At 44.2% G+C, this 72,089-nt stretch overlaps 2 protein-coding genes and 1 pseudogene across 3 annotated transcripts; 2 read left to right on the forward strand and 1 right to left on the reverse strand.

Annotated features, from left to right (window-relative positions):
* Window positions 1–14,040: 14,040 nt before the first annotated feature.
* Window positions 14,041–15,978, reverse strand: LOC147976634 (uncharacterized; annotated as a pseudogene).
* An 8,457-nt stretch (window positions 15,979–24,435) lies between these two features.
* Window positions 24,436–27,218, forward strand: LOC125552832 (uncharacterized). 2 transcript variants are annotated; one of them, XM_048716519.2, is made up of 2 exons: window positions 24,436–26,014; window positions 26,851–27,218. In XM_048716519.2, exons 1-2 carry the CDS (start codon window positions 24,712–24,714, stop codon window positions 26,880–26,882), a joined length of 1,335 nt encoding a protein of 444 aa, XP_048572476.2. In that variant the 5' UTR covers window positions 24,436–24,711; the 3' UTR covers window positions 26,883–27,218. The 2 variants fall into 2 exon arrangements, with proteins under 2 accessions (XP_048572476.2, XP_048572477.2); XM_048716520.2 differs by having other exon boundaries at window positions 26,854–27,218.
* A 1,088-nt stretch (window positions 27,219–28,306) lies between these two features.
* LOC125554215 (uncharacterized) lies at window positions 28,307–30,979 on the forward strand. Its single transcript, XM_048717801.2, has 2 exons — window positions 28,307–29,693; window positions 30,604–30,979. Exons 1-2 carry the CDS (start codon window positions 28,400–28,402, stop codon window positions 30,630–30,632), a joined length of 1,323 nt encoding a protein of 440 aa, XP_048573758.2. The 5' UTR covers window positions 28,307–28,399; the 3' UTR covers window positions 30,633–30,979.
* The last annotated feature ends 41,110 nt before the right edge of the window (window positions 30,980–72,089 follow it).

A 72,089-nucleotide genomic window follows, 5' to 3' on the forward strand; every position in this document is an offset into this window, starting at 1 on the left:
CTGCAGTGGAAGGCAGAGAATGTTGTGGCTGACAAAGGATTTGAGAAGCTACTGAAAATATTGAAGAAGAAGCTTCCAAAGGATAACGAATTGCCCGACAGTACATATGCAGCAAAGAAGGTCGTATGCCCTCTAGGATTGGAGGTGGAGAAGATACATGCATGCCCTAATGACTGCATCCTCTACCGCGGTGCATACAAGGATCTGAACGCATGCCTGGTATGCGGTGCATTGCGGTATAAGATCAGACGAGATGACCCTGGTGATGTTGACGGCGAGCCCCTCGGGAAGAGGGTTCCTGCGATGGTGATGTAGTATGCTCCTATAATACCACGGTTGAAACGTCTGTTCAGAAACGAAGAGCATGCCAGGTTGATGCGATGGCACAGTGAAAACCGAAAGAAAGATGGGAAGTTGAGAGCACCCGCTGACGGGTCGCAGTGGAGAAAAATCGAGAGAAAGTACTGGGATGAGTTTGCAAAGGACCCAAGGAATGTATGGTTTGCTTTAAGCGCAGATGGCATTAATCCTTTCGGGGAGCAGAGCAGCAATCACAGCACCTGGCCCGTGACTCTATGTATGTATAACCTTCCTCCTTGGATGTGCATGAAGCGGAAGTTCATTATGATGCCAGTTCTCATCCAAGGCCCTAAGCAACCCGGCAACGAAATTGATGTGTACCTAAGGCCATTAGTTGAAGAATTTTTACAGCTGTGGAATGGAAGAATTTTTACAACGAAAGAAAGGCAAGCATTTCAAAGGCGAGGCAGATCACCGGAAGAAGCCCGCCATGCGCACCGGTGATCACGTGTTTGCTATGGTCAATGATTTACACTATGTAATCTTTGGAAAGGGTCCCAGTGGACTAGCTATTCCGAATGACGCTGAGGGACACGCACCCATGTGGAAGAAGAAATCTATATTTTGGGACCTACCCTACTGGAAAGACCTAGAGGTCCGCTCCTCAATCGATGTGATGCACGTGACGAAGAACCTTTGCGTGAACCTGCTAGGCTTCTTGGGCGTGTATGGGAAGACAAAAGATACACCTGAGGCACGGGAGGACCTCCAACGTTTGCACGAAAAAGACGGCATGCCTCCGAAGCAGTATAAAGGTCCTGCCAGCTACGCTCTTACGAAAGAAGAGAAAGAAATCTTCTTTGAATGCCTGCTCAGTATGAAGGTCACGACTGGCTTCTCGTCGAATATAAAGGGAATAATAAATATGCCAGAGAAAAAGTTTCAGAACCTAAAGTATCATGACTGCCACGTGATTATGACACAACTGCTTCCGGTTGCATTGAGGGGGCTTCTACCGAAAAACGTCCGATTAGCCATTGTGAAGCTATGTGCATTCCTCAATGCAATCTCTCAGAAGGTGATCGATCCAGAAATCGTACCAAGGCTAAGGAGTGATGTGGCGCAATGTCTTGTCAGTTTCGAGCTGGTGTTCCCACCATCCTTCTTCAATATCATGACGCACGTCCTAGTTCATCTAGTCGACGATATTGTCATCCTGGGGCCCGTATTTCTATACAATATGTTCCCCTTTGAGAGGTTCATGGGAGTCCTAAAGAAATATGTCTGTAACCGCGCTAGGCCAGAAGGAAGCATCTCCATGGGCCATCAAACAGAGGATGTTATCGGGTTTTGTGTTGACTTCATTCCTGGCCTTAAGAAGATAGGTCTCCCTAAATCGCGGTATGAGGGAAGACTGACTGGAAAAGGCACTCTTGGAAGAGACTCAATAATATGCAGGGACGGATATTCTTGGTCTCAAGCAAACTACACAGTTCTACAGAACTCTACCTTGGTGACCCCGTATGTCGATGAACACAAGAACAGTCTGCGCTCCAAACACCCGGAGCAGTGCGTCGACTGGATTACATGTGAACACATCAGGACTTTCAGCAATTGGTTGGAAACACGTCTCAGAGGTGACAACACTGTTTGTGATGAGTTGTACTTGTTGTCCAGGGGACCATCTTTGACTGTATTGACTTACAAAGGATACGAGATAAATGGGAATACATTTTACATGATCGCCCAAGATCAAAAGAGCACCAACCAAAACAGCGGTGTCCGCTTTGATGCAGCAACCGAGAGCGGAAAGGACACATATTATGGTTACATAGTGGACATATGGGAACTTGACTACGGACTTGATTTTAAGGTCCCTTTGTTTAAGTGCAAATGGGTCAATCTGTTAGGCGGCGGGGTACAGGTAGACCCACAGTACGGAATGACAACAGTGGATCTGAAAAATCTTGGGTACACTGACGAACCGTTCGTCCTAGCCAATGATGTGGCACAGGTTATCTATGTGAAGGACATGTCTAACAAACCGAGAAAAAGAAAAGATAAGGAAGCGAATACATCATACGATGAGCCAAAGCGCCACATAGTTCTTTCAGGAAAAAAGGGACATCCTGGGAGTGGACGGCAAGACAGACATGTCTGAAGATTATGAAAAGTTTCATGAAATTCCTCCCTTCAATGTCAAGGCTGACCCAAGCATCCTAATAAACAATGAAGATTATCCATGGTTACGGCGCAATAAGCAAATGACACAAGCGAAGAAAAAGTGAAGACTTTCTCCCGCAACTATTATGATGATACCATGCCAACTTTGTAACACACGAACATGCTACCATTGTCCGTTTTGTACATGCACATGCTATGTGGGTGAAATTATGATACCATCCCAACTTTCAACTTTTTCAGAGTTCATTTGAAATGCTTTCATGTCTTATGGTTCGCCGCTGGCCCATGACCATTAGTCCCAGTTTGTGCCACAAACCGGGACTAAAGGGTTGGTCCTCGTTGCGGGCAGAGTTTAGTCCCACCTCGCCAACCGAAGGGGGCTCACACCGGTTTATAAGCCCTTCCCTCTCTGCCTTGTTGAGCTCCTCTCGAAGTGAAAATAGATGCCCTAATAGAGAAAAGTTTAACCTAAATTCATAGTGAATTTCTCTGAAATTCATAGAAATTTACTAGGAATTTAGGTTGAATTTTCTCTATAAGCGCATCAATTCTCATTTTTTTAGTAAGTTAATCACAAACTTGTGATTCAAACAATTTTCAAAGAATTCAAATTTTAACTATTCAAATTTGAAAACTAATGACACTAACAGAAAGTTTATAATTTTTCTAAAACTAATGGCACTAATAGAAAGTTTGTAATTTTGCTAACCTAAAAGCAAACAGAATTAAAAATTAAAGCAAAAAACAAAAGAAAATAAATAATGAAAAAAACAAATCAAAAAATAGGAAAAAAATTATTTTTATAGTAAAGTTAATCACAAAATAAAATAAATAAAGCAATAAAGAAAACAAAAAAACTTAAAAAGTGTTTTCAAATTTGAAAACTAATGGCACTAACAGAAAGTTTATAATTTTTCTAAAACTAATGGCACTAACAGAAAGTTTATAATTTTGCTAACCTAAAAGCGAACAGAATTAAAAATTAAAGCAAAAAACAAAAGAAAATAAATAATGCAAAAAACAAATCAAAAAAACAGGAAAAAACTATTTTTATAGTAAAGTTAATCACAAAATAAAATAAATAAAGCAACAAAGAAAACAAAAAAACTAAAAAAGTGTTTTCAAATTTGAAAACTAATGGCATTAACAAAAAGTTTATAATTTTTCTAAAACTAAAAGCATAAAGAATTAAAAAGTAAAGCAAAAAACAAAAAAATAAAGCAACAAAAAAAATGCCACCTACTGGGCCACCACGGCCTGAATACGACTAGAAACCCTACCATGGGCCAGGATTCAGGCCCGCAGTAGGCCCAGTAGGCCCACAGGCATTGCAGTGACAGATTAGGCCCGAAAGCCTGCAGTTGAGAGGAGCTCGGGAGGGTGGGCGCAGCAGCGCTTATAAACCACTCCCGAGCCGTCTCAACTAGCGAGGTGGGACTAAACTTTTGGGCGCGGGACAGCATAAGGCCATTGGTCCCGGTTGGTGGCACCAACCGGGACTAAAGGGGGCATTGGTCACGGTTCGTGGCACCAACCATGACCAATGCCCCCCTTTAGTCCCGGTTGGTGCCACCAACCGGGACCAATACTCTGTGTATATAAGCAGGACTTAGGAAATTTTCAGTTTCTCATCGACCATTTGCCCCCGATGCCGCCAGGCTGCCCGTGCTCGCCGTCGCCCCGCGCCCCTGCCCCATGCTCGCCATCGCCGCCCGCTCCTCGTCGCCGTCGCCCTGCCCCTGCCCCGTCCCGCCCCCACGCGCCGGCGCCCTCGCCGCCCCCGCCGTCGCCTCGAGCTCCCCTGCTCGCGCGCGCCGCCCCGTGCCCCGAGCCCCTGCCACGGACTCGCCGTCGCCGCCCGCCCCTGCCCCAACGCGCGCCGCCCCGGCCCGCCCCCATCGCCGTCGCCCGCGCCCCTGCCCCGACGCGCGCCGCCCCGGCCCGCCCTCGCCGTCGCCTGCGCCCCTACCCGCCTCCTCAGCTTGGTCCGGCCGCCGGCGCCCTCCCTTTGTAATTTTTTTTCATATATATGCTTGTTTTATATATATATATATGCTTGTTTATATATATATATATGTAGTGAATTTTTTTTATAGAATATGATGTTTTTTTCATAGATGATCACATATATGATGTATGCACGAATGTGGATGAAATATGATGTTTTTTGTTCATAGAACATGATGTTTTTTTAATTCACATATTTTTTTTGTTCATGAGAGAGGCGGGGATGTTGAGGGATCATAGATGTATTTTTTCAGAATTTTCTATCGTGCATAGACGGATTTTAGACCACGGGAGCACCCCCTCTCTATCGTTGCAAAATTTGCTAAGTGATATTAAGAAGGAAGGAAAAGAAGTATAGGAAAGAAAGAAAATAAGAAGAGGAAAGAAAGAAGAAGAGGAGAGGAAGAAGAGGAGAAATAAATAAGAAGAAGAAAAAAGAAGAAAAAGAAGAGGATAAGAAGAAAGGAATAGTGGAGAAGAAGAGAAAATAGAATATATTCTATTTTTTCTTCTTCTCCACTATTCCTTTCTTCTTCTCCTCTTTTTTTTCTTCTTTTTTTTCTTCGATCTTCTCCTCTAGCTATTCCTTTCTTCTTCTCCTCTTTCTTCTTCTTCTTCTTCTTCTTCTTCTTCTTCTTGTTCTTCTTCTTCTTAATTTTTATCAGGAACGAGGGTGTCGAGGATCGCCGAGGGGTCGAGGGTCGGGAACTAGGGTAGAGGGTCGAGGGTCGTTAAGGGGTCAAGGGTTGAGGGTTTCAGGGTCGAGGGTTCGAGGGTTTTATAGGGTCGAGGGATCGAGGGTCGAGGGTTCCAGGGTCGTCTAGGGGTCGAGGGTTCCAGGGTCGTCGAGGGTTCGAGGGGTCGAGGATCGCCGAGGGGTCAAGAGAGGTTTCCTAGTGTCAAAGTATTGAAGAAATCCATGGCTTCATCATTAGCCGGAAGTAACCAGGGCATGACGAAGTCCTCCAAAGTTATTTTGGAATGGTGTCCCGGATAGGATAATTTGCCTTTTTGTATGAATTTCAGCAAAGGCCTTCCAAATAACGATATTAGGAAGGTTCTTGCTGAACTTTGTACCAAAAAGGGAATTATCCTATCTAGGACTCCGTTCCAAAATAACTTTGGAGAGCTTCGTACCATCATGCACCTGTTACTTTCGCCTAATGATGAAGACATGGTTTTGTTGAATCCTTTGACACTAGGCAACCTCCCGACCCCTTGGTGATCCTCTCGAACATGAGAGGAAGAAGAGGATCGCCGAGGGGTCGAGGGTTCCAGGGTCGTCGAGGGTTCGAGGGGTCGAGGATCGCCGAGGGGTCGAGAGAGAGGTTTCCTAGAGTGTCAAAGTATTGAAGAAATCCATGGCTTCGTCATTAGCCAGAAGTAACCAGGGCATGACGAAGTCCTCCAAAGTTATTTTGGAATGGTGTCCCGAATAGGATAATTTGCCTTTTTGTATGAATTTCAGCAAAGGCCTTCCAAATAACGATATTTGGAAGGTTCTTGCTGAACTTTGTACCAAAAAGCGAATTATCCTATCTAGGACTCCATTCCAAAATAACTTTGGAGAGCTTCGTACCATCATGCACCTGTTACTTTCGCCTAATGATGAAGACATGGTTTTGTTGAATCCTTTGACACTAGGCAACCTCCCGACCCCTTGGAGATCCTCTCGAACATGAGAGGAAGAAGAGGATAAAAAAAGAAGAGGAAGAAGAAAAAAAAGAGGAGAAGAAAGAATAGAGGAGATCTTCTCCTCTATTCTTTCTTCTCCTCTTTTTTTTCTTCTTCTTCCTCTTTTTTTATCGGGAACGAGGGTCGTTGAGGGACATAGATGTAGTGTCATCGTTGTCGATATATACCCCCTCCCGATAGCTTCAACACGTGGGGGGGTCGATATTACCCCCTACTTGAAGCGTTCTCGAGGCCACCCCAAACCCTTGAAGCGTTGTCGAGGCCACCCCAAACCCTAGAGAAGCAGCGTCGAGGCCACTAATTAATATATATGATTCCTTACTATGATTAGGTAGCTAGTTCTACGTTTGCCACTAATATATCCATCTGTCATGTTTGAATAATAATTGCCATGTTGTAAATATTTGTAGAAACTATGGACACCGCCCGAGACGAAGCAAAAGAAGCGTTGTTGAGGGACATAATCGCAGAAGGAAGTGATGTCGTCTTGTTGTTTCTCAACGACACCGATGGTCTGGAAGGAGAGGGTGAAGAAGCTGGCTACGGTGACCTAATGCCGGTGCAAGAAGAAGAACATGAGGACGGCTCCGGTGACCCAATGTCGGTGCAAGAAGGAGACCGTGATGACGGCTCCGGTGACCGAACCGAGTCCGGCCAGGTATATATATTAGTTAAGCCTGTGCTGACTAGCTGATTGATGCATTCATTGTTTTGGTATGTACACATACTAATTAAGTCTTTGTTCTTTTTTCTAGCCCTCCGGATCGATCACAACTTCGGTAAAGAGACGAGGCCCGAAGAAAAAGTTGAGCTCGGATGAAAGGTTTGAGATCATAGCAATCGCGCCCGACGGCCAACCGATTGAACCCATCCGAACAAAGAACGCATTTGTTGCTTAGTGCGCGGTTCTGGTTAGGGACAAGATCCCGATAAGCATCCAGCAATGGTTTAAGCCGGCTACAGAAGACCCTGAGGTGTCTTATGTCAATGATATGCAGAAAAATGATCTTTGGACTGAGCTGAAGTCAAATTTCACGCTACCGCCAGAGGATAATCCAGAGAACCCAGTTAAAGAGCAATTAATCAAGTCTTTTGCTCTTAAGAGGATGGCAGAACTATTCAGGAGGTGGAAGAAAGAGCTGAATAAGTTTGTCGAAAATGATGAGACACCAGAATTCAAGGGCACATATGAGAAGATCAGAGATCACTGGCCCGCATTTGTGGCCCACAAGACATCGGAAAAGAGTAAGAAGATGTCGGCGACAAACAAGCAAAATGCTGCGAAGAAGAAGCATCACCATCGCATGGGGTCAGGTGGCTACCTCGTAGCCCGGCCTAAGTGGGCCAAGACTGAGAATGATCTGGTTGATAAAGGGATCGAACCAGAGACAATTAACTGGCCAGACCATTGCCGGACTTGGTTCTTCGGGGCTGGCGGAACCTTGGACCCTGTAATAGGGAAGTGCATTTGGACGAACGATCAAATGGACATACCAGTCAGGAAGCTTAAGCAGTATATCGAAGCAGTGCAGCAAGGGACGTTCTTTCCAGACAGAGAGAACGACGAGCTCACAATGGCCCTCGGGAATCCTGAGCACCCTGGACGGACACGAGGCACGCCAGGCTCCATTCCGTGGAAGGTTGGGTTTCCGGACGCAGGCGGTTACAAATCCCATGAGAGGAGGAAAAAAGTGCAGCAGACCCAAATGCAGGCGCTGCAAGCAAGGGTAGACGCGATAGAGGAACGAGAAGCAAATCGCAGCAAACGTACTGCCGAAGCTACCCCGCCATCTCAGCGCAGAAGCAGCGTGGCTTCCACCGAGCTGCTTCAGCCGGAGCATGCCTTGACGGCTCCTGCCAGCTATCCCGTGGATGCTATCACGGAGTCTCAAAATTGCCACCTTATGACGCAATGGATGAATTTGAAGGTCAAGGCGGCTGTTGGCTCTGTTTATCCTACTGAACCCGGCGCAACTTTTCACTGCCGGCCGATTCCAGAAGGATATGCTAGGGTGATGGTGGATGAAATAACGGAGGGATTTGAGGACCTCCAGCTTGACCACCCTACCGGTGAAGGGGAGACTAGGCTGGGGTCTGCTCTGAAGACTCCATGCCTATGGCGGAAGGAGCTCATCAACCTTCCGAACTGGACGCCTCCTCCACCGCCTCCTCCTCCGGCGAGTCAAGGCACTCCGCCTCCTCCACCGCCTCCTCCTCCGGCGAGTGACAATCAGGGCACTCGACCGGCTCCTTCTCCAGCGCGTGGCGGCACTCTGCCTCCTTCTCCGCCTGCACCGACGCGCCCGAGCAGCCAGCCTCCTCCTTCTCCGCCTCGTCAGCAAGGGCGGAAGAGACCTGCCGCCGCTCCGGCTGCTCTGATGCGTCGTAGTCCTTCTCCTCCGCCTCGTAAGCAAGTAAAGAAGACAACAGCTCCGTCTGCTCGGTCGGCGTCTAGCAGTACAACCAGAGGCGGGAGGACATACAGATTCGGTCCTTCTCTGAAGACTCCAAAGAAGTTACCATACGAGAGGACCCCGGAGGAGAACGCCGAGATCGCACGAACCGAAGTGGATGACTGGTTTCAAGGGTTGAAAGCAAAGAGACATCCACTTCCGGAGGAGAAGGTAGATCCGGTGAAAGCGAAGCGCACTCTGGCTGCCCTGACAAAACCACCGAAGTCTCCGCCGAAAGGAAACTATGAGCGCATCATTGGAAAGGAATTTGCCGAAGCGGAGCGGTCAGGAAGTACTGTCAGTGATCAAAGGCTGAAAGAAAGACGAGCTGGGAAACAAATTGCCCAGCTCGGCGAACAAGCGAAGCAATCGTGCCCCCCGCTCAAGGTGCCTAGCCACAACGTTGCTAATGATCCGAGGATGGTGCCCGGTTATAGAAATCTTGCAGATTACCTGCCCGACGATGTACATTATGAACCCATGGACGTGCAGATACAAAGATACGAGTACGGGAAGCCTCTCGTCAAAGATGAAAGATCTCTATCAACGATGATGCGAAGATTGCATGATTGGTACTTGAAAATCTGCAGAGACTCTGGGGGAAGGAGTACTTTGTATGTGAAAGTTAAAAAGGAGCATGACCTCGTTGGAATTGAACGGTTGCCTGTTCCATTTGAGGAGTTCTATCAGTTTTTCAATCAATTGGCCCTCGATAAAACAACGGTCGCCTGCTACTGTCTGTAAGTAGTACTACTTCTGTCATTAAGTTTCTCTATATAGCTCAGCTCTTTCATTGCATGTATTTATAATCATCCTCACTATATTATGCAGATTGAAGATCGCCGAATTGAACAAAAGACAAGTTGGTGATATTGGGTTCATTAACACATATCTCATAGATGCAACTCAGGTTAAATTTCATGCCGCAGCTACCGAGGCCAACTTGCTATGATCGTTCGTAATAAATGAAAACAAAGATATAATACTCTTTCCTTACAACTTCAAGTGAGTGTTACTGTCTTGTGTGTATTCGGTTTCCCTTATATATTAGTCAAGGTTATAGTAATGTAATTAATGAGTTATGCATGCGTGTGCAGTTTCCACTATATTCTCCTAGAGATTAAGCTTGAGTAGGGACTAGTAACCGTCTTAGACTCAAGGCGAAAAGATCCCCAGGACTATGCAGACATGACTCAAATACTCGAGAAGTAAGTTAAATCGATCATTATCCACCATATCAGCAACTTTGTTCATTTCCTGATATATCAAGTAATTGTTTTCTTTGTCCGGCAGGGTTTGGAGAAAATTCACCAGAAAAGCTCCGGGACTGCCGAAGGAGCTGCAATTTAGACACCCGAAAGTAAGTACTATAGTAGCATGTTCCGCGCATCTACTAGTCATTCAAGCGCTAGTTTCATCAATACCATTTGGCATTCTTGCTTATCAGTTTGACTGACCTCTATTTCTTGTAAAGTGGTTGTGGCAGGAACAAGGGAATGATTTCTGTGGATACTACGTTTGCGAGTCCATCCGCCACACGACCTGTTAGCGGGGCTACACTGACGAACAATATGAAGTACGTAAATAACAACATTCACAATTTTATTTTATTACCATCATTTGTGTTGAGTTTAATTCATTCATATATATATGTATTGACCCCCTTCTTTAAATTAGATGTTTCGGAAGCGGGATGAACTCCTAACACCAACTCGCATGCGAGCAATTCAAGAGGAATTGGCGGCATTCTTTCTTGACCATGTGATCCCTGAAGACGGAGAATTCTATGTGGACCCTGAGTCCGTATGATTATATTTGTAAGAAATAATTATTGTATATATGTAGCCGGTAGTGTCGGATAGATATACGAGAACTTGTTGTTCGACCAATCTCTCAGAGAAGGAGAGGTGGTCGATATAACTTCTCTCTGTATGCATATATGTTCATAACGATCTTCTGTTTCCTTCGTTTGCTTACTAGCTAGCTAGCGTGTCTAGTCCTCTCTATACGTATGTATAGTACGTAGCGTCGGCCAAGCATGGACATAAGAGAGGACACTTCTCTCTATTAATTATAGCTAGCTAACACAATATATGAAACACCTAAATTAACCCCCCAAAACCCCCAAACCCCCCCCCCTTTCAAAAAAAACAAAAACCCCAGCACAGAAATGCTGACGCGTGGATGCCTATTGGTCCCGGTTGGTGCCACCAACCGGGACCAAAGGGTCTCCTGCCTGCGCTCCGCGCACAGGCCACGTGGAGGCCCATTTGTCCCGGTTCTGGATTGAACCGGGACTAAAGGGAGAGGGCATTAGTACCGACCCTTTAGTCCCGGATCCAGAACCAGGACAAAAGGCCCTTATGAACCGGGACAACAGGCCCTTTTTCTACCAGTGCTAGCTACCCTATCTATGTAAGGTTAATTATTATTATCTATCGGTGTCTATGTAAGAACTTATGTTGCCCTAGCAACCCTATCTAAGTTAAGTTGTGTGTGTTATATTAATGCTTTGTTATGTTTGTATTTTGTTTGTCCCAAGTTTAGACACGGCTAATTGGCGTGGGAAAAATTAACCAAACAAACTAAAAATGATGTGTTTATAGATGCCTTCTAAAAATAAGAACATATTGTACATTTGTACACGGCTTTGGTTTGAGAGCTCTGTATTTTTTAGGTATTCAAAGAATACTTTGGTTTTCAGAAATATTGAAGTATCAAATACTTTGAGATATTTGGCTTTAGTCAAAAGTGTAGTTTTAACTACACTATGTTTGAAATATATAAAAGGGAGGGTTAGACCTCTTTTTCTAATCATGACGTATTGGTTCGCTAGGCATAATAATACTGCGGTTTGCAAATACTTTGATTCTAAAAAATGAAGGGACCCATAAAGGAAAGCCAAAAAAAATCCTCAATGAGATAGAAGAGATTGGGCAATCAAATTAATGAAAAAAGAAATCAGAAACAAAAAAGAACAAAGCAATCCTTCCTAAAAAAAAGAAACATCGCTTGTTTCTGGGCTTTCTCTTTGGGCCTGCGAACCTAGGTTTTTTTTAGCAGAACTGACGAACTCGAGGACAAAAGTTTGGCAAGTGCGAGAGAGAAGAGATGAACTTGATGTATATCCCTTGTGCTGCTCAAGTACTACTTACTGTCATCTGACGAGCTAGGGTATGATCCAACCCTCGAGGTTATTAGCTAACAAAATAATCCTATCACTGAACTGGTAGTTGTTTTCTGCCGAAACTGAAAGTGTCAAAACTTAACAGTAAACTGCATACATTCAGAGATCGACAGTTGCACTAAACAGAGTTGCATTTGAGATAAACAGACTTGGATTGCTAAACAGTGGCAACAATAGTAGACAAACATCTCTAACGAGAGATGGCCATCAAGTAAAAAATTCCTGGAGCAAGTATTCCTAAAGCTATCAGATTGGATTGCTTCTTCAACTCAATCAACTGCTTGAAGTTCTTGTTCATCTTCTTCAATTCCGTCTTCAGTTCGACATCTACCACTGTCAGGTATTCCAGACGCGCTGTTGCTGCCGGAGCGGCACTGTCATGGGGTAGATTAGACTCGCGGATTGCATTCCCCCTCGAATCCAGCAAGCCCGACCCTTGAAGCCTCTGGATGTAATCATCCATCCACTCAAAATGGTGGCATTTCTTCACGATCTGAAAACGAAATCATGTAACCTAAATCCAAATCTGACAGATTTTTTGAGAAATTAAAGATAAAGGATGAGAGGAAAACTCAGATCTAACCTGCCCCTCCGGCTTGCTCTCGCATTTGACGAACTCACGCCCAAAGTTCCCATTCTTCTCCTCCTTCAAAGTCAACCGCTTCAGTGGCGCAGTCCGTGGGCAGTCAGTGCATCGAGTCATCGGCACTGGACCATACACCGGCCACGTGGAACGGGGGCCTAACAAGGAGGTCGACATATCGCCCGAGAGGAAGAAACAGAGGAATTTCTCAAGAGGAAGAAGAACGAGAAGATGGGGAAAGAAACAGAGGAATTGCTCGATCTGCTCGATGCCTTTGTCTGTCAGATGGAGAAGAGGAGAAGGGGAATCTATATTGACGATTTGCCACATTGTATTTTGCAGTTTGAATATTTGAACCAACTCTTAACACTGACATGTGGTGGTCATGTGCAGAAAATACAATTTCATATGTAAAGTGGGGCAGATCGTAAAAAACCCAAGAAGGATAGTGCAGTAGCCAATCAGGATGCATCACGCGGATCGCGCATGCCTGCCCCACATCTGACGGGTGGTGTTTGGCGCTTGGTAGGATCCGACGGCGCACGTTCGACGCTAGGGTTTGGAGCATTTCTGCGGGGTTATGAGCGAGTCAACGGGGTTATTAGGGTTTGACCAGATTTCAAATGGCCATAACTAAATTAGAAAAAATCACAAAAATATAAAACAAACGTAGTTCATCCGTTTATGAGACCTAGTTACCATAAAAATATAAACTCAGTATAGGGGCGTTTTTTTGAAAAATCGTTTTTTTGAAGTGATCTGTCGAAATCAAGTTCAAATGTTTTTAAAAAATTCAAAAAAATCAAAATGTTGTAATTCTTGCGCACATAGCCGTCATATGTGACAAGGTTATGAGAAAAAAAAATATAAACTTGGTGTAGGTCATTTTTATGAAAAAAGTCTTCACACAAATGAGCTATCGCCTATGAACAATTTCAGAGTTCATAGAATAGGGAGAGATGGTTTAGGGTTTGAAAAAAAATCAAAATAATTTAAAAAAATCAGAAAAATCTCCATAGCTTCATTTTGGAGTGAGTAAGAAGGATCTGAACTTACTTTTTCATTTTCATATCTAAAACATGTTATTTGACGGTTTAGAATTAAAAGCATATTTTTTCAAAAAATGTAGTAATATGAATATTAATCAATAAATAGTGAGACTTCGCTTTTACCCTATATATATGGAACAAGTGTTAATAAAAATATATATGCCTCATTTAGGCAAGGTCAAAAAAACTTGATTTCAAATAGGGCTGTTTACCCTAGCTTTCGAGCTCGTTTCTAGCACATTTCTCATTTGGACTATTCACCTACGAATATTGGACTTCAAATGCTCGATCAAATACACCGCACAGAGCAATGAACCTCCAATGTTCAACTTCAACTTTGACTCGAACCCAAATTTTGGCCCAAATTCAAATATTGATTTAAATTCAAATTTTGATGGAAATTTGAATTCTGACTCAAATAAGAAACCGAAGTAGAAGCAACATTATTACAACTGATAAGTTTTCATAGTAGCTCAAATCTACCAAGTTTTAAGATGCCAACATCTTAATACAAATTTACCAAGTTTTAAGTGATCCACTCGCGCTCAAATTGACAACACAAACATTTCCCAACAACTTAATTCAAATTTTCGACTTGCTCCTTGTGTTTGCAGCTGGCTTCACCGTCTTGCTCCTGGTTTCCCTAGTTGAGATGCTCTTTTCTTTCAGACTCTTATTCCTTTTGATCTTGGGCTTTACTTGGGGTTTTCCTCATGGAGGTGCTGATGGAGTAGTTGCACTCGCCGAGCACTTGACGACCATTTGACGGTCATCTATGGGTTCAGTAATCTTTAAAGGCACAATTGGAAAAATTACGCCCTCCTCTTCCTCTCTTATAGATTCAAAACCATCAAAGGCCATGGTTTCAAAATCTTCTGCTTCTTCATCTCTTGGCCTTTTCTCCCTAGAGCTGGTAAATAAAATTATAAGCCATAGGCAAAAAAGAGAACAAATACAAACAAAAGGGTAGCTGCATTCTACAAAGGGTGCAAACACATACCAAGATGCTTCATTTGCTGCTGCATTCTCCACTGCTTCATTTGCTGCTGCATTCTCCACTGCATCTTCAGTCTCCATTGCTGCTGCATTCTCCTCAGCATTGGCTGTTGTCCATCTTTCCTCCTCTCCAAATGATGCATTCACTGCATTGGTACAAAGCCTAGCAATATGCCCCAGAACTCCACATTTTTTGCAAGCACGCTTCTTTGGTAGACGACCCTCCTCACCTGCTCTAATCCTCTGGTTCCTTGGTCTTCCTGATGGTCTAGTAATGACAGGACCGTGGAGTTTGAACCCTGGATCTACTATGTTTCATTGATTTTTCCCCAATAGTGCAGGCACATTCTCAGCATAAGCAGCCATAAATTTGGCAACAGAGAAATACTCGGAGCAATATTGATCAACTTCACCATCTGCACCCCCGATAACGGTCATCAGATGTAGGGCATGTATGCATGGCTTCCCACTGATCTGCCATTGCCTACAAGTACATTCTCTAGTACTTAGGTTCACAGGATACCTCCATACCCTATTTTTAGTGTCAGTATAGGTAACCTCTCCCTCATATGTACCAGATCGAATACATTTCATCTTCAGTCCTCTTGCCTTCAAGTGCAATGCCTTAATCAGTGATGGGAGCATTTGATGACCAACATATTGTGTTTCTGCAATTCTTTTGCGAAGAGCCATCTTTATCATGATCATTTGCCTCATCTTGTCAAATGCTTGCCACAACAAGAGCCCTTTCACTGACTTGAACTTTGAATTGAAGCATTCTGCAAGGTTACTGGTCACATAATCTACTTTGCAGATTTCGTTGAATTTGCTTCTTGACTACACCTTGCCATGATGTGCATCCATGTACTCCTTCACAAGAGGATTTTGAGCATACAACACTCTCAAATGGTGTTCATGCTTCCTTTTGCTGCATGTGTATGATGCTGGCCATAAGTTCTCATCATAAACTTTACCTTTGAACTTCTTTTTGAAATTATGCGCTAGGTGTCGCATACATTCCCTATGCTCCACTCCAGGGAATACAATTTCCACTCCACTCTCTAAACCCTTGCAAGCATCTGTGTGTATAGCTAAACATGGGGGTGTGCCTATAATGTTGCGCAACTGCTGCAGAAACCAGACCCAACTTTCCTCAGACTCTGCCTCCACCACACCAAATGCAACTGGGAATAGCCAGTTGTGTCCATCAACTGCAGAAGCTGCTACTAGCTGTCCTCTCCATCTTCCAGTCAAATGTGTAGCATCTACAGCCAAATAGGGCCTGCAACCATCTAGAAACCCCTGCCAGCAAGCCTTGAAACAAACAAAAGCCCTTCTGAACCACTCCTTCTGAAATGACTTCTCTTTTATTTTGAATGGAACTGTATGCTTGTCAATCTCTACAACACTCCCTGGACTTGCCATCTCCACTTCAGCTTTGAAAGCGTAAAGCAGCTGAAAACTGTCATTCCATTGACCATTAATTCTGTCAAGAGCCTTTTCCCTAGCATTGAAAATTCTCATGTAAGGAATTTCTATCTTGTAATTCTCAAAAAGCTTCCCATGGAGTGCTACTGGACCAAGTCCAGGTTCTTCTCTCAGCTAATCCAATATAGCATTTGCCACCCACCTAGTTTTTGCTAGCTTGGTTTTGGCCTTCCCCCCTCCCCCTCCAGGTGGACAGGTGTGCTTGTGTGGGTTTTTCTTTATCTGAAACAAAATAAAAGGGTAAAAAAATAGTTAAGAAACCTTACTCAACGATCTGAAACTAAATTACTAACTGAACTTGGATTACCTGAACATATTTGCTCTTTCTCATACGAGATGCATGCAACTTCCACCTACACCTAGGATATGGACAAAAAAACTGTGAACCTTGCTGGCTCACTCCTTTTAATCTTATAGATGTTTTCAGATATAATGCACCATGTTGTCACTGCATTCCGACAGTCCACAATTGATTGGAAAATGGTACCTACACTAAGCTCGGGTTTTTCCCGGTTCCACTCAATTGTTGGCATGTCATCACCATCGTATTCATCCTCGATTAAGCTGTCCATGTTCTCCACCTTCTCTTCATCGTCAGTGTCATCAAACCTAGCTTAGCTAATGGGCTCCTCCATATATTCGTCATCCACTGCTTGCTGACTGGCTACATCGACCAGTTCAGGAAACATCATCTCGTCTTCATCATCATTTGTAGGCACTGCCTCGTCAGGTTCTGCATCTTCTTCTACACCAACTGCAGAAGGTACACGAGAAGCAGCAGCTGAATCGAAACCAGAATTGGCAGCAGGCATGTTGTGGCTCCATGAACCACTTGCTTTACTTGGTGTCGACCTACAAGGAGTGCCGGGGTGCTGGCTATTAGCACAGACAGATGATGTCTGAACTCCCTTCCCCTTCGCCCGTTCTACGCGTGGCTGAATCACATCGATTTGGAGTTTACCGAATCGGCAGCCAGCAATCCCAGCAAAAAGCAACGGCATATGATCATCGCAAGTTAGTGGGAGAAATCTTTGCTCGTCACTGCTGAAGTAATTCAGTTCAACAGCATCGGCATCACTCCAGGGATAGGTGTTTCGGAGCTCAGCTCGCAAATCTTTGAAAGATATGTTGGTTTCTACCACTTTGGGATAGAAAAATGATGAAATCAAATGCGGTTTAGTACCACGCAGCACACTAGTTTCCATTCTAATCGCCAGCCGGAAAGCCAGCGCGGGATCAATCCTATTTTGTTGGGGGAAGGAAACAAAGGCTTCAGTTAGCCGGGTAAAATCGAGCACAAATTCGAACGATTCAAGCAAACAGAAGTCAAATACGGCCTACAATACGACTTAGAATGTCAATTCGAGAGGAAACAATGCTTACCCAGGTTTAATCCATGAATTATCTGCCGCGGAGTCGACCCAATCCTCTCCACGGTCGACTGCATTCCGGGTGTCCTCACTCAACATCACTATGTAATCCCAGATGAGGAGGTGGGCTATATCTGGCGCAGACGCGGCGTCACCGACGAACGGAATAGGGCATAGGGTGGAGGAAACAACTGCGGTGGACGCGACACGACGCCGACGGAGGGGGCGGGGCGGCGCGATGCAGTGCGGCCTGTCTAGATCTGTTTCATATTCAGACAAGCTGCCCAATACGTGTCTCCTTGCGGTCCCACACGTCAGCAAGCAACAGTCAGACGAAGACTCGGCCCCACTCGTCAGCAATTAACGGTCAATGGATGGTCAAGACGGCAAACGCCCGCTATGAGCATTTGTGAGAGTTTCAGCTAAGGAAGAGGGGAAAAGTGAGCAAACGTTTGGAGCGTGGGGAAAAGTGAGCACAACTAAGGAACCAGTGGCACTAATTTAAATATCCCTTTCTTCTAATAAGAGCATATTTAGCAGACTCCGCATCCCGTCGACTTGTAAAACGCGTTTGCAGTTTGCGGAAAAACAGTTTTGCAGGTCGGCACAGACGACCGCAGAGACAGACTCATATAAAAGGATATTCGCGGAATATACTCTTTTACGAGTTGGTTTTAGCTGCAGCAGAACAGATCCCTCAAAGTTAAACTATAAAACAGAATATTTTTGTATATTCTTTCTCCACGTCTTCTTCTTCCTCTCGTTTATGTTCATGGTCAGTTAGCTTGCTCCCGCGAAACTGATAGATAGCACAAGAAGCGGTCAAAAAATGAAGCCGCAGATGACCAAATATGAAGCATACAAAGCGGCCAATCGCCTCCGTCGGGGCTCGAATCAATCGAGAGCTAGCTAGCTCAACTCGAATCCATCCAGGAGCGAGCTAGCTAGCTCAGCTCGAATCCATCAGGGACGAGCTAGCTAGCTCCTCCGTCGCCAGCGAGAGACGCGGCCTGGGTTAGCTAGCTAGCTTGCTCGCAGCGCGGACGGGCGCGGCGGCTGGGCGGACAGGCGGTGCCCGGGCGCGGCGGTCGGCCGAGCCGACGGGCGGCGGACGGGCTGCCGGGCGAGCTTCATGGCATTGGCGGGAACAGAGATTCCTCAACTGTCAACATTGATCGGTATGCAATGCCTTGATAAAGTTGTCCTCAAAACTGCAGATATGAGGGTTTCGGGGTCGCGTTTACAGGGCCCCTTAAAATTTTTTAAGGGTCAAATGATTTTAAGGGGTCTGTTTTGACTCGTTTTTTAAACTAAAACTGTAAAAAAACGGTTATTTTGCAGGTTTGACCACTTATACGGGTTCTGCTAGAGATGCTCTAAGGGAATCTCCAAAAGGCGACTCTCAAACCGTATATATCCGTCCGGACGCAGCTGTTTGAACTCCGCAAGTCATCCAACATTGACCAGCTACCCCATTGATCTGTTGAGCGATCCGGACCATAATTTTCCTACAAAGTCGAAACAAACTAGGGGAGGGGGGCTTTGCCGGAGTCCGGACACGAGCCACGTAGTACTCTGATATTCCTGGCCCACCAAAATCTAAGGCGGATTTCGAACTTTTGTAGCTGTCCACCAAATTCCCGCATTTTCCCGCATTCTCTTCTTCCCTCCTGCCGCCGACCCATGGACATGAAGGAGACCCTACCAGAGACGGAGGCGGATGCCAAAGCGGGGGCGGCCTACACGATGGTTACATCAGATTAAGCGTGAAGTCTCGGATTGACGATCCGACAGGGGAAAATGCACGGTCTATCGGACAAATATTTTATTGTTGTCAGCCATGTAAAAACTGAGCACACTTGCCTCTTTTTTTATTATGATCGGTAGATGATGTGGTCCGGCGCGCTACGGATCGGACATATTTGAATTTTAAATTACACTTTACTAACGGACATACAGTGGTTAGTATTGTATCGTCAGCCCTCACATTTATGTTCGCGGATTAATTCCCTGTCCACGAACAGATGCGGTGTCCGATTTACCGGTTAGCATCCCCGTGCACCTGGCGGATGATGCAGCCTTCCATATATACTGCAACTGGTACGTCAATGGCGATCTCGATGTCAATGCACGTACTTTTCTGTAAAGGAAATAATTAAAAATGGGTCAATGCACGCTGATAGTACGAGGAATGGGCTGCGCTCGCGTACGTGACAGATTACTGCTTCCTGTCTTGGAAAACCTGAGAATACTTGACGAAATGTCATTCAAAGACGAGCCGGGTCAAACATCGTAGCTTGTCCCTATTCGATCGTTCGAACGTACGTACGCGTTGATCGATGTACTCCAAGTCCACTGGCTCACCGCCTTTTGGTTAAGCTGCCCTGGCATGTACGTGAGCGATCATGCAACGAAATCAAGTAATAGCACTCCTACTGTACTAAGCATGCATGCAAGTTGCACGTATAAAATGAACCGACCGACCTCGTGGACTTCAATAGAATATCTTGTGTGATCTTTTTCGAAGTTAGTTCTGCGTCTCGTACGCATGGATTTCCATCACTCTGACTAATGCAAGTACTTGTTTTTGTTTGCTTCTCTTTTCTAAATTGCAGCAATGTGCTTCGAGAGATCTTCCTAAGACGATCGATGAACTCTGTTTAAGACATGGACTGGTCCAAGTCCCAACCACTAGCTAGTACTTCCTCCGTCCGAAAAAGCTTATTTCTCAAATGAATGTATCTAGCACCAAGTTAGTGCTAGATATATCCATTTGAGGAAAGAGTTTGAGACAAGATTTTTTGGACGGAGGAAGTATGCATCGAGTTTTTTCTTTAACACAGTACAATTGTAGATGCATGCCTACATACACTCATCTCTATGACGCATGCAACACACTCTTACAAAATGTACATCAAACACACGACTGTGTGCTAGACTCGTACTACATGTATAATTGTGGCAACACCAAGGGTTAGCACGTCGGGTGCCGGGCCCAGAGCTTACCTACAACCAAGTGGGTACTAGTTACTATAACAAGTTTTACCCGACTCTGATGAGGAAGGGGCGATGATGGCGGCACGCCTTTGGCTTTGCTCCAATGATTGTGGTTGTCACTAGATGGTCTACAGACCTGGATATACTTTTTATTATCTTTTGTGTTTCTTGTACTATCATGACAGATGATGAATATACTAGTTGTTTTAAAAAAAAGTACTAGTTATCGTGGCTAGGCGAATTGGGCAATGAATCCGAAAGATTTTGGCTTAAAGTAGTGATTTGCTGGCAAGGAAAAGAAACTATACAGTAAATCTTGCAGACATATACATATGGCCCACATGTTAGTCGCCCGGGTGTTGTTTTTGACTTACTCCCTCCGTCACAGTTTACAAGTCCTACGCGTAGGTTGCCAATTTTATCACCCTGATATAAACTATATAACATAAAAATTATACCTTTTGAAAATAGAACGTCTGAAGTTTATATTGGTATATTTTTTGTAAGTATCAGGACTGAGTATATGACTTGTATTAGGTTGGTCAAATTGATGATCTAGAAGTACGCGCACGCCGTGTAAACTGAAAGAGAGGGAGTATCAGGACTGAGTTAAATCTACTGACTTGTATGCATGCATGGTCAAAGGATCCTCGGCTGGCCAGGCCTTGCATGCAAATTAACCTAACCCTGTTGACTGTTTGACATGGCACGATGCACGATCTGTTTCACTCGAGTGGACAATGGCCGCAAAGATATGTGAATGATTTTGTTTTAATCATTGCCGGGCAAAAGTTGCCAGTTATACCTACTCCCTCTGTTTTTAAATAAGACTTTTTAAAGATTTTAATACGAATTATATACAAAGCAAAATAAGTAAATCGACACTTTAAAATATGTCTATATATATTCGTAACTAGTCCCTATTAAAATCTTTAAAAAGGTTTATATATTTAGAAGCGACGAAGTAATTTGCAGATCGGCTACTCAACCTTGGCATGGAGCTCAATGTAGTAGTTCATTTGAGAGTGTGCATGATGTTCTTTTTCTGGGCAAAGAGCTGTTTTACTAACTTATAATGTAGCATCAAAGGAATACTAAGTATAATGAACATACATCCACACCTATGAATGGCTATGATGCACACAATTAACATAAACGCTTACATGCTTCTTTTTTTTTGAAAAAACACTTACATGCATGATAAAATATAAAATGTCAAAAACAACAAAGTCATAGCAGACTGGAACCATGCGTAAGGCGAGGAGGTGGGTGTTATCCATGAACTATGCCGCCATCCATGTGTAGCAAAAGGCTCCTTAACAACCTGCTCAATCACATACACACCATCATAAACAATTGGTTGATGAAGACTAAACCACGAACAAAACCAATGCACACAACAATAGATAACCTACATAACAGATAAAGATTTACCATGTGTCCCTTGTTAGAGCTTTATACGATCACGAATAGCCGGACCCACTGTAGTTCAAATCTTTTTACTCCGATTCGATGGTTATTTGATCAACAACTGACTCTAGCCGTTCATTCACTTGATTGCATGTACTGCTAGTTGAACACTGGTACATGCCTATACTAGTGGCAAGATGCATGCATATAATATTATAATGATTTATGCCCTCATGCACACGGAAAAGAATTTTATGAGACCAGGTCTCACGCGAGACCCATCCTAATGAATGACACGTGGCATTCACAAATCACAAAGTATCTAATCTCTCTCCCCCCTGATTTTAAGTGAGGAGTGAGGGATGCTTTGTGATTTATGAATGTCACGTGTCATCCATCAGGACGGGTCTCACCTGCTAACCGTGAGACCTGGTCTCATATAATTTCTTTCCCATGCACACACATGAATGATCAACACTCATGCACACCCATGGATACACACAAAAGAGTACTTCTGGATGATGATCAAAACATACACACGCATCCTCAAGCTACTCAAGGCTTACACAAAAACTTTACCATCAACATTCCTGAATTGACATATACACACTTATAAATCATCAGTCTTCTTCTGCAACGTAGACGGACTCCATTTATTCACTTGCTTGTTGCCTGATGTAGTTGTACAGTAGTTCGCTCATATATAGTGGCAAGATGCATATACTGTTAGTATGCGCTCGTGCACACACATGCATGACCATCCCCCGTCCTGCTACGTGCACGCACCCGGACGGATCAGTTTATGCGCTTGAACCGCAGAAGCGTCCACCGCGAGGTCTCGGGGACCCCCCAGATGACCGCCCGGTACTTGGCCGTGGCACCGCCGGCGTCGACGGCGGTGACCACCATCTGGTACCTGACACCTCCCTTGTCGGGGCGCTGGTCGACGCCAGACACGCCGGCGTATGTCAGCTTGGCGTTCCGGCTCAGGCTGTACACCAGCACCGCGAAGCGCGCAAGCATCGGCCCGCGAGGGTCCGCCGGCATGACGACGCCTACGGCCACGGTCGGCGGCTTCTCGGATCCAAACGCGGACGCCGCGCCCGCGCCGGCGACAACGACGGCGAGGAGGAAGAGGATGGCAGCCGGTGACCTCATTGTGCGTGTGCCTGTGTCAGGCTAGCTAGCTACGGTGTTGCTAGCTGCCTATTAAGTCTAGCTAGCTAAGCTAACTGGCGAGCTTTTGTTGAGCGTGTATATGGCTGTGGTGAATTCATAGGCCAGGTTAGATGGCTATTTATTCAACCCCGGAGAGTGAAACTGAAGCAAGGAAGGTTTGCGGAGTGGTAACTTTAATTAACATCTCAGGAAACAAAAGTGCGTACGCGGTTCCGTCAGATTTAAACAGCGTACCAACGAGTGTTTCGTACGCCTTTGTTCATCAAAAGATGCATTCTTTTTGTCGTGTAAATACTGGTGATCAAATCATTCTCTTACACTACTGTACAAAGTTCTTTTTATTTCTCGAGAAACACAATACGGACACATGCACATTCATCTCTATAAACGTACACACACAACTCATAACTTAATCGTATTCCCATAAACACCTCTCAAATCTTGAGATTGATAAAGTTGCCACATGAACCTTATAGTTGACGGACAAGCCATATCGGCGAGAGAATAACCCCGGAAAGCCTTAATTTATGCGAACATCCATGCCTAGTCCAAAAGTAAGAGAAAATTTAAATACAATTTGACACATTCTACCACAGGAAACCAAACCAAGTTATGCTCAGTCTGTCATGCCGTACAAAGTTCATGCAGCGATGAATAATGGAAACTTTTTAAAAAATAAATGAAAAACTTGTTTTGTTGCATTTTATGGCACATGCCTGGAAGAAAAAGAAAAGAAAATAAGCCGAGAACATGGGACCGTCTATGTCGCCTGTTGTGTGATGCAACACAGCCGTCGCCCACATCTCCCCCGGTGTGAGCCGTTCCACTACGATGTCTGACGATAGTCTGCTCGTTGCGAGTAGCAACATACGGGTTATTTTTTCCCTCCTTTTTGTATATATTTAAAAAATGTTCCAAAAATAAACATTTATTTTTTACTAATTTGTGAAAAACATGCTCATGGTGTATGTAAAAAAATCCTGGTGTATTGAACTATGCTCATCATGAATTTTAAACATGTTCATCATGTATTGTCAAAAGATGTTAAACATATGTTAAAAAAAATGTTCATTGTGCATATTAAAAATATTGACCCTCTATTTAAAAAAATTATTGTGTATTAAAAAAATTATTTGTATATATAAAAAAAGCTTCCTGTAGAGGAATGTTTGTCGTGTATTTAAGAAATATTAATCGTGCATTCAGAAGAATAAATAGATCAATAAACAAGGAAAGAAAAATAAAAATATATAAAATACAATAATAAGCAGAAAATAAAAAGGGAAAAAATAAAAAGGAAAAATGAAAAAAATCAATAAAATACAGAAAACCGAACCATAGAAATCCATACAGAAACGGACATAAAACAATAAATACACAGAAAACCGAACCAGAGAAACCCATGCAGAAGAACATCGAAAATCCTGCCTCGAACTGAGCCGGCCCACGTCGCCTGGGACATCAACATGCAAATGAAAAGAAGAAGGGCCCAACCCAAATTCAGCCCAACAAATCCAGCAGTTTTCTCCCTTCCCTTTGAAAAAAAAAGGAAAGGGCATCCTTTCAGCAGTTCCCCAAATCCCCGCATGCGCCGGCGACCGTGGACCTCGCCGCCGTTACGGGAGTGCAGCCGCGATTCCAATCCAAATCCACCATCCACCTGACCGCGTCATACGGGGAACCAGAAAACCCACAATTCGATCCCGGCCAGGCGGAGGCGAGCCAAAACCGACCAAAGCCCTGCCTGCTGCCAGTCCGCGCGCGATCCCCAAACCCCGATCGATCAGCCCCGCCGCCGCCGCCGCGGAGCACGATGCTCGATTTGGACACGGAATGGATCCGCAAGATCTTCGCCGCCTCCTCCCAGGCCCCGCCGCTCCCTCCCCGCGACGCCGCGGCCCCTCCGCCCGCCTGGTTCCTCCTCGAGCCGCTGGGGTACATCGCCGACCACGCCAACGCCACCTCCGCGGAGGCCTCCTCCAGCACGGGCCACACCGTCCGGGTCACCGTCTGCGCCGCCGACCCGCTGGGCCTCTCCCACGTCTGCGTCCACTGCCCCGGCCTCACCGCCGCCGACTTCTCCGACCGGCCCACCGTCGTCTGCTCCGAGAAGGACCTCCTCGTCCTCTCCGTCGTCTTCATCTTCGGCGCCTACGCCAAGGAGGGCCTCAAGGAGTACTTCGTCTACAGGGCCGGGCCCGGCCGGCCGTCCCTCCACCTGCTCCCAGGCCCCTTCCCGCGCGTCCTCACCAAGGCCGACGTCGCGCTCGTGCCCCGCGACGACGGCGCGCATTTCCTCCTGCCCGTCCTGTGCTTCACGCTCGGACGCTGGGTCTATGACCTCCATGTGTTCTCCTCCATGACCTGGGCTTGGAGCGTGAAGGAGGTGGAGGGGGACGTGTCACCTGGTGCCAGGGCTGAGGTGTCCCACATCATAGCTTCCAAGGTGATTCTGCTCGGAGAAGGCACGGTGGGATGGGTTGATCTCTGGAGGGGGATTGTGGTCTGCAATGTGCTCGAAGAAATGCCCATGCTGCGGTTCATCCCGCTGCCCCCGCTGATGCCTGGCCACAGGGAGGGCCCCAAGTCATCCCCGTGGCCCATTCGGAACGTCTCCTGCAGCGATGGTTTGATCAAGTATGTCGAGATAGAGAAACATCAAAGGCATGATCCTGATGAAAGGCCATTCGATGACATTGACACACTCTACGAGGCAGACTGCTTGAAGAAGCACAAAGTAATGGGCTGGAAGGCCATGACATGGTATAGAAGGTTCTCTTGTGACCGTTGGAGCAAGGGGTCCGTGGCTTATGATAAGGAAATCTCAGTTGACCAACCAATGCATTCAGTGTTAATGCCTGAGCTGACGGATGATAATGCCGGAGAGTTGACACTAGAGGACATGCTAGCATCTTACCCTGTCTCGAGCTTGGCAGATCATTGTGATGATGTTGTTTACATGTTGTGTGAATCAAAATCTGGCAGCAAAAAGTCATGGCTGTTCACTGTTGACCTGAAAAAGAAGATATTGGTCGAATTGGCACCATTTCCTCTCGAAGGATATTACAGCCCAGCCCATCCTTCTGAACTGTCCAATTATCTGAACGTAACTCCAGGTGAATATACCAATGCTTGTTTGTAGATCATACAATTTTAACTTGGAGACATAGTACTCTGATTATGTTCTTTTGTTAAGCAAGTGTGTTTATTATGAGTACTTAAATGTGTTTTGTGCATCTCATTCTCTGCTGGTCTGGGTTGCTGTCACCATGGATGCAAATTGAGTAGCTCATGTCCTGATGATCAAATATTAATTTGGTTAGATCTTGAGATACCTTGACAGATGCTAAGCAATTGACTAACACATATTTACCCTTAGTTTGTTCATCTAAAGACCACCTTGCATTCATGATATTGATTCTGAATATTTAATCTTGTTCACATGTCATTACTGAGTTTAGCATTAAATCCTGAAAGCAATTATACTGTCTGGGTAAGATTCATACGAAGAAACATGTATCAGGATTAAAATGTACCCGCAGGTGTGGTCGGCCACCTCTGAAATATTTGGATAATGTCAGTTGACAAACTCATTTGATCATAGGAAAACACAATTCAGTCGGCCGAGCAACTGGCAAAATGTATGTGGCCAGGAGATGTCACTGCCAAATCTGTAGACATGTAGAAACTTCTGACCACATCATTTTTTTTTATGTCTAGTAGCTCTTTTTGTTGCCTTTTATGACTGAACTTCAATTAGCAATATACCTGACAATTGTGGGGATTTCCAGACCAGTTGGTGAGGTTTTGGGGATGAATGATTTTTTATAGGATGCTTTTATGTTTGGTATATGCGCTATTTATAGTGTTGTGACGTGGAAGAAACTCTATGAACATAAGAGTGGCTTTGGAGCCTTTGATGGGCATTCATCTCACACTGTCTCTGATGCAGCAGAGGAAGAAGATACTTCAGAAGGACCCTGAGAAGGAGCTGGTGACAAGGGCATGTGTGGTGCTCCAGCGCCATCCTCGCTGTCCAGAAACCAACTCAAGCCTCCCTGAGAACGCAAACATGGAGATTTTTCTGGTGTCTCAAGCTCTGTTCTCGTCTTCTGCACAACTCTGCTGCTCCCATTTTATTTACTGGTCTATCCCGTGTTTTGCTGCTGCCTTTGAGTGGCTATCGTTTTATAATTAGCTTAGCTTTCTGTGTTAGTTGAATGGTGTACACTGTTCTGGTTAACTGGTCTTTGTATAGACCTTTTGGTTTGCTTTCTCTCAAATCCTGGTAATGGAAAAATTTACTGTTGGTCAAAGATATGTTGAAGTGGCAGGAAAATAATCTGTTATATATACATGGAAAATTAATAATTTCTTATAAAGCCTTGTCCAAGCAGCAACACAGATACAGTATCCTTTTGTGCATTTGTCTCTCTTATGGCTTGTGGAAAAATGTCGAAAAGGGAATTAACTTTTTAAAATGAGACTTTCGTGGCTAGATGGTACAAAAGGAAAATTTTCACCTATTCATTTGGGAGGCAGTGGATACCTCTAAGTTCAGGGAGTTGTTCTTGACTTGGCAATGGTGAATAAGGCTATTGTGAAAATGTTTATAGATGTTTGGAAATCAATCGCGATTTTTGACAAAGAATGATGGCAGACAAAATATGATTTTTACATATCGAATGATGGCAGACAAAATATGATTTTTACATATCCTCGTCGTGGCGCTGGACGCAGCCGGTTACGGTTATAGTGGCCAAGATAAAGGTGCTGACTCCATCAATCTGTGAGGTTACAGTCGCCTGCATGACGGCTTCTCGTACCCCAATGCCAACGCAGCACCGGTGCCGACGACAACAGAGGAGGAAGAGGGTGGCAGGCTGGCAGCTCGCTGTGGTCGCAGGCCCGGCTAGCATAGCAGTACAGTTTTTTTTAAGGACAATGCTAGACTTACGTAAAATCTGTTATGTGTTTGGATAGATTAGTGAGGAGGGGCCCACCCCCCGTTAAAATCAGGGGGCCGATAGCTTTATAGTTTGGAATTTTAAGTAGGTCTTCGTAGCCTCTTCGTAGGTGTAGGATTATCTTTTTTTAATATATATTGGCAAGATTTTCTTATGCGTGTGTGGTTATGGTGAATTGACAGCGCAGGTGGTAAAGAGTGAAGCTCGGCAACGAAGGTTTGTGTTTTTCTTTTCCAAAAAGGAAGGTTTGTGTTTTCTCTCATTATCATGAAAGTAAAAAACTTGTGCCGTTGTATTTCAGGGGCTAGGTACGGACAGACCGACCGCATGCGTGAAAACAGCAAAAGGGCCAGGAACACGACAAGGAGTAAGTGTGAAGAAAGATGCAAAGCCAGTTTATTTCTAGCTGCCCCCAACCGGCCTCCCCTCTCCCTCAGCACTCACAAGAAACCCTCGGGCCGCAGCCGCGGCTCCCACTCCAGATCCGATCTAAACCCTGATAGACCCCGTCGCCCATCCCTGCCGCCGAGCACCATGCTTGATTTCGGCAGTAAAGTCGCCATGAGCAAGATCTTCTCCGTGACATGCGAGCCCCCACCGCACCGGCCCCGCGACCCCGCGGCCCCTGCCCCCGCCTGGGTGTTCCTCGAGCCGCAGGCGTACCTCGCCGACGTGAGGAACGCCACCACCGCGGAGGCCTTCTCGAGCGCCGGCCACACCGTCCAGGTCACTGTCTGCGTCAGCGACCCGCTGGACGTCTCCTACCTGTGCATTCACTGTCCCGGAGTTCCGGAGGCCAACTGCGGCAGGCCCAGCATCGTCTGCTCGGAGAATGACTTTCTCATCCTCTCTGTCCTCTTCATGCCCGCCCTCAGAGGGCGCGAGTACTTCGTCTACAAGGCAGGCCCCGTGCCGTCGTTGCGCCTGCTCCCGGGCCCCTACCCTCGTGTCCTCACGTCCTCGGATCTGGGCCTCCTGCCCCGCGATGACGGCGACCATTTCGTCCTGGCCGTGTTGTGCTACTTACCGGCGCCTTGGGATTTCGCCCTCCATGTCTTCTCCTCCAGGACCTGGGCTTGGAGTCGTAAAGTGCCGCAGGTGGAGGTGTCGTCCAATGTCAGAGCGCAGATGCCATCAATTCAAGCTTACAAGGTGATTCAGTTTGGAGAAGGCACACTTGGATGGGTTGATCTCTGGAGGGGGATTCTATTTTGCAATGTGCTCGACGAAATGCCTGTGGCACGCTTCATCACATTGCCTAAGGTGATGGCTGGCAACACGGACAAAGCAAAATCGTCCGCGTGGCCGCTTCGGAATGTTGCATACAGAAATGGTATGATCAAGTTTGTCGAGATAGAAAAACATGAAAGACCAGATGTCGACAAAAGGTTGGATGATGACTTGGATACGCTCTATGAGTCACACTGCTTGATGAACCCCAAAGAAATGGGTTGGAGGGCCATGACTTGGTACAAGATGACTTCTTGGGACCATTGGAGCAAGGGATTCATGGCTTATGACAAGGAAATCTCGGTTGATTACCCAAGTCATTCTAAGTTGTTGCCAGCCCTGGCTCTGAGTGACACCTATGTAAGAGAGTTGACATTGAAGGACCTGCTAGCATCTCACCCTGTCCTGAGCTTGACCTGTGATTGTGATGATATTGTTTACTTGTTGTGTAAATCCAAATTTTGCAACATAAAGACATGGATGATCGCCGTCGACCTGAAAAAGAAGATGTTGGTTGATTTGGCACCATTTCCCCTCAAAGGATATTTTACCTCAGCCCACCCTTCTGGATTGTCCAAATATCTGAACATAACTCCAGGTAATTATGCTAATACTTGTTTGTATATCATTTGATTTCTTCTTAGAGGCAAAGTACTTTGTTAATGTTTTTCTCGTGAAGCAAGTGTTATGATTGTGAGTATGTTTGAGTATGGAGATTGGAACATGTTTTAGTGGTGTATCTCTATTATCCACTGCTCTAGGTAGGGTTCACTTTCTACTCATGTCCTAATGAATAAATATAAATTTGGTTACAACTTCAGCTAGCTTGACGGATGCAAATCAATTAATAAAGACACATGAGCCCTTAGTTTGTTGATCCAAAGGCCTATGCACCATTTGTTGTTTGCTGATCTAGAGTCCACATTGGTTGTGAGATGTTTATTCTGATGATTGCATTTTGTTCACATGTGGTTCCTGAGTCTAGCATTAAATACTGAGACCCGTCATACTGTATGGGCAAGACTCAAATGGAGAAGCATGTATTGTCAAAATTTACCCGCATGCCTGGTTCTCAACCTCTGAAATATTTGGGTGTTCAAATTGACCGACAAATACAAGGATGATAGGTTGTTCACTGTCAAGTTATAGAGGATATTATTGCAGCCAAACAGACTAAAAAGGATTATTGTAAAGTAAAATTTAGTTAGCTAAGCAACTGAAGATATATGTGACCTGGAGATGTCATTGTGAACTCTGTGCGGATATAGCTACTTCTCACTACATCGTGTTTTGCTGTCCTTCAGCCTTTTTTGAGATTATCTACCAATCAGTTGCAGACTTTTGTGACCAAACTCTTAGTTGATCCGGTTTGGTGATGAACGGTTTAATAGGATTCTTATATTTTGTATAGTTGCTATTTTCTGGTGTTGTGATGCATAAGAAAACATGACCATAAATTTATTTTGGACCCTCTGATGGTCATTTATCCCATGTTATTCCTGATGCAGCAATGGAAGGTAGTTCAGGAGGACACTGAGGAGCTTGTGGCAAAGTGATTTTGCTCTCGAGTTCCATCCTCGTCATCTCAAAAGCCAACTCAAGCTTCCCCGAAATGCAAACATGGAGATTTTTTATGGTGGACCCCGCTTATGTTGGCCGCCCTTCGAAGAATCTGCTATTCCCATTTTATTCACCGGACTATTCTATGTTTTGTTGTTATCTATGAGTAGCTACCTACCATTCCAGTATTATTATATTAACAGTATGTGTAGTTCTATGGAGTATGTTGGTATGGTTAATTGATCTCTCCAATTTGTGTACCTTGTTTGTCGGCTTCGCTTTCTTGAAAGCCAAATAGTGAAAAATGGAATCGTTGGTCTTAAATATCTATGTGTTGGCAAGAGAATTTGTTCTTTATATGTGGAAGATTAGTTCTTACCAAATCTAGTGTAAGTAGCAATACAACACCCTTTCTACATGCTTCTCTCTTATAGCCCTAAAAAATGTCAAAAAAGGAACAAACTTTTTATGGCAGACTTTTGTGGCAACGCACAAAAAGACTACCTAGTGAATGTGTACCCCCAATCAAATGTCTGCTCTTAACTTGCCAATGATGAATAAGATTTTTCTGGAAATGGTTGTGGAGGCTTGAAAATGATAAGGGGTTAATTTTGCCGGCAAAAAAATAAATTGCCCGTCAGATTTTCTTTCAAGTTGAGGCAAACAATTTTTGTACGAAAAGTAGTTTTTGGGAGCACTCTTAGTTTTTGCCTTTTTGGCATGCTCTCTTGTTTGCGCAATGAACAAAGCTTCACCGCTTTACTATTAGTAACACATACACTAAGAAAGGTTGTCAAGGTTCATAACACTGTTCGGTGGAACTTCAGTGATTATCAATGATATCAATATGTATCTTAGACTCTTAGTTATCGATATGTCTAGGACGCGATTCAATGTTTGCTTGGTGTGCAAGTTTTTTTCTCACACTCTTAATGTTTTTTACTGATTACATAGAACCCTCAATGAAAAATGAGAAACTGGTTGTAATTTGCATTGTCATCGGTTTCGACATTCTTTTGTTTCCTGCCATAAGATCCTAACATGGTTATCTCATATTTCTGCCCTTGGTTGGGTTTTTGTGCTATTTTCCATAGGGGAACTTGATGTGTGAAGGGACAAGGAGACCAAGGATGGCAACAATTTAAAAGCTTAGTAGGTGTGCTTATTCTGGCACTCCTCATTAGTTTCAGCAACCAAGCCATCTGATCTGTTTACCGTATTAATATGTTTGTTTCCTCACAACGCAAGCAAAAAACCAAAGTCTCGTGCATGGCCTCGCGGATTTCGACCTTGTTGCCACCACACGCTTTTCTCCTCGTGATTTCCTCACCCTCTCATTCACTCCTTCCCGTTGGTTGATGCCATCCTCTCACCATTTGGCTGCCTCCTGTTTGCCATAGAACTGCCTTTGCCTTTTCTGTGTGGATCTTCCTTCCACACAGGCCGGGGGTGAAACGAGTGCAACTTCACGACATGAATCATCGGCGACTCAACTGTCGCTTCTCCTGTAGCTTCATGGAGTTAGCGTGAGAATGACTAGGACTTGCGAGGACAAGGCTGGACTGCATCAACTACATTGGTTTTGGCAAGGAGGGAGTTGGAGGTCTTCATACAACCGTGGGAGCACTGCCTCCTAAAAGGACATCAAACTCCTAATGAAGGGTTTTATGTGTTAATGGCACTATGTTTAGAAGACTAAATATGTTTTGAATGCTTACACAAGATAAACAAATATGCGAAATGAAACATATGGTTGGTCGACAATCCCCTAAGCAAAAAGGATAAAGAAGACGACAAGCTAGTTTTCTATCGATGGTTTCTCATTCTTGAGTCATAGGTATGCCATGCTATAAAGAGGGGACACACCATTGATTGAGATGTGGGGATTGATGAACCAAAACCAAAGCCAAAGCCAAAACACGCACATCCCATGGAAGAGAGAGCCCATTAAGATGTATGAGTCCTCTCCGGTGAGGCTAGGAGGTGCTTCAGACCCTCCAAGTGGCCTCCGAGCTAAGCGGGTTTGCTCCTGTTTAGTCTTGGGTACTCCGAGGTGTCTTAGAGCCTTCGGGCTCTGAACCTCTAAGAAGCCTCCGAGGCGCCTTGAACCGGAAGCAGAATGCCTCTTGCCCGGTTGCTGATGCAGTCCTCTTGCCATTTGGCTGCCTCTTGCTTGCCATAGCGCCACCTCCTTTGCCATTTTCTGTATGGATCACCCTTCCACACTGGCCGGGGGTTGAAGCGAGTGCAACTTCACGGCATGACTCATCAGCGACTCTACAGTCGCTTCTTCTTTAGCTTCATAGAGTCAGCATGAGAACGACTAGGACATGCGAGGGTGAGGCTGGACTGCATCAACTGCATTATTTTTGGGAAGGAGGAAGTTGGAGTTCATGAGACAACTGTGTGAGTGCCTCCTACCTAAAAGGACTAAAGGAATATGCCCTAGAGGCAATAATAAAGTTGTTATTTATATTTCATTATATCATGATAAATATTTATTATTCATGCTAGAATTGTATTAACCGGAAACTTAGTACATGTGTGAATACATAGACAAACAAAGTGTCCCTAGTATGCCTTTACTAGACTAGCTCGTTGATCAAAGATGGTTAAGCTTCCTAGCCATAGACATGTGTTGTCATTTGATGAACGGGATCACATCATTAGAGAATGACGTGATGGACAAGACCCATCCGTTAGCTTAGCACTATGATCGTTTAGTTTATTGCTATTTGCTTTCTTCATGACTTATACATGTTCCTATGACTATGAGATTATGCAACTCCCGAATACCGGAGGAACACTTAGTGTGCTATCAAATGTCACAACGTAACTGGGTGATTATAAAGATGCTCTATAGGTGTCTCTGATGGTGTTTGTTGAGTTGGCATAGATCGAGATTAGGATTTGTCACTCCGATTGTCGAAGAGGTATCTCTGGGCCCTCTCGGTAATGCACATCACTATAAGCCTTGCAAGCAATGTGACTAATGAGTTAGTTCCGGGATGATGCATTACAGAACGAGTAAAGAGACTTGCCGGTAACGAGATTGAACTAGGTATGATGATACCGACGATCGAATCTCGGGCAAGTAACATACCGACGACAAAGGGAACAACGTATGTTGTAATGCGGTTTGACCAATAAAGATCTTTGTAGAATATGTAGGAGACAATATGAGCATCCAGGTTCCGCTATTGGTTATTGACCGGAGATGTGTCTCGGTCATGTCTACATAGTTCTCGAACTCGTAGGGTCCGCACGCTTAACGCTCGATGACGATTTGTATTATGAGTTATGTGATTTGATGTACCGAAGGTTGTTCGGAGTCTCGGATGAGATCACATACATGATGAGGAGTCTCAAAATGGTCGACACATAAAGATTGGTATATTGGACCATGTTATTTGGACGCCGGAAGTGTTCCGGATAGTTTCGGATAAAATCGGAGTGCATGAGGGGTTACCCGGACCCCCCCCTCCCCCCCCCCCCCCGCGCGCGCGTGGGGGGGAGTAATGGGCCTTAGTGGGCCTTAGGGTAGAGAGAGGGCAGAAGCCAGGAGGTGGCGCCCCCCTAGGGGAGTCCGAATAGGACTACGAGAGGGGGCACTGTCGGTGTCAAAACCGATGGATCTCGGGTAGGGGGTCCCGAACTGTGCGTCTAAGGTTGATGGTAAGACGAGACAAGGGACACAATGTTTACCCAAGTTTGGGCCCTCTCTATGAAGGTAATACCCTACTTCCTGCTTGATTGATCTTGATGAATATGAGCATTACAAGAGTTGATCTACCACGAGATCATGATGGCTAAACCCTAAAAGTCTAGCCTGTCTAACTATGATTATGAGGATCTCTCTACGGACCTAGCCCTCCGGTTTATATAGACATCAGAGGGATCTAGGGTTACACAAGGTCGGTTACAGAGAAAGGAATCTTCATATTCGGACACCAAGCTTGCCTTCCACGCCAAGGAGAGTCTCATCCGGACATGGGTAGAGTCTTCGGTCTTCGTATTTTCACAGCCCATCAGTCTGGACCATGTCTAATAGGTCAGACGCCCGAGGACCCCTTAGTCCAGGACTCCCTCAGTAGCCCCTGATCCAAGCATCAATGACGAGGTGTCCAGCGCGCAGACTGTCTTCGGCATTGCAAGGCGGGTTCCCCTTTCCGAATACTCCAAGATAGTTTTCGGTCATAATGAACGTGTCCGGATCTGTAACACAAGTACCACACACAACCGCGGAGAATATAATATTACACGAGTCCAATCCGCTAACAACTTTTTGTAATGTGACATCACGTTTGCTTGGTTATCATTTTGAACCGTTTTTCGTCTACCGTTCCACGTTTCGAGACGTGGTTTTAATAGGCACGTCTTGTCGAAGCAGAGATCGTGTCCCCTTATTGCGGGATTCTCATCAATACGGGCATGGGTAATATAACCGTGCTATTTACACAGCCCTTGGGAACAGGCGAGTTTTAAGGCGAGTGGGGAGGCGCTTGATATTCACTGCCTTTATAAGGAGATAAGGATTCCCCTTTCTTCACCCACGCCTTCTCTCTTCCTCTGCCCTTCCATCCTCGAGCTCCAGCGCCCAAGTCCTCATTCTTTCCGCCCTTAGGAAGCACTCAACCATGTCCGAATCTAGAGGGCAAGTCAAGTGGATGGCCTCCTCCGTTAGGGAGAAGGACATCACCAAGCTTCGGGAGGCCGGGTATCTGGCGAAAGAAATCGCTCACCGGCTTCCAGCCAAGGGACAAATTGTCCCCACCCCAAAGCCCAATGAGAGGGTGGTCTTAATCCTCCATTTCATCCGCGGGTTAGGGTTTCCTCTCCACCCTTTCGTCCGCGGGCTTATGTTCTATTACGGGCTAGATTTCCATGATCTAGCCCCGAACTCCTTCCTCAACATCTCGGCATTCATTGTCGTGTGTGAGGCCTTCCTCCGCATCCAACCCCACTTCAGACTGTGGCTCAAGATTTTCAACGTGAAGCCGAAGGTGGTGGATGGCCAGCACGCGGAGTGCGGAGGCGCCATGGTGAGCAAGCTGCCCAATGTCACATGGCCCAAGGGTACTTTTGTGGAGACCGTCAAGGGTGGCAGAAACTATGGTTCTATATCACAGAGCCCCGCGGCGCCAATTGGGTCGCGGCTTCCGAATTCAAAGCTCACCTCCTGGATGGAGAAGGGCCCAAATTGGTCTTCGTCAGATGAGTTGATAGCGCTGCAAACGCGCATTCAAAGCATGGTGGATAAAACCATCAAGCTCGTCGACGTAATCCAGGTGATGCTGGTTCGCTGGATTCTCCCATGCCAAAGCCGAAGCTGCCCCTTATGGGAATTCGACCTGAAGAAGCACCAAACCTTGGAAAGGCTCTTCGGAACCACTCATGAAGATGCCTAGAAGTTGTTCTTTAAGGGCAACGAGACACCGCCAGCCATAGACTCGGACCGCGGGCACGACATTACCCATTCTGCCAACGAGGTAAGCCGTTAACGTCTCTTGACGCATCCTCTACTTGCTTGTTTCAAGGAAGATATCTAAAATTTATTATTTCAGATATGGACGGAGAGAGCGGAGCGAATTCGATATTTGGCTCCGCTGCCCGAGGAACCAGTCATCCCGCTCCTAGCGAAGATGCTGGTACCGGCGCCCTATAAGGCACCGGAGAAGAAGGCCAAGAAGAGGCCAAGGGGATCCGGAGTGGCCCCCGCTGCAAGGGAGCTTCGGACGTATCGTCCGAAGACAAGACTCACTCCTCCATCGCCGAAGACGATGACGAAGAGGAGGAGGAGGAGGAAAGCACCCCCCTGATGGGGGGAGGAAGAAGAGGGCGGCCTCCACCAATCTGGAGGCGGAGGCGCCTAAGAGGGGGAAGGGTCCCCTCGCGAATAACACCACGTGGGACGTAGACAGCAGCCCGGAGCGACGCCCCCAAAACAAGCCCCTGGCTACGTCGTAAGTACTAAGAACCCACACACGTCCCTATATCCGGCCTCTCTTGCTTCATTATATTGATATGTTTAAATGATGTCATTTCAGTCCGGCCCACGACAGCTCCCAGCGATCCTCATCAAGAGGTTCGCTGGATTCGAAGGCGATGGCCAGTGAGTCACCGCTGGCCACTCACTCCCCACGGCCAAGGGCGACGACAAGGTGTTGTCCCAAAGGACCTTCCCAGGCTAGGGAGAGGTTCGGGAGGCCGCCAGGGTGGTGCCAGAGGCCGAAACCTCGGCTGTAGAACACATGGGGGAGCAGACCCCCATGGCGACTGGGGACGAGGGCTTTGCTCAGTTCGGCCCCCAGCCGAATACAAGTCTGGAGACCTATATGGCTCCGGAATTTGGCGAGCAACCTCCTTCAAAAGAAGGGGGCGTGCCTATTCCACCGGTGACCTCTGTCCAACCAGAGGCACCGGATAATCTGCTGGAAGCGCCACGAGGCGCTTCCATTGTGGATGAACACCGTATCCTTATGGGTACGGTGATTGAGAAGGTTCAGTCCGTCAAAAGTGGACTGACCGAAGCCTACGACAGCCTGCTGATAGGCTTGGAGGTTAGCGACGCAAAAGAGAAAATCCCAATATAGACAGTAGCCCCCGAGACACTGTTCGGTGTTCGGAAAGACGAGCCGGACAGAGGATCAATTGATTTTCGCAGGAAACTAACTAAAATATGTCTTATATGAATAAGTAGGCATCGTTGCTGGCCGTGACCCCACACACTGCCGAAGTCTCCGGACTAAAGCAAGGACTGGAGCGAGCCGAGGAGGAGCTCGGCCAAGCGAGGAAGCAATGATGACCCACAACTGTAGGGGATCTATCGTAGAATTTTCTATAAGTAAGAGTGTCGAACCCAACGAGGAGCAGAAGGAAATGATAAGCAGTTTTCAGTAAGGTATTCTCTGCAAGCACTGAAATTATAGGTAACAGATAGTTTTGTGATAAGGTAATTTGTAACGAGTAGCAAGTAATAAAAGTAAATAAGGTACAACAAGATGTACCAATCTTTTTTGTAGCAAAGGACAAGCCTGGACAAACTCTTATATGAAGGAAAGCGCCCTCGAGGACACAGGGAATTATCGTCAAGCTAGTTTTCATCACGTTCATATGATTCGCGTTCAGTACTTTGATAATTTGATATGTGGGTGGACCGGTGCTTGGGTACTGCCCTTACTTGGACAAGCATCCCACTTATGATTAACTCCTATTGCAAGCATCCGCAACTACAACAGAAGTATTAAGGTAAACCTAACCATAGCATGAAACATATGGATCCAAATTAGCCCCTTACGAAGCAACACATAAACTAGGGTTTAAGCTTCTGTCACTCTAGCAACCCATCATCTACTTATTACTTCCCAATGCCTCCCTCTAGGCCCAAACAATGGTGAAGTGTCATGTAGTCGACGTTCACATAACACCACTAGAGGGATGACAACATAAATCTCATCAAAATATCTAACGAATACCAAATTCACATGACTACTTATAGAAAGACTTCTCCCATGTCCTCAGGAACAAACGTAACTACTCACAAAGCATATTCATGTTCATAATCAGAGGGGGTATTAATATGCATGATTGATCTGAACATATGATCTTCCACCAAGTAAACCAACTAGCATCAACTACAAGGAGTAATCAACACTACTAGCAACCCACAGGTACCAATCTGAGGTTTGGATACAAAGATTGGGTACAAGAGATGAACTAGGGTTTGAGATGAGATGGTGCTGGTGAAGATGTTGATGGAGATTGACCCCCTCCCAATGAGAGGATCGTTGGTGATGACGATGGTGATGATTTCCCCCTCTCGGAGAGAAGTTTCCCCGGCAGAACAGCTCTGCCGGAGCCCTAGATTGGTTCCGCCAAGGTTCCGCCTCATGGCGGCGAAGTTTTGTCCCGTGAGCTTGCTTATCATTTTTCTCGGACGAAAGACCTCATATAGCAGAAGATGGGCATCAGAGGGCCACCAGGGGGCCCACGAGGTAGGGGGCGCGCCCAGGGGGGTAGGGCGCGCCCCCCACCCTCATGGACGGTGAGTGGCCCCCCTCTGGTACTTCTTTTGCCCAGTATTTTTTATATATTCTGAAACATGCTCCTGTGAAGTTTCAGGACTTTTGGAGATGTGCAGAATAGGTCTCTAATATTTGCTCCTTTTCCAGCCCAGAATTCCAGCTGCCGGCATTCCCCCTCTTCATGCAAACCTTGTAAAATAAGAGAGAATAGGCATAAGTATTGTGACATAATGTGTAATAACAGCCCATAATGCAATAAATATCGATATAAAAGTATGATGCAAAATGGACATATCAACTCCCCCAAGCTTAGACCTCGCTTGTCCTCAAGCGAAAGCCGAAATCGAAAATATGTCCACATGTTTGGAGATAGAGGTGTCGATAAAAATAAAATACGGACATGAGGGCATCATGATCATTCTTAGAGCAGCAACATATATGTATATATATTGTCATATGATCTCTTATGCTAAAGTAACAATTCAATCACAATTTCAAGTATGAATCATAAACTTCATTGAGAACCAACAAACTCTAATCTCAGTCATTGAGGCAATTGCAATTTATCATAACATAGGAAAGAGTCAATATAAGAGCTTTTCAGCAAGTCCACATACTCAACTATCATTTAGTCTTTCACAATTGCTAACACTCACGCAATATTTATGGGTATGAAGTTTTAATCGAACACAGAGAAAGATAGGGGCTTATAGTTTTGCCTCCCAACATTTTACTTCAAGGGTAATGTCAACAATAATAGTTCATGAAAACTCACATCCAATTAGCTATATATATCAGGATCTTTCCAACACATTGTGCTTGCCAAAGGATAAAATGTAAAAAGGAAAGGTGAATATCACCATGACTCTTTGCATGAAGTATAAGACAAGAATAAAAGATAGGCCCTTCCCAGAGGGAAGCAGAGGTTGTCATGCGCTTTTATGGTTGGATGCACGAAATCTTAATGCAAAAGAACGCCACTTTATATTGCCACTTGTGATATGGACCTTTATTATGAAGTCCGTCGCTTTTATTTCTTCCATATCACAAGATCGTTTAAAGCTTATTTTCTCCACACTAATAAATCATACATATTTAGAGAGAAATTTTTATTGCTTGCACCGATGACAACTTACTTGAAGGATCTTACTCAATCCATAGGTAGATATGGTGGACTCTCATGGAAAAACTGGGTTTAGGGATATTTGGAAGCACAAGTAGTATTTCTACTTGGTGCAAAGAATTGGCTAGCAAGAGAGGGAAAGGCAAGCTCAACATGTTGGATGATCCATGACAATATAATTTATCTCAGATGTAAGAAAACATAACCCATTACGTTGTCTTCCTTGTCCAACGTCAACTCTTTAGCATATCATACTTTAATGAGTGCTCACAATTATAAAATATGTCCAAGATAGTATATTTATATGTGAACCTCTCTTTCTTTATTACTTCCTATTAATTGCAATGATGACCAAAACTATGTTTGTCAACTCTCAACAACTTTTATTCATCATACTCTCTATATGTGAAATCAATACTCTCCATAAGATCCATATGATCTCTTTATTTCTTCTCTTTTATTTTATTCCCTCAAGATCATAGCAAAATAATCAAGCCCTTGACTCAACACTAATCTTTATTATATATAGCTCACAGACTTGATTACATAGAAGGATCATAAAGCAAAACTCACAACTAGATCATACTAAAACTTTATTCTACTAGATCAAGATATTATCAGAAGGATCAAACTAAGAAAAAGGTAAAGATAAAAGGTGTGATGGTGATACGATACCGGGGCACTCCCCCAAGCTTGGCAGTTGCCAAGGGGAGTGCCCGTACCCATGTGTTTATGTTTCCTTCCTCGGAGGTGGTGATGAAGGAGTTGTTGATGATGTAGGCTTGTCGTCCATCTTCCAAGGCATAGGCTCACCATCATAGAAGGGTGATCGAGTCTCCGGGATCCTCAAATCTACAGCCAAACTCATCCTCTTGAATCTATATTCATACTCACAGTTTTGGTTTTGCAGGTCATAGATCTGGGCTTGGAGGCGCTCGATTTTCTCGTGAAGCTTGAAGATGGCCTCCCCAATGTCCTTGGCGTCCAGCTTATGGTTGTTGGTGAACTCCGTGATCATTATGTGATTGGAGTCAAGTCCACGCTCCACCATTTCCTGACACTTGAAAACTTGTTGCTCCAATGCCTCGAGCCTTGTCTCCGTGCTTCCGATCCTCCTTGGTCCCTCAACATCGCGGATGTGCAACAACCCCTCATGCATCTCAATGGTTTGAGGGTGTTGCAGCACCTCTGCGAGGTAGGGGTTGATGACCTTCTCGAAGAACTTGTCCTTGGGGGCACTTGAAGACGACATGGCGACCTAGATCTGTCAGAAAAACAGCTCGAAACAAAGACACGAGACATTTGCATGATACAGTGGTCAAAACCTTCGGGAGATTATATAGTGAATTTTTACCGACCAAAAGAAGTATCGTGCAAGAAAACGGAGTCCGGAAAGCACATGAGGTGCCCACGAGGCAGGGGGCGCGCCCAGGGGGTAGGGCGCGCCCTCCACCCTCGTGGAAGCCTCGTGTCCTTTCCGGTCTGCTTCTTATTTTCCTATTTTCTTAAATATTCCAAAACAGAGAAAAATTGCCATTAGAACTGTTTTGGAGTCGGTTTACTTACCGTACCACGTACCTATTCCTTTTCGGAGTCTGAAACGTTCTAGAAAGTGTCCCTTATGTATTCCTCCAGGGTTACGGTTTCAATAACATTAGTTTCAACATTTATAGGGTTACCTGAGATATAATGTTTGATTCTCTGACCGTTCACCACCCTCGGATTTGTGCCTTCGAAGTTGTTGATTTTTATGGCACCGGAACGATAGATCTCCTCGATGACGTAAGGACCTTCCCATTTAGAGAGAAGTTTGCCTACAAAAAAAATCTTAAATGAGAGTTGTATAGCAATACATAATCACCTACATTAAACTCACGCTTTTGTATCCTTTTATCATGCCATCTTTTAATTTTTTCTTTAAACAGTTTGGCATTCTCATAGGCCTGGGTTCTCCATTCATCAAGTGAGCTAATATCAAATAACCTCTTCTCACCGGCAAGTTTGAAATCATAATTGAGCTCTTCAATGGCCCAATATGCCTTATGTTCTAGTTCAAGAGGTAAGTGACATGCTTTACCATAAACCATTTTATACGGAGACATACCCATAGGATTTTTGTATGCAGTTCTATAAGCCCATAATGCATCATCAAGTTTCTTGGACCAATTCTTTCTAGATCTATTAAGTCTTTTGCAAAATTAATTTAAGCTCTTATTACTTAATTCTACTTGGCCACTAGACTGTGGGTGATAAGGAGATGCAATTCTATGATTAACATCATACTTAGCAAGCATTTTACGAAAGGCACCATGAATAAAATGTGAACCACCATCAGTCATTAAATATCTAGGGACTCCAAACCTCGGAAAAATAACTTCTTTAAGCATCTTAATAGAGGTGTTATGATCAACACTACTAGTTGGAATAGCTTCTACCCACTTAGTAACGTAATCAACAGCAACTAAAATATGTGTATACCCATTAGAGGAAGGAAAAGGTCCCATATAATCAAAGCCCCGAACATCAAATGGTTCAATAACAAGTGAATAATTCATAGGCATTTCTTGACGTCTACTAATATTACCAATTCTTTGACATTCATCACAAGACAAGACAAACTTACGGGCATCCTTGAAGAGAGTAGGCCAATAAAAACCGGATTGCAATACCTTGTGTGCAGTTCTATCTCCAGCATGGTGTCCTCCATAAGCCTCAAAGTGACACTTACGTAGGATCTGTTCCTGTTCATGCTCAGGTACACAACGTCTAATAACACCATGTACTCCTTTATAAAGATGTGGCTCATCCCAAAAATAATGTCTTAAATCATAGAAGAACTTTTTCTTTTGCTGGTATGTGAAACTAGGTGGTATAAATTTAGCAACAATGTAATTAGCATAATCAGCATACCATGGAGCAGTGCGAGAAGCATTTATGACAGCTAATTGTTCATCAGGAAAGCTATCATCAATAGATAGTGGGTCATCAAGAACATTCTCTAACCTAGACAAGTTGTCTGCAACGGGATTCTCAGCTCCCTTTCTATCAATAATATGCAAATCAAATTCTTGTAGCAGGAGAACCCATCTAATAAGTCTAGGTTTAGCATCTTTCTTTTCCATAAGATATTTAATAGCAGCATGATCAGTGAGAATAGTTACTTTAGAATCAACGATATAAGGTCTGAACTTATCACAAGCAAATACAACTGCTAAGAATTCCTTTTCAGTAGTAGCATAATTTCTCTGGGCATTGTCTAGAGTTTTACTAGCATATTGAATAACATTTAATTTTTTATCAACTCTTTGTCCTAGGACAGCCCCTACAGCATAATCACTAGCATCACACATAATTTCAAAAGGTAAATTCCAATCAGGTGGTTGAACAATGGGTAAAGAAATCAAGGCTTTCTTAAGTATTTCAAATGCTTCTACACAATCATCATCAACGGCCAAAGGAATATCTTTTTGCAATAGGTTAGTCGGAGGCCGGAAATTTTTTGAGAAGTTCTTAATGAACCTCCTATAAAAACCGGCATGACTAAGGAAACTTCTTATACCTTTGACGTCCTTGGGACACGACATCTTTTCAATAGCATCAACTTTAGCTTTGTCAACTTCAATACCTCTTTCAGAAATTTTATGCCCCAAGACAATACCTTCATTAACCATAAAGTGGCACTTTTCCCTATTCAAGGCAAGGTTAGTTTCTTCACATCTCTGCAAAACTCAATCAAGGTTTCTCAAGCAATCATCAAAAGAGGATCCATAAACAGAGAAATCATCCATGAAAACTTCACAAATCTTTTCACAAAATTCAGAGAATATAGCCTCATGCATCTTTGAAAGGTAGCAGGTGCATTACATAAACCAAAAGGCATACGTCTATAAGCAAAGGTACCGAAAGGGCAAGTAAAAGTAGTCTTTTCTTGATCATCAGCTGACATAGGTATTTGAGAGAAACCAGAGTAACCATCTAGAAAGCAAAAATGTGTATGTTTGGATAATCTTTCTAGCATTTGATCAATGAAAGGCAAAGGATAATGATATTTTTAGTAGCTTTATTTAATTTGCAGAAATCAATTACCATCCTATAACTTGTAATAATTCTTTGCGGAATCAATTCATCTTTATCATTAGGAACGACTGTAATACCTCCTTTCTTAGGGACACAATGGACAGGGCTTACCCACTGACTATCAGCAACGGGATAAATTATACCTACTTCAAGGAGCTTTAATATTTCCTTTCTTACCACTTCTTTCATCTTAGGATTTAGCCGTCGTTGATGATCAATAACTGGTTTGGCGTCTTTCTCCAAATTTATCTTGTGTTGACATAGAGTGGGACTAATGCCCTTAAGATCATCAAGAGTATATCCAATAGCAGCACGATGCTTCTTCAGAGTTTTCATAATCTCTCTTCTTCGTGCTCTGAAAGGTTAGCACTAATAATAACAGGATATATCTTCTTTTCATCAAGATAAGCATATTTAAGAGTATCAGACAATGGTTTAAGCTCAAACACGGGATCACCCTTGGGTGGAGGAGGATCCCCTAGGATTTCAACAGGCAAGTTGTGTTTCAGAATAGGTCCCTGTTTAAAGAATACTTCATCTATTTCCCTTCTTTCATTCATATACATATCATTTTCATGGTCTAGCAAATATTGTTCTAAAGGATCAGTAGGAGGCACGACAATAGAAGCGAGACCAATAATTTCATCTTTACTAGGCAATTCTTTATCATGGGGTTGTCTATGAAATTTAGCAAAATTAAACTTATGAGACATATCCCCTATACCAACAGAAACAATATCCTTGTTGCAGTCTACCTTAGCATTAACAGTATTCAAGAAGGGTCTACCAAATATAATGGGACAAAAGCTATCTTGTGGGGAATCAAGAACAAGAAAATCAGCAGGCTATTTAACCTTCCCACACAAGACTTCAACTTCTCTAACAATCCCAATCGGTGAAATAGTATCTCTATTGGCAAGTTTGATGGTAACATCGATATCTTCTATCTCAGCAGGTACAATATGATGCATAATTTCTTTGTGTAAGGAATGAGGTATTGCACTTGCACTAGCACCCATATCACATAAGCCATGATAACAATGATCTCCTATTTTAACGGAAATACCAGGCATGCCTACAACAGGCCTATGTTTATTTTTAGCATCAGGTCTAGCAATTCTAGCAGCTTCATTGCAGAAGTAAATAACATGCCCATTAATATTATCGGCCAAGAGATCTTTAACCATAGCAATTTTAGGTTCAACTTTAATTTTCTCAGGGGGTTTATGTGTCTTAATGTTACTTTTTTTAACCACAGTTGAAACTTTAGCATGATCCTTTATTCTAACAGGGAAAGGTGGCTTCTCAATATAAGCAGCAGGAACAACAGGATCATCATAAGTGATAGTCTTTTCTTCAACTTTAATAGGTGCAACTACTTTTACTTCAGTGGGAGGATTATATTTAAACCACTTCTCCTTAGGGAGATCAACATGAGTATCAAAGGATTCACAGAAAGAAGCTACTATCTCAGAGTCAAGTCCATATTTAGTGCTAAATTCACGGAAAGCATCGGTATCCATAAAAGATTTAACACAATCAAACTTAGGTGTTATACCTGACTCCTTACCTTCGTCGAGGTCCCAATATTCAGAGTTGCGTTTAATTCTTTCCAATAAATCCCATTTGAATTCAATAGTCTTCATCATAAAAGATCCAGTACAAGAAGTATCGAGCATGGAGTGATTACTGAGAGAAAGCCGAGCATAATTTTTTTGAATAATCATTTCTCTTGAGAGCTCATGATTGGGGCATGAATATAACATTGACTTAAGCCTCCCCCAAGCTTGAGCGATGGTTTCTCCTTCGTGAGGCCAAAAATTATATATATAATTACGATCACGATGAACAAGATGCATAGGATAAAACTTCTGATGAAATTCCAATTTCAATCGCTTGTAGTCCCATGATCCCATATCATCACATAGCCTATACCATGTCAATGCCTCTCCCTTCAAATATAAAGGGAAGACCTTCTTCTTGATAACATCATCGGGCATACCTGCAAGCTTAAATAACCCACAAACTTCATCCACATAGATTAAGTGTAAATCGGGATGCAATGTTCCATCTCCTGCAAAAGGATTAGCTAGCAGTTTCTCTATCATACCCGAAGGAATTTCAAAGTAAACATTTTCAGTAGGTTCAGTAGGTTGAGGAGCAACTCTTTGCTCTACTGGTCAGGGTGAAGATACCCCGAACAAGCCCCTCAAAGGATTATGTTCCATAGTAACAAGTGATAGTAAATTTCAGCACACTATATAAATTTTTCCTTACCGAATTCCACCTACCAAAGGCGCTTCACTCCCCGACAACGGCGCCAGAAAAGGTTCTTGATGACCCACAACTGTAGGGGATGTATCGTAGCCTTTTCGATAAGTAAGAGTGTCGAACCCAACGAGGAGCAGAAGGAAATGATAAGCAGTTTTCAGTAAGGTATTCTCTGCAAGCACTGAAATTATAGGTAACTGATAGTTTTGTGATAAGGTAATTTGTAATGAGTAGCAAGTAATAAAAGTAAATAAGGTGCAGCAAGATGGACCAATCCTTTTTGTAGCAAAGTACAAGCCTGAACAAACTCTTATATGAAGGAAAGCGCTCCCGAGGACACATGGGAATTATCGTCAAGCTAGTTTTCAGCACGTTCATATGATTCGCGTTCGGTACTTTGATAATTTGATATGTGGGTGGACCGGTGCTTGGGTACTGCCCTTACTTGGACAAGCATCCCACTTATGATTAACCCCTATTGCAAGCATCCGCAACTACAACAGAAGTATTAAGGTAAACCTAATCATAACATGAAACATATGGATCCAAATTAGCCCCTTACGAAGCAACGCATAAACTAGGGTCTAAGCTTCTGTCACTCTAGCAACCCATCATCTATTACTTCCCAATGCCTCCCTCTAGGCCCAAACAATGGTGAAGTGTCATGTAGTCGACGTTCACATAACATCACTAGAGGGATGAAAACATACATCTCATCAAAATATCGAACGAATACCAAATTCACATGACTACTTATAGCAAGACTTCTCCCATCTCCTCAGGAACAAACGTAACTACTCACAAAGCATATTCATGTTCATAATCAGAGGGGTATTAATATGCATGATGGATCTGAACATATGATCTTCCACCAAGTAAAACAACTAGCATCAACTACAAGGAGTAATCAACACTACTAGCAACCCATAGGTACCAATCTGAGGTTTGGATACAAAGATTGGATACAAGAGGTGAACTAGGGTTTGAGATGAGATGGTGTTGGTGAAGATGTTGATGGAGATTGACCCCCCTCCCGATGAGAGGATCGTTGGTGATGACGATGGTGATGATTTCCCCCTCCCGGAGGGAAGTTTCCCCAGCAGAACAGCTCCGCCGGAGCCCTAGATTGGTTCCGCCAAGGTTCCGCCTCGTGGTGGCGGAGTTTCGTCCCATGAGCTTGCATAACATTTTTCTCGAACGAAAGACCTCGTATAGCAAAAGATGGGTATCAGAGGGCCACCGGGGGGGCCCACGAGGCAATGGGGCACGCCCAGGGGGTAGGGCACGCCCCCACCCTCATGGACGGTGGGTGGCCCCCCACATTCTTTCACCCAATATTTTTATATATTCTGAAACGTGCTCCCATGAAGTTTCAGGACTTTTGGAGATGTGCAGAATAGGTCTCTAATATTTGCTCCTTTTCCAGCCCAGAATTCCAGCTGCCGGCATTCCCCCTCTTCATGCAAACCTTGTAAAATAAGAGAGAATAGGCATAAGTATTGTGACATAATGTGTAATAACAGCCCATAATGCAATAAATATCGATATAAAAGCATGATGCAAAATGGACGTATCAAGCAGCTAGAAGACCAGCATGGTATGGTACTGTCTGGCTGTATATTCAGAATGAATAAATAATGCGTATTGACTGTAGTGCCGTGATATGTGTAGGAGCGGCGGCCGAGGTCGAGGTCCTTAAACAGGCCCTGGCCCAGGCCGAGGAGAAAGCGGACAAGGAAAAAGCTACCCGTAAGAAGCACGAGGCCCGGCTGGATGAGGTCCAACAAGAGCTCCAGGATGCGATGAAGAAATGTGAATCCTTGGAGCGCGACATTTCGGCTCGAGAGACCGAACTCGCTACGGACCGTCAAAGCGCGGAAGAGGCCCGGATTGAGGCCCTGGGCGCCCTCCAGGAGATCTAGGAGGCCAAGAAAATTGCGGCGGGTAAGGCGTTTAGTATGCAAAGAAAATATGTGAAGGAGAAGTATCTCTTACTAACCCGGATTCGGAGTTCTCCAGGGGCGTTTGCGGGTCTGCCACGCAGTGTGTCTGACGCTGCGGAGTTCTCCCGAACCGAAGATGGGAGCTCTACGGAGAAGCTGTTCTGGTCGCAATATCTTGCGCCAGAACATCCAGTGCCCTTCAGTGATCATCTAAAACAGCTTGTCGAGCTGCATAGGGTGGCCGAACTGGCCATGAAGGATTTAATAATCCGGCTGTGGCCTGCCGAAGCTATGCCCGACAGCTACTTCAGGCTCGTGAAGCGGCTGGTGAATGCCTGCCCTCGGCTGGACGTTGTCAAGCGGTCGGTCTGCATCAAGGGCACGCGCATGGCCTTCGCCCGCGTCAAGGTGTGGTGGGCGAAGATGGACGCCGTCAAGCTGACGACCGGGGGACCACCAGAGGGCAAGGAGCACTGCACGCCCGAGCGGTACTTTGAAGACGTCCTGGAGGGGTCTCGTATTGTGGCAATGCAATGTGCGCAAGACATTATTTTCGAATGAATTCATTCATGTTGTCTCTGCCTTGTATGATGAAACAAAGTCGTTATGTAATATAATGTTTTTTAAGAAATTTCACCTCCTGTTCGGCCGTGTTGTGTGAAATCTGAGAGTTGGCCAGTCGTCGGCTTCTGCCCCCATGTAGGTAGTACGGGGGTGTCCGGGATGTAATCTAAACACTCTTGATCCAATTGTTTGGTCCTTGAAGGAGGTATTTAGCATGATGAACCAGGCAATCGGACTATGCGGCTTTAGCACCCTCACTTAGCCATAGGAGTTTGACAATAAAAATATAGGCGCAACCCCTAGTATCTGGACTAGGATGTTGTAAACACCTGACCGGGTAAATACCGATCCCTCGCGTAATGCGTAAAAAATCTTTAAGGATTTGAGACCTCCGAAGAGCTGACCGGCTCTCGCCGCATCATGACAGTCAGTTTTCGGCTTTCTCTACTGAGGTGCTCATCCGGGTAAACCAGGGCACAATCGCAGTAGTTCTCCCTTTACTACCCTAGCCGATATAGCGGAATGTAAGGTAGCAAGCACAGGAGCCGGGCAACCCAACTATTGACCAAAGACATGATTTGGAGCCAATGCATATAGTGCTAAATTCGGGGTGCCGAACTATACTGTAAAAAGTGTTCGGACTTTGTTGCCATGTTGTGGGGCGCTATGAAGCCCCTGGCAATTTGAAACGTACCAGAGTGTACAGATGCTATTTGATAAAGTTATCAAAAAAGAAAAATAAGAAAAGGTAGTAAGCTAGAGCCGTAAAATTTGGTCCGCAAATTGTTTCCATTATAATTTCATTGGTGCGCTAAAGCGCATTTATATAAGTAGTGCAATAAGCAAAAGGCTATTTGATATGACTTAACCAAGGGAAAGCTGTGTGTGGGTCCTGAAGACAGGTAAAGGGATCGTTAAAGAAACCACCTAAAAAATTCCCCAGCACGTCCATGCTTCTTGTCATCTTGGTGTTGTTATCCTTCGAAAAGAATCGATGGTCAAGCCGTTAGGGAAGGCGTGTGAAGAAGAAACCTAAAAAAGGAGGAAAAATGGAAACAGTGAAAGTATGTGTGTCCAGGGGCGGCCGAGCCGTATTGTGGATCACAAGCTAGTTATGCCTCCATCCATGCCCATGGTATTTTGAGTGCGTAGTTATGTACGCGCGGTACAATTGCCGCCACTTGGTCGGGACTGGGACGGAGGCCGAATTGCTAGTCGAGCTCTTGACGAGCTGAGTTGTCCTGCTGCAGAATAGTCCGGACTCTCTTAACAGTGTCTGAGAGCTCGATCGTCGAATTAAGGTTCTTCTTGGAAAGGCCGCTCTGTATTTCTGCTGCTAAGGCCGCGGTGTGCTCCTCGGTGCGGAGGGAACGTTTCGTGTTTCCATTAACCGTTATGACGCCGCATGGTCCGGGAATCTTGAGCTTGAGGTAAGCGTAGTGTGGCACCGCGTTGAATCGAGCAAATGCGATTCGTCTGAGCAGTGCGTGATAGCCGCTGCAAAAGGGGACGATATCGAAGATTAACTCCTCGCTTCGGAAGTTGTCCGGAGACCCGAAGACAACCTCTAGTGTGATTGAGCCCGTACAACGGGCCTCTACACCTGGTATGACTCCTTTAAAGGTGGTCTTTGTGGGCTTGATCCGTGATGGATTAATGTCCATTTTGCGCACCGTATCCTGGTAGAGCAGGTTGAGGTTGCTACCACCGTCCATCAGGACTCGCGTCAGGTGGAACCCATCAATTATTGGGTCCAGGACCAGTGCGGCTGAACCGCCGTGACGGATACTAGTCGGATGATCCCGACATCAAAAGTGATCAGGCATGATGACCATGGATTAAATTTTGGGGCGACTGGCTCTATCGCATAGACATCCCTGAGCGCGCGCTTGCGCTCGCTCTTGGGGATGTGGGTAGCGTATATCATGTTCACTGTTTTGACCTGATGGGGAAACTTCTTCTGTCCCCCTGTGTTCGGTGGTCGGGGCTCCTCGTCGTCGTCCTCGCTTTGCGATACCTTCTCCTTGCTTTCGCCTAACTTGCCGGCCTGTTTGAAAACCCAACAATGTTTGTTGGTATGATTGGGTAGTTTGTCTGGGGTGCCATGGATCTGGCATAGACGATCGAGTATGCGGTCCAAGCTGGATGAGCCCGAATTGTTCTTTTTGAACGACTTCTTCTGCTGACTAGACTTAGAGCCACTGAATCCGGCATTGACCTCCGTATCATCGGTGTTGTCATTGTTGTTTCGACGCTTGTGTCTGTTGCGTCGGGACTTGTCATTGCTATTTCTGGCTTCAGAGGTGCCGGCGTTGCTTGCATCGTTTTTGCTACGGGCTAGCCAACTATCTTCACCCGCACAAAAGCGGGTCATGAGTGTCGTGAGGGCTGCCATGGACTTCAGCTTTTCTTGGCCGAGGTGGCGGGCGAGCCATTCGTCGCGGATGCTGTGTTTGAAGGTCGCTAGGGCTTCGGCATCCGGACAGTCGACTATCTGGTTATTTTTAGTTAGGAACCTAGTCCAGAATTTCCTGGCTGACTCTCCGGGCTATTGAACTATATGGCTTAAGTCATCAGCGTCTAGTGGCCGGACATATGTACCTTGGAAGTTGTCGCGGAAGGCGTCTTCCAAATCCTCCCAGCTGCCAATGGAGTTTTCGGGCAGACTGTTTAACCAGTGCCGAGCTTGCCCTTTGAGTCTTAACGGGAGGTATTTGATGGCGTGGAGGTCATCTCCGCGAGCCATATGGATATGGAGAAGAAAATCCTCAATCCATACCGCGGGATTAGTTGTTCCATCGTATGATTCAATATTCACAGGTTTAAGCCCTTCTGGGAATTCATGCTCCATTACTTCGTCAGTGAAGCAAAGTGGGTGTGTGGCGCCTCTATATCGGGCCACATCATGACGTAGCTCCGATGGAGTCCGTCTGTGGTTTTTGGCCCGCGTATGACTAGGCTTGTCATGCTCAGCTTGATAGCCATCGTCACACGTCGAGGCACGCCCCCGTGATCCGTAGATCGATCTGGCGGGGCCTGTTTTATTCTTCAGGCCCTGCCGGAGATCATACGTGTACCCCTGAGCAGTTTTGTTTCTACCTTTACGGCGAGGTAGGGCGGGTTGGTGTTCGGCTTGTGTTGCCGCTTTGTCCTGACCACGTGGTGGTCGGGCAGCCGCATTGTGTACTGACGGCCTGGGCTCCAACGCCTCATCATCGAATTGAGGTAGCAATTTGCGCTTTGGGTAACTTTTGAGTGGTCGCTTGAGGCCATGTTCCTCGGCTGCCAGGACATCAGTCCATCTATCGTCGAGCAGATCTTGATCATCTTGTAGCTGTTGTTGTTTCTTTTTCAGGCTCCTTGCAGTGGCTATTAGCTGGCGCTTGAAGCGCTCCTGTTCGAGAGGTTCCTCAGGCATGATAAAATCCTCGGTGCCGAGGCTTGCCTCGTCCTTGGAGAGCGGAAGATAATTACTGTCCTCCGAGTCTTCGTGTGTGGCCTGTTTACCAGGGCTAACTTGCCCATCTTCTCGTTCATCCTGTTCGGAAGTTGGATGAACAGGGTCTTCATTATCTTTGGCACCGTCTGGAGTGTTGTCTTCTCCTGTGCCGGTGTTGTTGTCTTTGCTGCGGCGTGACTTAGAGCGGCACCACTAACGCCGGCGCTTTGGTTGTATCTCGGGAGGTTTATCCTCAACCGGATCCTCCTTGTCATCGATGATATTCTCTTTTGGTGCATCCACCATGTATACATCATACGAGGAAGTGGCCGTCCAGCGTCCGGTAAACGGCGGGTTTTGGGCCTCTTCTTCTCCGGCATCATCGTCCATACCATTGATGTCTACTACACAACCTTCTTCTTGTAGACGTTGTTGGGCCTCCAAGTGCAGAGGTTTGTAGGACAGTAGCAAATTTCCCTCAAGTGGATGACCTAAGGTTTATCAATCCGTAGGAGGCGTAGGATGAAGATGGTCTCTCTCAAGCAACCCTACAACCAAATAACAAAGAGTCTCTTGTGTCCCCAACACACCCAATACAATGGTAAATTGTATAGGTGCACTAGTTCGGCGAAGAGATGGTGATACAAGTGGTATATGGATAGTAGATAAAGGTATTTGTAATCTGAGAATATAAAAACAGCAAGGTAACGAATGATAAAAGTGAGCGCAAACGGTATTGCAATGTGTTGAAACAAGGCCTAGGGTTCATACTTTCACTAGTGTAAGTTCCCTCAACAATAATAACATAATTGGATCACATAACTATCCCTCAACATGCAACAAAGAGTCACTCCAAAGTCACTAATAGTGGAGAACGAACGAAGAGATTATGGTAGGGTACGAAACCACCTCAAAGTTATTCTTTCCAATCAATCCATTGGGCTATTACTATAAGTGTCACAAACAGCCCTAGAGTTCGTACTAGAATAACACCTTAAGACACAAATCAACCAAAACCCTAATGTTACCTAGATACTCCAATGTCACCTCAAGTATCCGTGGGTATGATTATACGATATGCATCACACAATCTCAGATTCATCTATTCAACCAACACATAGAACCTCAAAGAGTTTCCCAAAGTTCCTAACGGAGAATCATGACAAAAACGTGTGCCAACCCCTATGCATAGGTTCATGGGCGGAACCCGCAAGTTGATCACCAAAACATACATCAAGTGAATCACGTGGTATCCCATTGTCACTACAGATACGCACGGCAAGACATACATCAAGTGTTCTCAAATCTTTAAAGACTCAATCCGATAAGATTACTTCAAAGGAGAAACTCAATTCATTACAAGAGAGTAGAGGGGGGAAGAAACATCATAGGATCCAAATATAATAGCAAAGCTCACGATACATCAAGATCATGCCAAATCAAGAACATGAGAGAGAGAGATCAAACACATAGCTACTGGTACATACCCTCAGCCCAGAGGGAGATATACTCCCTCCTCGTCATGGAGAGCACCGGGATGATGAAGATGGCCACCGGAGAAGGATTCCCCCTCCGGCCGGGTGCCGGAACGGGTCTAGATTCGCTTTCGGTGGCTACGGAGGCTTCTGGCGGCGGAACTCCCGATCTATTGTGCTCACGGATGTTTTTAGGGTACATGGAGATATATAGGCGGAAGAAGTACGTCAGGGGGGCCACGAGGGGCTCACGAGGGTGGAGGGCGCGCCCAGGGGGTGGGCGCGCCCATTGCCTCGTGACCTCCTCGCAGATCCCCCGACGTGCACTCCAAGTCTTCTGTGCTTCTTTCCTTCCAAAAATGAGTTTCGTGAAGTTTCAGGTCAATTGGACTCCGTTTGATTTTCCTTTTCTTCGAAACCCTAAAACAGGGTAAAAAGCAGAAACTGGCACTGGGCTCTGGGTTAATAGGTTAGTCCCAAAAATGATAGAAAAGTGTATAATAAAGCCCATAAACATTCAAAACAATAGATAATATAGCATGGAGCAATCAAAAATTATAGATACATTGGAGACGTATCAAGCATCCCCAAGCTTAATTCCTGCTCGTCCTCGAGTAGGTAAATGATAAAAACAGAATTTTTGATGCAGAGTGCTACTTGGCATAATTTTAATGTAATTCTTCTTAATTGTGGTATGAATATTCAGATCCATAAGATTCAAGACAAAAGTTCATATTGACATAAAAATGATAATACTTCAAGCATACTGACTAAGCAATTATGTCTTCTCAAAATAACATGGCCAAAGAAAGCTATCCCTACAAAATCATATAGTCTGGCTATGCTCTATCTTCACCACACAAAATATTTAAATCATGCAGAGCCTCGATGACAAGCCAAGCAATTGTTTCATACTTTTGATGTTCTCAAACTTTTTCAATCTTCACACAATACATGAGCGTGAGCCATGGACATAGCACTATAGGTGGAATAGAATGGTGGTTGTGGAGAAGACAAAAAGGAGAAGATAGTCTCACATCAACTAGGCGTATCAATGGGCTATGGGGATGCCCATCAATAGATATCAATGTGAGTGAGTAGGGATTGCCATGCAACGGATGCACTAGAGCTATAAATGTATGAAAGCTCAACAAAAGAAACTAGTGGGTGTGCATCCAACTCGCTTGCTCACGAAGACCTAGGGCATTTTGAGGAAGCCCATCATTGTAATATACAAGCCAAGTTCTATAATGAAAGATTCCCACTAGTATATTAAAGTGACAACATAGGAGACTCTCTATCATGAAGATCATGGTGCTACTTTGAAGCACAAGTGTGGTAAAAGGATAGTAGCATTGCCCCTTCTCTCTTTTCTCTCATTTTTTATTTTTTTATTTGGGCCTTCTCTTTTTTATGGCCTCTTTTCTTTCTTTTTTTTATTTGGGCTTCTTTGGCCTCTTTTATTTATTTATTTTCGTCCGGAGTCTCATCCCGACTTGTGGGGGAATCATAGTTTCCATCATCCTTTCCTCACTGGGACAATGCTCTAATAATGATGATCATCACACTTTTATTTTCTTACAACTCAATAATTACAACTCGATACTTAGAACAAGATATGACTCTATATGAATGCCTCCGGCGGTGTACCGGGATGTGCAATGATGCATGAGTGACATGTATGAATAATTATGAATGACGGCTTTTCCACAAATACGATGTCAACTACATGATCATGTAAAGCAATATGGCAATGATGAAGCGTGTCATAATAAACGGAACGGTGGAAAGTTGCATGACAATATATCTCGGAATGGCTATGGAAATGCCATAATAGGTAGGTATGGTGGCTGTTTTGAGGAAGGTAAATGGTGGGTTTATGGTACCGGCGAAAGGTGCGCGGTACTAGAGAGGCTAGGAAGGGTGGAAGGGTGAGTGTGTATAATCCATGGACTCAACATTAGTCATAAAGAACTCATATACTTATTGCAAAAATCTACAAGTTATCAAAGCAAAGTATTACGCGCATGCTCCTAGGGGGATAGATTGGTAGGAAAAGACCATCGCTCGTCCCCGACCGCCACTCATAAGGAAGACAATCAATAAATAAATCATGCTCCGGCTTCATCACATAATGGTTCACCATACGTGCATGCTACGGGAATCACAAACTTCAACACAAGTATTTCTCAAATTCATAACCACTCAACTAGCATGACTCTAATATCACCATCTCCATATCTCAAAACAATTATCAAGTATCAAACTTCTCATAGTATTCAATGCCCTATATGAAAGTTTTTACTATTCTTGGATGCCTAGCATATTAGGATTATTTAAGCAAATTACCATGCTATTTAAAACTCTCAAAATAATCTAAGTGAAGCATGAGATTTCATCTATTTATTATAAAATAAAACTACCACCATGCTCTAAAATATATAAGTGAAGCACTAGAGCAACAACAAACTACTCCGAAAGATATAAATGAAGATCAATGAGTAGTTGAATAATTATGCAACTATGTGAAGACTCTCTAACATTTAAGAATTTCAGATCTTGTATTTTATTCAAACAGAAAGCAAAGCAAAATAAAATGACATTCTAAGAATAGCAAACATCATGTGAAGAAGCAAAAACTTAGGATCAACCGATACTAACCGATAGTTGTTGAAGAAGAAAGGTGGGATGCCAACCGAGGCATCCCCAAGCTTAGACGCTTGAGACTTCTTGAAATATTATCTTGGGGTTCCTTGGGCATACCCAAGCTTGAGCTTTTGTGTCTCCTTAATTCCTCTCATATCACGGTCTCCCTAAATCTCAAAAGCTTCATCCACACAAAACTCAACAAGGACTCGTGAGATAAGTTAATATAAACCATTGCCAAAACCTTATCATACTCTACTGTAGCAAATCACTAAAATTATTATTCAACATTGCATACTAAATTCCTCTGCATATTTAATAGTCCTATCCTCAAATAGAATCATTAAAGAAGTAAACATATGCAAACAATGCAAACATAACAGCAATCTGCCAGGGGGTGGGCGCGCCCCCTGCCTCGTGACCTCCTTGCAGATCCCCCGACATGCACTCCAAGTCTTCTGGGCTTCTTTCCTTCCAAAAAAGAGTTCCGTGAAGTTTCAGGTCAATTGGACTCCGTTTGATTTTCCTTTTCTTCGAAACCCTAAAACAGGGTAAAAACAGAAACTGGTACTGGGCTCTGGGTTAATAGGTTAGTCCCAAAAATGATATAAAAGTGTATAATAAAGCCCATAAACATTCAAAACAGTAGATAATATAGCATGGAGCAATCAAAAATTATAGATACGTTGGAGACGTATCAACCATCAATGTCGTCGGAGCCGTAATCGAGCGTGTCGGTTAAGTCTTCGACAGTGGCTATGAAGTGGGTGGTGGGTAGGAAGCGAAATTCTCCGTCATCAGCCTCCAGTTCGAACCGGGTATAATTCGGCTGTGAGCCCCCCGCTAAGGATAGTGCTCTTAACGAGTTTAACATGTCGCCCAAAGGCGAGTGCCGGAAGATGTCCATGGAGCTGAATTCCATGATCGATGACCGATCGAGCTCGACGTATGCGGATGCACAAGGTTCGGATCCTGTAGCCAGAGACGAGTCTGTGGTTCTGGCGGCGCAGATGTCACTTGAAGTTAGGTCTGTGTGCGGCTCCAACTCTGCTGAGTCTGCGGCTTCCGCGACGGGGTTGAGCTTCCTGTCTTCGGATGGCACGATCTGCTCCGGATCTAGGGCCAGAGCAGCTACAGGTGCTATCTCCTGTGTATGGACCGATGACAGATTTACATCATGTTCATCATGGTGGCAGGGAGCGGCTGCCGTGGTCTCGAATCCGTCGAAGATCAAGTCTCCATGGATATCCGCGACGTAGTTCAAGCTTCCAAATCTGACCTGATGGCCAGGCGTAGCTTTCGATCTGCTCCAGATGGCCAAGCGAGTTGGCCCACAGTGCAAAGCCGCCGAACACGAAGATCTGTCCGAGGAGGAAGACTTCCCCTTGGACAACGTTGTTGTAGATGATTGAAGGAGCCATCAAACCTTTTGACAACGGCACAGTGGAACTCTCAATGAAAACACCAATGTCGGTGTCAAAACCGGCGGATCTCAAGTAGGGGGTCCCGAACTGTGCGTCTAAGGTCGATGGTAACAGGAGACAAGGACACAATGTTTACCCAGGTTTGGGCCCTCTCTATATGGAGGTAATACCCTACTTCCTGCTTGATTGATCTTGATGAATATGAGTATTACAAGAGTTGATCTACCACGAGATCGTGATGGCTAAACCCTAAAAGTCTAGCCTGTCTGACTATGATTATGAGGATCTCTCTACGGACCTAGCCCTCCGGTTTATATAGACTCTGGAGGGATCTAGGGTTACACAAGGTCGGTTACAGAGAAAGGAATCTTCATATTCGGATGCCAAGCTTGCCTTCCACGCCAAGGAGAGTCCCATCGGGACACGGGTAGAGTCTTCGGTCTTCGTATCTTCACAACCCATCAGTCCAGACCATGTCTAATAGGTCGGACGCCCGAGGACCCCTTAGTCCAGGACTCCCTCAGGCACGACCCCTCTTTCCCTCTCCCTCTCCCTCTCCTTCCTTCTTCTCCTACTTGGACTAGGAAAGGGGGAGTCGATTCCTACTTGGAGTAGGACTCCCCCCTTGGGCGTGCCCCCTAGGGCCGCCCGGCCTCCTCCTCCCCTCCTTTATATACGGGGGAGGGGGCACCCCATAGACACACAAGTTGATCTTTAGCCGTGTGCGGTGCCCCCTCGACAGTTTTCCACCCCGGTCATATTGTCGTAGTGCTTAGGCGAAGACCTACGTCAGTAACTTCATCATCACCATCACCATGTTGTCGTGCTGACGAAACTCTCCCTCGGCCTCAGCTGGATCAAGAGTTCGAGGGACATCACCGAGCTGAATGTGTGCAGATCACGGAGGTGCCGTGCGTTCTGTACTTGGATCGGTTGGATCATGAAGATGTTCGAGTACATCAACTGCGTTACTAAACGCTTCCGCTTTTGGTCTACGAGGGTACGTGGACACACTCTCCCTGCTCGTTGCTATGCTTCTCCTAGATAGATCTTGCGTGATCGTAGGCAAAAAAATTAAATACTACGTTCCCAAACAATGGCATCCGAGCCAGGTCTATGCGTAGATGTTATATGCATGAGCAGAACACAAAGAGTTGTGGGCGATAATAGTCATACTGCTTACCAACATGTCATACTTTGATTCGGCAGTATTGTAGGATGAAGCGGCCCAGACCGACATTACATGACCGCGTTCGTGAGACTGGTTCTACCATTGTGCTTCGCACACAGGTGGCTAATGGGTGTCTGTTTCTCCAGCTTTAGTTGAATCAAGTGTGACTACGCCCGGTCCTTGTTGAAGGTTAAAACAGCACACTTGACGAAAAATCATTGTGGTTTTGATGCGTAGGTAAGAATGGTTCTTGGTAGAAGCCTGTAGCAGCCACGTAAAACTTGCAACAACAAAGTAGAGCATGTCTAACTTGTTTTTGCAGGGCTTGCTGTGATGTGATATGGTCAAGACGTGATGATATATAAATTGTTGTATGAGATGATAATGTTTTGTAACAGTTATCGGCACCCGGCAGGAGCCATATGGTTGTCGCTTTATTGTATGAAATGCAACCGCCATGTAATTGCTTTACTTTATCACTAAGCGGTAGCGATAGTCGTAGAAGCAATAGTTAGCGAGACGACAACGATGCTTCGATGGAGATCAAGGTGTCAAGCCGGTGATGATGGTGATCATGACGGTGCTTTGGAGATGGAGATCAAAGGCACAAGATGATGATGGCCATATCATATCACTTATTTGATTGCATGTGATGTTTATCTTTTTATGCTTATTTTGCTTAGTATGGCGGTAGCATTATAAGATGATCTCTCACTAAATTTCAAGGTACAAGTGTTCTCCCTAAGTATGCACCGTTACTACAGTTCGTTGTGCTAAGACACCACGTGATGATCGGGTGTGATAAGCTCTACGTTCACATACAACGGGTGCAAGCCAGTTTTGCACACGCAGAATACTCGGGTTAAACTTGACGAGCCTAGCATATGCAGATATGGCCTCAGAACACTGAGACCGAAAGGTCGAGCATGAATCATATAGTAGATATGATCAACATAGTGATGTTCACCATTGAAAACTACTCCATCTCACGTGATGATCATACTTGGTTTAGTTGATATGGATCACATGATCACTTAGATGATTAAAGGGATGTCTATCTAGGTGGGATTTCTTAAGTAATATGATTAATTGAACTTTAATTTATCATGAACTTAGTACCTGCTAGTATTTTGCATGTCTATGTTGTTGTAGATAAATAGCCCGTGCTACTGTTCCGTTGAATTTTAATGCGTTCCTAGAGAAAGCTAAGTTGAAAGATGATGGTAGCAACTACACGGACTAGGTCCGTAACTTGAGGATTATCCTCATTGTTCCATAGAAAAATTACATCCTGGAAGCACCGCTGAGTGCCAAACCCGCTGCAGGAGCAACGCCGGACGTTATGAACGCATGACAGAGCAAAGCTGATGACTACTCAATAGTTCAGTGTGCCATGCTTTACGGCTTAGAACCAGGACTTCAACGATGTTTTGAACATCATGGAGCATAGATGTTCCAGGAGTTGAAGTTAATATTTCATGAAAATGCCCGGATTGATATGAAGTTTCCAATAAGTTCTACAGTTGCAAAATGGAGAAGAATAGTTCTGTTAGTGAACATATACTTAGAATGTCTGGGTACCACAATCACTTAACTCAGATGGTAGTTAATCTTCCAGTTGATAGTGTCATTGACAGAGTTCTTCAATCACTACCACCAAGCTACAAAAACTTCGTGATGAACTATAATATGCAAGGGATGGATATGACAATTCCCGAGCTCTTCGCGGTGCTAAAGGCTGCGGAGGTAGAAATCAATAAGGATCATCAAGTGTTGATGGTTAACAAGACCACTAGTTTCAAGAAAAAGAGCAAAGGTAAGAAGAGGAACTTCAAGAAGAACGGCAAGCAAGTTGCTGCTCAAGTGAAGAAGCCCAAGTCTGGACCTAAGCCTGAGACTGAGTGCTTCCACTACAAAGGGACTGGTCACTGGAAGCGGAACCGCCCCAAGTATTTGGCGGATAAGGATGGCAAAGTGAAAGGTATATTTGATATACATGTTATTGATGTGTACCTTAGTAATTCTCGTAGTAGCGCCTGGGTATTTGATACTGGTTCTGTTGCTCACATTTGCAACTCGAAACAGGGGCTATGGATTAAGCAAAGATTGGCTAAGGATGAGGTGACGATGCGCGTGGGAAATGGTTCCAAAGTCGATGTGAACGCCGTCGGCACGCTACCTCTACATCTACCTTCGGGATTAGTTTTAGACCTGAATAGTTGTTATTTGGTGCCAACATTAAGCATGAACATTATATCTGGATCTTGTTTGATGCGAGACGGATATTCATTTAAATCAGATAATAATGGTTGTTTTATTTATATGAGTAATATCTTTTATGGTCATGCACCCTTGATGAGTGGTCTATTTTTGTTGAATCTCGATAGTAGTAATACACATATTCTTAGTATTGAAGCCAAAATATATAATTTTAATAATGATAGTGCAACTTATTTGTGGCACTGCCGTTTAGGTCATATTGGTGTAAAGCACATGAAGAAACTCCATGTTGGTGGGCTTTTGGAATCACTTGATGTTTGTGAACCATGCCTCATGGGCAAGATGACTAAGACTCCGTTCTCCGGAACAATGGAGCGAGCAACAGACTTATTGGAAATAATACATAGTGATGTATGTGGTCCGATGAGTGTTGATGCTCGCGGTGGGTATCATTATTTTCTGACCTTCACAGATGATTTGAGTAGATATGAGTATATCTACTTAATGAAACATAAGTCTGAAACATTTGAAAGGATCAAAGAATTTCAGAGTGAAGTGGAAAATCATCGCAACAAGAAAATAAAGTTTCTACGATCTGATCGTGGAGGTGAATATTTGAGTTACGAGTTTGGTCTTCATTTGAAACAATGCGGAATAGTTTCGCAACTCACGCCACCCGGAACACCACATCGTAATGGTGTGTCCGAACGTTGTAACCGCACTTTATTACATATGGTGCGATCTATGATGTCTCTTACTGATTTACCGCTATCGTTTTGGGGTTATGCTTTAGAGACAGTTGCATTCACGTTAAATAGGGCACCATCTAAATCCGTTGAGACGACGCCGTATGAACTGTGGTTTGGCAAGAAACCCAAGTTGTCGTTTCTTAAAGTTTGGGCCTGCGATGCTTATGTGAAAAAGCTTCAACCTGATAAGCTCGAACCCAAATCGGAGAAATGTGTCTTCATAGGATACCCAAAGGAAACTATTGGGTACACCTTCTATCACAGATCCGAAGGCAAGATATTCATTGCTAAGAATGGATCCTTTCTAGAGAAGGAGTTTCTCTCGAAAGAAGTGACTAGGAGGAAAGTAGAACTTGATGAGGTAATTGTACCTGCTCCCTTATTGGAAAGTAGTTCATCACAGAAATCAGTTTCAGTGATTCCTACACCAATTAGTGAGGAAGCTAATGATGATGATCATGAAACTTCTGATCAAGTTACTACCGAACCTCGTAGGTCAACCAGAGTAAGATCTGCACTAGAGTGGTACGGTAATCCTGTTCTGTAAGTCATGTTACTTGACCATGACGAACCTACGAACTATGAGGAACCGATGATGAGCCCAGATTCCGCAAATGGCTTGAGGCCATGAAATCTGAGATGGGATCCATGTATGAGAACAAAGTGTGGACTTTGGTTGACTTGGTCGATGATCGGCAAGCCATAGAGAATAAATGGATCTTCAAGAAGAAGACTGACGCTGACGGTAATGTTACTGTCTGCAAAGCTCGACTTGTTGCGAAAGGTTTTCGACAAGTTCAAGGAGTTGACTACGATGAGACCTTCTCACCCGTAGAGATGCTTAAGTCTGTCCAAATCATGTTAGCAATTGCCGCATTTTATGATTATGAAATTTGGCAAATGGATGTCAAAACTGCATTCCTTAATGGATATCTTAAAGAAGAGTTGTATATGATGCAACCAGAAGGTTTTGTCGATCCAAAAGGTGCTAACAAAGTGTGCAAGCTCCAGCGATCCATTTATGGACTGGTGCAAGCATCTCGGAGTTGGAATATACGCTTTGATCGTGTGATCAAAGCATATGGTTTTATACAGACTTTTGGAGAAGCCTATATTTACAAGAAAGTGAGTGGGAGCTATGTCGCATTAATGATATTATATGTGGATGACATATTGTTGATCGAAAATGATACTGAATTTCTGGATAGCATAAAAGGATACTTGAATAAGAATTTTTCAATGAAAGACCTCGGTGCAGCTTATATATTAGGCATCAAGATCTATAGAGATAGATCAAGACGCTTAATTGGACTTTCACAAAGCACATACCTTGATAAAGTTTTAAAGAAGTTCAAAATGGATCAAGCAAAGAAAGGGTTCTTGCCTGTGTTATAAGGTGTGAAGTTGAGTCAGACTCAATGCCTGACCACTGCAGAAGATAGAGAGAAAATGAAAGTCATTCCCTATGCTTCAGCCATAGGTTCTATCATGTATGCAATGCTGTGTATCAGACCGGATGTGTGCCTTGCTATTAGTTTAGCAGGGAGGTACCAAATTAATCCAGGAGTGGATCACTGGACATCGATCAAGAACATCCTGAAATACCTGAAAAGGACTAAGGATATGTTTCTCGTTTATGGAGGTGACAAAGAGCTCGTCGTAAATGGTTACGTTGATGCAAGATTTGACACTGATCCGGATGACTCTAAGTCACAAACCGGATACGTATTTATATTGAATGGAGGGCCTGTAAGTTGGTTCAGTTCCAAGCAGAGCATCATGGCGGGATCTACGTGTGAAGCGGAGTACATAGCTGCTTCGGAAGCAGCAAATGAAGGAGTCTGGATGAAGGAGTTCATATCCGATCTAGGTGTCATACCTAGTGCATCGGGTCCAATGAAAATCTTTTGTGACAATACTAGTTCAGTTGCCTTGGCAAAGAAATCCAGATTTCACAAGAGAACCAATCACATCAAGAGACGCTTCAATTCCATCCGCAATCAAGTCAAGGAGGGAGACATAGAGATTTGCAAGATACATGCAGACCTGAATGTTGCAGACCCGTTAACTAAGCCTCTCTCATGAGCAAAACATGATTAGCACCAAGACTCCATGGGTGTTAGAATCATTACTATGTAATCTAGATTATTGACTCTAGTGCAAGTGGGAGACTGAAGGAAATATGCCCTAGAGGCAATAATAAAGTTGTTATTTATATTTCCTTATATCATGATAAATGTTTATTATTCACGCTAGAATTGCATTAACCGGAAACTTAGTACATGTGTGAATACATAGACAAACAAAGTGTCCTTAGTATGCCTTTACTAGACTAGCTCGTTAATCAAAGATGGTTAAGTTTCCTAGCCATAGACATGTGTTGTCATTTGATGAACGGGATCACATCATTAGAGAATGATGTGATGGACAAGACCCATCCGTTAGCTTAGCACTATGATCGTTTAGTTTATTGCTATTGCTTTCTTCATGACTTATACATGTTTCTATGACTATGAGATTATGCAACTCCCCAATACCGGAGGAACACTTAGTGTGCTATCAAACGTCACAATGTAACTGGGTGATTATAAAGATGCTCTACAGGTGTCCCCGATGGTGTTTGTTGATTTTGCATAGATTGAGATTAGGATTTGTCACTCCGATTGTCGGAGAGGTATCTCTGGGCCCTCTCGGTAATGCACATCACTATAAGCCTTGCAAGCAATGTGACTAATGAGTTAGTTGCGGGATGATGCATTACGGAACGAGTAAAGAGACTTGCTGGTAATGAGATTGAACTCGGTATGATGATACCGACGATCGAATCTCGGGCAAGTAACATACCGATGACAAAGGGAACAATGCATGTTGTTATGCGGTTTGACCGATAAAGATCTTCGTAGAATATGTAGGAGCCAATATGAGCATCCAGGTTCTGCTATTGGTTATTGACCAGAGATGTGTCTCGATCATGTCTACATAGTTATCGAACCCGTAGGGTCCGCACGCTTAACGCTCGATGACGATTTGTATTATGAGTTATGTGATTTGATGTACAGAAGGTTGTTCGAAGTTCCGGATGAGATCACGAACATGACGAGGAGTCTCAAAATGGTCGAGACATAAAGATTGATATACTGGACCATGTTATTCGGACACCGAAAGTGTTTCGGATAGTTTCGGATAAAACCGGAGTGCCGGAGGGGTTACCGGACCCCCCCCCCCCCCCCGAGGGGAAGCAATGGCCTTAGTGGGCCTTAGGGAAGAGAGAGAGTGCAGCACCCAGGAGGTGGCGCCCCCCCAAGGGTAGTCCGAATAGGACTAGGGGAGGGGGCGCGGGCCCTCTTTCCCTCTCCTTCTCCCTCTCCTTCCTTCTTCTCCTACTTGGACTAGGAAAGGGGGAGCTGATTCCTACTTGGAGTAGGACTCCCCCCTTGGGCGCGCCCCCTAGGGCCGGCCGGCCTCCTCCTCCCCTCCTTTATATACGGAGGAGGGGGCACCCCGTAGACACACAAGTTGATCTTTAGCCATGTGCGTTGCCCCCCCTCCATAGTTTTCCACCTCGGTCATATTGTCGTAGTGCTTAGGCGAAGCCCTACGTCGGTAACTTCATCATCACCGTCACCACGCCGTCGTGCTGACGAAACTCCCCCTCGGCCTCAGCTGGATCAAGAGTTCGAGGGACGTCACTGAGCTGGACGTGTGCAGATCGCGAAGGTGTCGTGCGTTCGGTACATGGATCGGTTGGATCGCGAAGACGTTCGACTACATCAACCACATTACTAAACGCTTCCGCTTTCGGTCTACGAGGGTACGTGTACAATCTCTCCCCGCTCGTTGCTATGCTTCTCCTAGATAGATCTTGCGTGATCGTAGGATTTTTTTTTGAAATACTACGTTCCCCAACAAGGACATCTAGGTCCTAATGATGGCTTTGGTGTGTTAATGGCATTCCAAGAGCTAGCCCTAGTGACAAGGAACTTGGGCATTTGTTAACCAAGTTTCTTGCACACTCGAGACATTTGTTGTTCCCCACCTCCCTAACAGAGATTAGCACTCAACCAAGAGTTTGAAATTTGGATTATATCTTCTTCTCCATCACTTTTGGATGTTTAATTATATCCCACTTTACTTGTTATTACTTGCTTGCTTGTTTGCTTTCTGTATCTTGCTAGTTTGTTGTAACACATCATTTACGATGTATCACTTAGTTGCATTTCTAGAGAACTTACTATTCCACACTTGCCTCTAAAATCAATGAAGACTAGCAAGATGCTCATGCAATGCACGGAACATCAATATGCATTTTTTTAATAAAACACCTGTTGTGATTGACCCATGCGTGAGTAATCCCATGTGTAAAAACTAATGATATCTCGAGAAAGAGGAGAGATAATGTGAGGAGGAGTGGGCGTGGTGGTGATTGGTGGTCGGACTGAGCGGAGGCATGGGGATGAACGACGCCGGGAGCGGCCACCATGCCAGATTGTTCCTTTTTTAATTGCTCAACAATGAGGTTGTGGGAGATAAGGATGAACGAGGGAAGGCCTTATCTGCAAATGTGGAGAGAGGTGCGGGTATCTTTTTACAAAATTGCCATAGTTTGCTTTCTATTCGTCAGATATAGATCGGACGGTCTATATTGCAAGATGGCAGGCACACCATCATCACCAACTCAGTTTTTTTAAGAGTAGAGATAAGATTAAATTTGGTAGTTGTCTATTCAACCCCCCCTCCCTGGTCAACATATAGCGCATCTTTGATCCTTCACTACCTCGCAGCCTTCGTCCCTTCCTTAGGAACTAGTGTGTCATCTTTGTCCTTTATATCATATTGTGCTCTTACTTGGAGTTGGTTAGTCTTGTTATGTCTATTATCAGTGTAGCTTGTTTGATTTGGTGGTGGTCATAATATGTAGGTACGAAAACGAAGCTGAGACAGACAAAACTGAGTACTGCTGCATTTGTGTCCATGATACTTAGTTGAAGCGGAAATAAATACAAAAAATCTAGAAACGAATACACAATCAAAAACAAATACAAACTGTGAACACTCATACGAAGTAAAAAAATCCGGAACTCAAAAGCCTCTTGAACCGTAATGAAAAACATATCTAAACTTACAAATTCAATTGCTAAGATGAAAACAAATGTTATGATATATCATGGATATATAATATGGTATACACAGATACAATGCATGAGTTTCCAATTATGGCAACAATATAACACATATTTTTCAGGAAGAAAATGGGATTGTAGGGAGGATCATAGGAGTAGGGGAAAGATTATGTTTCTTGATGGTAGGATTGAGTTCAGCCAAAAGTTTATATTGGTTGGTCTGGAGATAGCTATATAGACAAAAAATAAATGAAAACTTCCTCGCGTGAGGATATGGAAATCCTGTTTCTGCTAGTGTTCCGCTGGAAAACGATGTCCCGTTTCCGTGAGAAACTTTCCATTTTTGCTCCCATTCCGCAAATTTCTGTTTCTGTTTCCATATTTGCTCTCTGTTTTCATATTTTGCTGGAACGGATGCAAAGTTTCTGCTTCATTTTCATCCCTAGTTGTATGATTGGTATGCGTGAAATGACGTCAGGGAGGGAGATGCAAAGAAAGGTGTTGCTGTTGCACAGGTTTGGCGGCAGCCATGGGATGTGTTTGGCCATGTCGTTTCTTCAACTAGGTGCGGCCACTTGGGCAGCACCTTGCCTCGGTGTGCTCTTCAATTTTTCCAGGGCCGAGGTGTGATATTATTCCTATTGATTTACCTCCTCCCTCTTCCACTCTCTTTTGATTTTATCCCTATAATCTCACATCTTTATTTTTGCAGCTTTTTTATCTATGCCTACAATATGCTCAAGCTGCAAGACATGATTAATCTGTGTAATATTCATGCTCCATTGTGTACTCAATAACTTCTTTCTCTGAAGTTGAGTTGCAGTCAACGAGGACTTGACTCAACATTATATTTCCTCTCTTGGTTTTATGACTTGCATGTACAATATATTGTCTCTCTTTATCATGTGATTTTCCTTCACTAGCTATAATTGATAAATATATGGGTGATTCAATGAGGAAATATGTTTGTGCTTGCTTGTTTGAGACATGCATCAGATATTATTTCTCAGACTTAAAGCCCATGTTGTTGTGAATTTTGTACATCGGACTCTTCTCTGGCATCATTTCTAAAATCGACTTTCTAAAATCATTTCTAAGATCTAAAGTCAATGTTGTGAAATTTTGTACAAATCCACCAAAGACATGGGACGAGGACACCTAGCCAATGAGAGGTGATGTTGATTTACCACGTGTTGGCTGCTAGAGAAGGCACGAGGGGTGTTGTATCATAGGCATTTGTGTTGCGACAACAGGTTGTTGTAGTGGTCAACGACAGTGCGTCGACATCCTTATGAACAGTGTCCAGCACAGTGGGAACGCTCCCTTCGGTTCTAGTTCATCTACACAGTTTTTTTCTACTAACATGATGTCTACTATCTTATTGCTATAAACTGTATGCACTTTATTATGAAATTATTGTATATATCATACTATCACCAAGGGGAGGGTTAATGATCGATGCACATCTTCCATTTGTAGCCAGTTCAGAGCCATTATTATTCACTGAATGAATTTTGTTTCGAGGAATGCATGCATATATTATTTGGAGTTACATAACAACACATATTAATTTTCATATTATGAGAATACAAACAAGGAAACATGCTATTTCTAAGTTTTAGGTGATGCCCAATTTTAGGTATAATTATCCGTTCACTACAGGTTAATATTGGAAATTGACGTGGGTGGACAAACCCAAACTAGATGATCCAGATATTAGTAGGACCAAGTGTTGAAGTGCATCTCTTCCTTGGTGCGGTCTGGTCCCTCCCTGGGTTTCGCCGAAACATTGGGTCGGTAATTTGGCATGTCATGTGATTGTGACACGGCATACGCGTTGTTCATGGCTACTAGTTTGCTTCCTTATATGAATGCAACTAGGTGATATGGATGTGCTCTGCTTGTTCCTTTTCTTTTGTTTACTTTTTGTATGTTTGCAGTCTAATAAAGTTGTACAGATTTGGTTTACATAGATGGGTTCTTTCCTTTCATGAGTTACCCTATTGATTATGCAGAGAAGCTTACGGTTGCAGTGTCGGTTCCCGTTTGTTCAAAACATGTTTACATGAAATTAAGTCGATGCACCAATTGTTGGTATTGACATGACTTTATATTTCTTTATAGTCATTTAGATCTTTCATTCTCCACAAAGTGCCAATTTTCGTTGGTTCATAACTAAACCTCTTATGGAATTACATCTCTAGTTTGGATAAGCCTTTTATGGTTCCTTCTTGCCTTTTGAGCTTTGTCTAACTCATGCTTTTCAACAAGTCCTTATACTTCCAATAATCTGACCTGAAACGGGAGAATTATTGTAGAGAGGTAGCTGTGTCTGTGTGGATATGCACATTTTTTTTCTCAGTTTGTGTTTCAGTTGTGACGTTGTAGGTGTGCGCAACCGCTGGTTGTAAATGCCTGAGGGGAAAGATTGCTCAGGAGACCTGAACTCTATGTATATCCCTTGCAGCCTTTTCTGACAACTTGATGCCCTTCTTCCTGTGTGCTTCTTCTTTTATTTGAAGGGGCATGGCTTTTATGGTGGATCTTTATAGCATTGTGACATGTGAGGAAGTAGAACCGGGTTAGTTGCAAGCGCATTAGGTGCTTGAAGTGCTTATCATGATCCTATTTGCATGGGCAAATGCCTGTTGTGTTATGCCGTGCCTTGTCGGTCTTACTGTTACACGTCTATTAAGATTTTGTTTGTGTCGTTATATTTACTGTTCAATGTTTATAACGTATGGCTCATAACTTCCAGCGTTTGCGAAGTTAACTTTTGCACATGGATGTCGTTCTTTTGACGCATTGAGATTTATGGGTCAATTCATTTGGTCACATTGCAAAATATAGCTTAATTGAACATATTTTGCAGATTGATACAGTTTTGTGGTAGTAAGACGAGGTGGAGAATATTGAGACGGTTCTCCGTGTAGGAGGCTCGAGCAACAAGGATGGCCACACGGTGTATACATGCTACTCTAATTTCGTTAGCATAAGGATGAATCATGCAGAACATCTGGATGGTCTACTTATAGCTTTGGACAAGGACCTCGTCTACAAGGGTTTATAAAGTTCAAATATGTAGTCACACACGTGCTTATATCTTTCGAGTAGTGCTTTGTTAGCGTAGTTCTGCGTTTGAAATCTAAAAGGGGTTGAGCCTTCTATGATTTTTTTTCCTAGTGAGCTTTCAGTTATATTGGCAAAAAATGTTGCTTGGTGAGGTTTCTAATTTTTGTTTACAGGAACTTTCCTTGTAGAAGTATGCTAATTGTGATCACTAGCAACAAAATTGAAAATGAGTGCATGGGGACGATTTCTCGTAGACTTGGATTGATTCAAAACTTGCCGATTAGTTTCCCAACCTCTCGAGTAATCTCAATAAATGGCGATTTGCATCTCAGTTGAAAGATGGAGTCGATTTCTGGCATCCCATGATACTAGAAATTTAAACATCGGTATAACAGTTGTCCCACAATACTCGCATTGCGGGCATGCGGTGGGAACGTGGCCTGTGCCGAGCAGATAATCAATCACCCTTGACCAAAGCGCGTAGGCAGTATTCTAGGACCTTCATTCACAGCACCAATGGAGATTTCTGCACCCAACAATACTGTCTCCGTCCTGATTTATTGATCCCCTTCATTTTTGTGCTAAATTTTGATCATAGATTTAACTAATAAAATGTTGATGCACGTCACAAAAAATTATATCATTCGATTCGTATTTGAATATACTTCCATATGATATTATTTTCGCTATGTATAATTTATGCAGTATTTTATAGTAGTTAAAATTATGATCAAAATATGGCCCTAAATACGAGGGAAATTAATAAATCAGGACGGAGGTAGTATCAAATGTACAGTAAGTAGAAGTTTCTTTCGTTTTGGAGCAGGAGGACGTAGGTCGACCGCGACTTGCGAGTCCCAACTCCTGACTGGCGTCGTCGGTTGTGTTTTAGAAGGTGTTTGTTTCCAGAGACTTATTGGTCTAGGGATTTAAATAAGTCCCTAAAAGTCCCAAACAGAAGGGACTTATAAGGACTTAAAGTGGGCATTTGGGACTTATGAAATAAGACTCTCAAGGAGGGACTTATAGGGACTTATAGTTGTAATATGGTCTTATAGAGACTTATAAGTCTCAGAAATCAAACAGGTAAGGACTTTTTAGAGATTTGTGACTTATAAGTTGGGATTAAAAAAAGTCTTAGGACTTAGCGTACCAATTAATTGACTGACGACGACTTGGACGGAATCTGTTGCTAACTGCTACTGTTAGTGGGATGGGTTGGAATCTTTTGCTCAGTTCCATCATTCGCGCTCTTCATTTTCATTCACTCGTGTCAAAATCATTGACGGACTTCGCGTTTCCGACTTGGAACGGCACACGCACAGGGCAGTGATGTTGTGATCAGTCAATCAAGCATTGTGCCTTGTGCGTAAGCAACCAGCCAGCCAATGGCAGGTAGGTTATGACCTCCCTTCCCGTTCTTTGTCTGTCAAGCATTGCGCGTAAGCAACCATGACAGTTCAGGCAGGACCTTTCTTCCTCTTCTCTTGTCACTCACTCTAGCAAAAGAGAGCGCAAGTCGATGCTCAAGTCAAGCCCCAAGGTTCGTTCTTTTAGAGCATCTCTAACAGCCGCTCAACACGCGGCGCGTTAAAAATACATTTTTAACGTGTCGATCGCCTGTTTTGGCGCGACGAGGAGCGCTGGCTGCAGGCCTCCAGCGACCGTTGTAACTTTAATGCACGCGGGTAGCTTCAGCAGGTGCGTTAAAATGCAGCGCGCGCTTGCACAAACAATATGTGCGCTCCAAACGAAAGCAAGAAGATCAAACACAAACAAAATAAATCAACAATAAATAGTTCAATTTCGTTATACAACTCAAACAAATAGTTTATCTTTCAATACAACAAATAGTTCAACAATACAATATCAAACACACAAATCATGCTCTTTGTTGGCCATTCCAAGCCCACAATTCCTTCATGACGTCGAATGGCATGATAGGAGGCAACAAATCGGGCCACCCTTTCAGCCCTCCGCCGCACTCGCACGGGATGTCCCAAGAGCTCATAGTGAGAGTAGTCTACATCTTGGTCATGGTCATTCTCGATGATCATGTTGTGCATGATCACTTAAGCGTGTATGATGTATTAAAGCATTTTTTTTATCTTAAAAT

Source organism: Triticum urartu, chromosome 4A (genome assembly GCF_056163025.1).
Source record: "Triticum urartu cultivar PI428250 chromosome 4A, HENAU_Tu73, whole genome shotgun sequence".
NCBI lineage: Eukaryota > Viridiplantae > Streptophyta > Magnoliopsida > Poales > Poaceae > Triticum > Triticum urartu.

Excerpts from the sequence above, each read along its gene's own strand:
- LOC125552832 (XM_048716519.2), top strand. The coding sequence starts at position 24,712 with ATGCTCGATTTGGACACGGAATGGATCCGCAAGATCTTCGCCGCCTCC. Across the intron at positions 26,015-26,850 it reads TTATCTGAACGTAACTCCAG|CAGAGGAAGAAGATACTTCA; the intron begins GTGAATATACCA and ends TCTCTGATGCAG.
- LOC125554215 (XM_048717801.2), top strand. The coding sequence starts at position 28,400 with ATGCTTGATTTCGGCAGTAAAGTCGCCATGAGCAAGATCTTCTCCGTG. Across the intron at positions 29,694-30,603 it reads ATATCTGAACATAACTCCAG|CAATGGAAGGTAGTTCAGGA; the intron begins GTAATTATGCTA and ends TTCCTGATGCAG.